Raw genomic sequence first — 72,089 nt, forward strand, 5'->3', positions numbered from 1 at the left:
TGGTACTGAAGGATCTGCTAAACGGAAACTCTTTCCTTCTCGTGAAAGGATTAAGCGTGACCATGATTATGAATGGCATGATACTGTTATTGAGGTAGTTGGTCCTTGGGCTTATGGATGGATTCCAGGTCCACGCGGTTGGCGTCCTTCTGAAAATAGCAAGCCTCGTGAAACTCCTCATGCTCGTTATGGAGATTTCTATCCTTGGCGTCCGAATTTCGCGAGTATGAATTTTCCTTATGCTCTTGATGTCGTTGATGGAGATGAGGAGGAGGGTTCTGGTGCTACCCATCCAACGAAGAGTGCTGATGCAGCCAAGGTATAATTTCTTCTTATATTCTCTATTATATATTCCCCTTTTTCCTTGCTTGAAATAATTTTCATTTTTTAAGTGAGGGAAAAAATGAGCCTTTGTGGGATGTATACTGGTTTGTAGGTGTCGAAGAAGAAGAAATTTTGACCCAAACAATCTTCTACCGCGGTTACCGATGAGGCTGAGGTTTATGAGGAGGTTACGAGTCCCGTAAACGAAAGGTATGGTGAGGATGAAGAAATGTCCGATGGAGAAGAGCGTACCGACACTTCTCACCCTTATGATGAAGGAGGTAACGGTGAAGAAGAAGTTTCCGTGGGTGGTGACGGTAAGTCTGAGGGTAATATTACCGTTGGTGGTACTGGCGGGGGTGGATCTGCCCCTGTTGGCGATGATATTGTTGGTGTGGGTACTCTGCCCGTTATTTCCCCTGAATTTTCTTTCGGTAGGATATATTCCGCGGGGGAATCCTTTGATGTGAATGATGATTGGGATGTGCTTGGGAATCTTGGCAAAGAAGGTACCACTGATCAGCAAGATGAGAACCCAGGTGGTCATGATGAGGGTGGTAATTTCGAGACTTGCGCGGGTGAGGAGATAACCGCCAAGGGGAAGTCTGCGGTTGAGTCTCCTTCAGAGTATTTCCCTTACTCGCTAACGCCTGAAGGTGAAGATGCCATTTTGGCTTGGCTTAAGAAGAAGAACATGATGTTCGTCCCTAACCCTGCCCCAGTGGTAACTGGTCAGAAGAATTCCGACGCTTATACTCATCGGATGATGCAATTGTCTTCTGAAGCCGGCGTTGCTGAGATGTGGAAGAAGAATCTGAGAGCTTCGGAAGCTAACCTAGTGGTTGACCCTCCCTCCCCTGTTGCTGATATGATGGCCATAGCTGATGGGTACCAATACGGTTTTCCCCAGCAGCGTGTCTTAGAGGTGAATCCTTGTATTATTTATTTTTCATGATATCCGAACATTGTATTCTTCGTGATATCTGATCCCTTTGGTATAATAATGTTTGTTGTTTGTGACATAGATGATGAGGAGAAAACATTGTAACCATGTTCTATACCAATTCTTCAAAGCAAAGTCTTTAAAGTTGGAGGCCAAGCTTCGTCATAGAGAAGAGGAACTGTCTGCGGCTAAAGTGGAAATAAATGAACTGAGGGGCCGTCTGAAGGAAAAAGAACAGCTGGGTAACGCTGAGGAGAGTCTTCGTTCAGAACTTGCTATAGTCCGTAACGAATTGGAGAAGACTCGTAGAAATGTCTCGTCCTTCACAGGTTCATATTTTACGGATCTTTCACTCCTCGTGATTCCCTATCTGTATTTTGGTGTTCTGTCTGAATCTCCCCACCCTATCTTTAGTGGGTGGAGTCCCCGAGCTGATATGGCTTCGGAAAGAAAGGGAACGACAGAAAGCCGTAAAGTGGAATGCTCGTGCTGATGAGCACAACGCCTTAACAGCTGAGTGGCGTGAAAAGCGAACATTGATGGTTGATATGCAAAATAAGTACAATCATGACCGTTGCCTGTTTAATGGTACACTGCTATGGACGCGTGACAACCTGCGTGATGCTCGAGAACATGCTTCGGACTTAGAGGCTAGAGTGCGCTTTTTGGAAGGAGAGTTACAACAGGCTCGTTCTTTCTTAGGCCCCGGGGTTAGGGACAATATGATGCGTCTTTCCGAGGAAATAGATAATGCTAGGGACGAGTTTGGTGCTCCTAGTAAAGCCCTAGCAGCGTCTCGAGATGATGTTGCTCGCCAAGTGGAGTCTGAAAGAGATCTTGAAGTGAATGTGTATCGACTCCATAAAAGGATGGGGGAGATGAATGAAGAAGTCAACCATCTTCGTCACTTGGATTCAATGAAGCAGGTAGACTTAGACGCGAGTCAATTTGCTCTTACGAACCTTCAAACGGATTATAAAAAAATATCCCACGAATATGACTTTATTGATGAGGCTCGGGACGCAGTTGTCAATGAGTATGAAGAGGCTTCGGCTAATGTCGAAGGTATAACCTCGTTTTATCGAGTGTGATTCTGTTATTTCTTCCTTTTAACCCCTTGGTATTTCTTGTTTTCAGCACTCGAGGGACAGCTTCACGCAGCAAATGATGAGCTTAAGAAGACTCAATATGCCTTAGTGCAGCAGGAAGTACAAGCCAACTATTTCAAAGGGTTGGCCGCGTCTCGTGAGGAAGCAGCGGAGATTTCCTTAAAAGAGGCGGAACACCTCTCTGCATTGTTGTCTCAGGCCAACCAGCGGACCATTGTTATCACTTATAAAACTCGATGTCAGTTGGCTGAAGAGACCAACAAAGTCCTAGATAAGATTGAACTTGATCTTAAAGTCGAACATGGTCTTGTCAAGAATTATCCGCGTCGTCCCCTTCCCGCGCCCTTGCCTGGTTCTTCTAGGCCCTCTTCAGGTGGTAGCGTACCTTCATGTCGCAGAGACAACCCTGTTGATGCAGCTGTATCGTACAAGTAGATTTCTTTTATTACTCATAGAAAGTTGATCCTTGTTGATTATATAATTTCGGATTATTTTTTGATGTGTTTCCTGCTTTATCTTATTTGCTGAATCTTGTAATCAACTCTTTATGAAATGGATCATCCTTTTGGCATACCTGAGTTATCAATTCATCTTTTTATTTTAAGTATTAAACTAGAAATAATTTGCTTTGTAAAAAGTTGAGAGTGTTTGGGTGCGACACCGAAGATAAATACCTCGTGATCGTCTTGAGACCTGTCACCCCGCTGGCGAATCCTGGGCCAGAGGATTCCCAAACGGTGGGGGCCGAGGCAGCGTTCTAGGATATGGAATGCTTATTTGAAAATATTTACATGCACCCATTCCGTCGACCCGCTGCCTTAAAATTGGTTGGGTATCTCTTTCTGCTGGGTGCCTTCCCCCTGGTCTTACACTCATAGACACTGATAGGGGAGCCCTGAGAGATTGTAGATTAACTACTTTCCCCAATATTGTTAATTTATTATGTAATGTACATGCCTTCATCCAGCGGGCCTTTTGACCATTTCGTTTGCTTGAAGATTTCCCAAAAAGTTTGTTTGATTAATAGGTTGAGGCCTGCTACTCCTCGTCCAGAGATAGAAACATGTAAAGAGGTTACGCTGCCTTCTTCTTATGGTATTCTTCACGCAGATGCAAAGCTGCGCTGCTCCTATGGGTTGTACGGTTTGAGCCATTTAGCATTCCAAGGGTGCCGGAGACCTCGCCTTTCATATTGCGAAGATAGTAGGAACCGTTTCCCGCAATGTCGTGTATTATAAAAGGTCCTCCCCATGTAGGTGCTAACTTTCCCCATTTCTTCTCTCGTTGATACTGCGGGATTGTTCTTAGCACATACTGCCCTTCTACAAAATTTCGAAGCTTAACCTTTTTGTTGTACTCTCTCGCTAGTCTCCGTTGATAATTTTCCATCTTTTGCAATGCTGCTTCCCTCCTTCCTTCCAGGTCGTCCAGTCTCTCTAACATCATGTCTGTTGTGAGATTTTTCTCCCATGCTTCGGTCTTTGTGGTTGGCATGAGGATCTCTGTTGGGATGACTGCTTCAGCTCCATAAGTGAGGAGAAATGGGGACTCCCCAGTGGCAGATCTTCGTGTTGTCCTGTATGCCCATAATACATTGTGTAGCTGTTCACACCATCGCCCCTTGTGTTCGTCTAATTGCTTTTTGAGGATAAGGGCGAGGGTCTTGTTAGTAGCTTCCGCTTGTCCGTTGCTTTGAGGGTATATGGGGGTGGACTTGTTTTTCCTTATTTTGAAAGTGTCGAAGAGCATGTCTATGTTTTTCCCCTGTAATTGTTTACCATTATCGGACACGATTTCCGCTGGTATGCCGAACCTGCAAATAATGTTTTGGAATATGAAAGTAAACACGTCCACGTCTCTGATCCTGGCTAAGGCTTTGGCTTCCACCCATTTACTGAAGTAGTCCGTGGCTACTATCAAAAATCGTCTTTTCCCTGATCCTTCGATGAAAGGCCCAACGATATCTATGCCCCATTTTGCAAATGGCCACGGACTATCCACAGAATTCAACGTTGTTGCTGGTGCGTGTATCTTTTTGGCGAAACGCTGACATTCTTCACATCGTCGGGACATTCTTGCAGCATCTTGTATCATTGTGGGCCAGTAATATCCTTGCATTTTTGCTTTGTCGGCTAGTGATCTCATGCCGCTATGATTCCCTGCGTCACCATAATGGATGTCGTTTAGAATTCGATGCCCCTCTTTCCTGGATAAGCAACGTAGTAACGGTCCGAGGAAAGATTTCTTGTACAGGATCCCATCCCGAAGATCATATCTTCCTACTTTGGAGAGTATTTTCCTGGTTTGTTTGTGATCCGCGGGTAAGGTTCCATCCTTGAGAAACGCATGGATCATCATTCTCCAATCATCTTCGTTGTTGAAATCTTCGTCTTGATTTGCTCTTGACAGGATATCTTCTTCGTCAAAATCGTCACGGATGTCTTCTCCCACCTGATCTTCGATATTTTCTTCCACTGTATCTTGATTTGTAGCAAAGGAAAATTGTGATGCAATCGAAGGCTCGTATACCCTTGTTATTTTGATAGCTTCGATACTCTTGTCCTTCAGCATGGATGATATATATGCTAGGGCATCCGCGTGCCTGAGATCCCTTCTGCATAAGTGCCGGAACTTGATGTTCGGAATTTGTGATGCCAATGTTTGGACCAAGGCCATGTAAGCTGAGAGGGTGTCGTCGTACACATTGTATTCGAGCCCTATTTGCCGTATGACAAGCTGCGAATCACTTGTCAGTCTTACATCAGTTACCCCCATCTCTATTATTAAGCGGAGGGCATGTACGACTGCCTCGTATTCGACGATGTTGTTAGTATGCTCTTTGAATTCTAACCTGAGTGTGCCGTACATCCTTTCTCCAGTTGGGGTGGTGATGACAATGCCTATTCCTGCCCCTTCCTTATTTTTGGAACCATCAACGAAGACTTCCCATTGTCTTTGACTCGCGGGTTCGAGGACATCAACTGGATCCTTGCTTTCCTCGTCGGCTTCTGGTATTCCCCTAATCTCTTCATCGTTGTCCAGGGGTCTGCTAAGAAATCCGCCAAAACTTGGGATTTTTGGGAATGTTGAATTTCATGAATGATGTTGAATTGGTCCAGGTGGGTGTTCCACTTGGCTATTCTACCTACTTTTCCCGCGCTTTTGAGGACTGCTTCCAGTGGTGCTTTGCATGGGACGCGGATGAAGTGAGTTAGGAAATAGGTTCTCAGCTTTTGAGTAGCCCATACCAATGCCAGGATGAGTTGTTCGATCTTCGTGTAATTCCTTTCCGCAGAATTGAGGGTCTTACTGACATAATAGATAGGTTTCTATCTTCGTATTGGTTTTGACCAACACTGCGCTAACTGCGTCTTCTGTCGCTGCTATGTACAATGCCAAAACCTCATCAGGATCAGGCTTCTGCAGGATTGGAATTGAAGCCAGGTGTTCCTTGATTCTTTGGAAGGCTTCTTCGCATTCTGCGGTCCATTCAAACTTACTCCCTTTTTTGAGAATATTGAAAAAATGTTTGCATTTGTCCGAGGATCGGGCAATAAATCTGCCCAAGGCTGCTAAGGACCCATTGAGCTTTTGCACTTCTTTTAAATTCTTCGGAGATGGCATTTCCACTATGGCCTGAATCTTCGCGGGGTCTACCTCAATACCCCTTTTTGTTACCAGATATCCGAGGAATTTCCCTGAGGTGACACCGAAAGTGCATTTTTCTGGATTTACTTTCATGTGATGTTTCCTCATTGCTTCGAAAATATCTCTCAGGTCCTGGTGGTGATCTTTGCGCAGCCTACTTTTGACGAGCATGTCATCAACGTAGACTTCTAGGGTACTACCAATCCATGGCCTGAAGATAGCATCGACCATTCTTTGGTACGTTGCCCCTGCGTTTCGAAGTCCAAAGGGCATTCTAGTGTAGCAATAAAGGCCATGCGGGGTGTAGAATGTGTGTGTAGTTGATCTTCTTCTGCCAGGGCTACTTGGTTGTAACCAGAATATCCGTCCATGAATGACAGCTCTTCGTATCCTTCCACTGCTTCAACCAGTTGATCTATGCTCGGCAGGGGATAGCTGTCTTTGGACATGCCTTGTTGAGGTTAGTAAAGTCGATGCATATCCTAACCCCTCCATTTTTCTTAGGAACGACGACCATGTTGGAGATCCATGTAGGGTATTTGACTTCCTTGATGAAGCCTGCTTCTAGTAGTTTCCGAAGTTCTTTTTCTACTGCCTTATGATACTCTGGTGCAACTTTTCTTATTTTCTGCCTGAAAGGTGGCGTGCCTGGTTTGATGCGCAGCTCGTGTTGGATTATTTTCGGATCAATCCCCGGCATGTCTCCTAACTTCCAGGAATACATCCGCGTATTCTTTAAGTAATTTGGTTAAGGAATCTTCTCTTTTTCGTCCATTATGGTCCCTACTTTGATCATCTTCGGGTTTTCTTCCGTTCCTATGTTGATTTCTTTTACGGGCTCCACTGGTGTGAACACCGGCTTCGGGTCCCCAAGGACTGGGACGTTCTTTAATTGCTATTTGGTATGTTTCTGTCCTTCGTTGGCTGCTGAAGTACTTGCCTCTGTGTTAAGGACATTATCATCTTTGTCAAGCCCTTCCTGTGGTTTCCTTGAGGAACAGGTCTATGGCCTTTTCTTTCGCAGCTTCTTTATTTTTGATCCTTTGGGTTTTTCGCTGCTCTTCCTGTTCGTTGTTGATACGATCCTGAGTGGCTGGCACTCTTTTGCAGAGACCCGATCTCCCTTGATTTCCATCACTCTCCCTCGGGTGTAGGGAACCTGAGATATTGGTAGTAAGTTGCTGCCACTCCCTTGAGTTTATGTACCACTTTAGTCCAATAATGGCGTTATAGGGGGATGGGGCGTCAACCACGCTGAATCGTGTTTCTACTTTCATGGGCCCGGCGTTCACCTGCAACACGATGTCTCCCAATGGCTTTGTGGGCGCTCCGTTGAACCCGTAGATGGTGTAATAAGAGGTCATTAGTTGTTCATCATGGAGCTTCATCCGTTTGAAGGCGTCGTAGAATAGAACGTTCACTGAGCTTCCCCCGTCGATGAGGATCTTTTTGAGGTTACATCCGGCCACTGGTAGTGTGAGGACCAAGGGATCGTTATGGTCTTCCATATCTTCTTCGATATCTTCAGTATCGAAGATGATAGGTGCGTCCATCCACTCTTCGTGCTCGTCCACCTCTACGCCATCAATCTTATATAATTCGCAGTGGTCTTCGAATTGCTTCGTAGCCTCTTTCCTATCTGCGCTGTAAGTGAGGGCCCTGCGGCTTCGGAACACGAGATGGTGTTGATTGTGCGGTTTCCCTCTGGAAGTTGGACTTGCTTGGTTCGTTTGGATCTGTCCTCGGTGACCCCTTTCGTATGTATTGCTTGAGTTCGCCAGCATCAATCAATTTTTGGATCATTATTTTGAGGTTTTTGCATTTCTCGGTCTGGTGTCCATTGAAGCAATGATACTCACAGTAATCTTTAGACTTCTCGGTTTTGGGGGCTGTTTTCCCTTAGACCACGGCCACTCCAAATTTTCCCTTCCTTTGATCTCTCGCAAGATCCGAGCGTAGCTAGCATTGAGCTTCGTGTAAACCTGATCTTCGAATTTTCGATCGTCTTTTCGTCGTTCATCTCTTCGTTCCTTCCTATCTTTGTGAGGCCGTCCACTGAGCTATTTCTTTTGGCCCCGCTGGTTAGTTCTGCGAAATTGGTACGGTGAGACCTCTGCGTTTGTGCCCTCGGGTTCTCACGTTGGATTTCTTCAAGAAGAGCGTACTTCTCAATAATTATTCGAAGATCTCCTTCTTTCTTAGGCACTCTTCCGTGGATCTCAATAAATAGTGGACTCATTTGGTTTAATCCCCACTTGTAGTAGTTGATACTTACTACGGGATCCACACTCCCTATGGCTTGGCAGAACTTGTGTCATCTGTTGGTGTATTCCCTCGTGTTCTCCTTGTAACCAATTGCCAGAGAAAAAGTTTATCCATTCTGGTGTTGACCCCTTTGTTGTACATGTAGGTTCTCAAGAATTTCTCTGCGATTTGATCGTAGGAGTTGATGGAATCAGGTGGCATGTTGTCAAACCAAGACAAAGCCGATCCCTTCAGACTTGATGGGAAATATCTACAGAGGACGGCGTCATTTTGACTCCATCGGGCTAAGATACGATTATAATACCGGATATGTGCCGCGGGATCACTGGATCCGTCATAGCATTCAAAAGTTGGGACATGGCACTTTAACGGCATGAGGATATTTGTCAAGCGATGAGTTAGGGGCGTGGAGTTAGCTTCTTTCATCACCTCTTCGAGCCTTCCTCCGCCTTGTCTGGATTTTAACTGCCCGATCTCAGCCATCATCTCATCACGCAGCTCCTCCATTGCGCGGTAATATCCCACTTTCTCATGCTCAGTTGAGCGTTTCTTTCTTCGAACTTCACTGTCATAATAGTCTAAGTCTTCGGCGGCATATTCCGAATCGGATGCATTGGCGGCGTTTGCTAGGATGATTCTTCGGTCTCGATTAGGCTCTGGTGCTTTAGAATTTGCTTCGTCAATTTGTTTCCTAGTCTTCGTGCTTTGGGCAATCCTATCTTTCAAGTCTTGGTTCTCCCTTCCCAGAAGAGCTACGGCATCTGCGTAGACCTGCTGGATCTTTTTCAATTTTTCGAGCTCTACCATCAGTCGGTGGGACTGGTTTGATCCCTGATTGGGAGTTCCGGCTTGTACCCCGACGGCCATAGTTCCCCCTTCGTCTACTGTGTGTATTAAGGGTGGCCGAGGATCAGCTTCAATTGTTGGTATCTCCAAGTTTGGTCCCCTCGGTTGAGCTTCCACCCGCGGTACTAAAACCACTGGTATGGTTTCATTCTGACCGTTGGTTGACGGCATTCCGAAGACTGGTGGATATGCGGGCTGATGTGTCATAGATTCTGCCACCCCTTCTTTTTGGTGATGGATTTGGTTTGAACCAAAGTCTTGTTAGCTTCTGTAGCCTGGAGGGCCGCAACAGTTGCGTTGTTCTTTGTGGCTGCTGCTTTGAGAGCCGCGGCTGCAATGGAGTTAGTGTTCATAGGTGAGGTGATTTCCGCAGCATCCTGCCTCTGAGTAGATGTTTTAGCTTTGTCTCCTTTCTGCTTGCTTCGGGTCATGACCGGGGTAATCCTCGGTGTCTCCTTTGATGAGGCTTTGGTTTTTCCTGCCTCTAGTATCTTTTCCATTTTTAATCTTTTTCTGCATAGGGGAATAAATAAAGAGAACCAAAGATATCCACGAGGATCGGGTTAGTGCCATTCGTATCCGCAAGATTATTGGAATAGAAGGAAATGAGCTGCCCAAGGGCCTTAATAAAAGAGAAATGTAAATACTCCATCGGTCTAGTTTTCGCAATACAAATCCTCTAATAAACAATCATGGACCTTGTTTTCAGACTACTTTTGAAAAAGAAAACTCTTGAAAAGGCAGATCCGTCGCGAGAACTCATGAATCTGGATTATTAAATCTTAGTTTTAAAAGAAAAACGCCTTACGTGCAAATCTGTGATAGATAGTCGTGGATTTGTCTGCTTTGAAATGGTCTTTTGTGAAAATGAAGACCATGGACCCAGAATAAAAAAGGTTTTGAACACATAAATCACGAAGCCATCCACGTGTTCACAAACAATATTCGCATACATCCTAATTCTAGAATTGTACGTCGTATGCGTAAAGGGGATGATTATATCGATCCATCGACTCGAAGCCTTCGGGCTTGTCATTGTCTAGTCGAATATTATCATAAATAATGTTCGTATAAAGGAATAAACCAAGAATCAAGTATAAATGTAAAGCATATGAAGTTTAACGCTGAATGTAAGGTGTTGAAATGTAAATAAAACAGATTTACGTGGTTCGGCACTAAGGCCTACATCCACGGGGCTGGTGTTTCACTATGTATTGAATGGTTACAAAGATAGTCGAATGACTTTAGAGTATACATAGGTCTGCGGAAGTAGGGGGATTACTTACTCTTCCTATTTATCTCTCCTATATTCTCCTACAATTGTTCTAAATTGGTCGACCCCTTCTCTCTTAGTGGAGAGGGATATTTATAGGGTTGGAACGTGGGTCCCATTTCTGAGGCACCGTTGTAATCTTATCTTCTTGTGCTTTGTGCCTATTACGCAGAGGTCTTCGGCATATGCTGCGGTCTGAGCTTGAATACGAAGGATTATCCTCGCCTCTTCCACGAGCTGATTGACACGTGTATATCTCTTTGGTATTTAATGCGGGCAGATGGATGTCTGCTCGTGTCAGACAAGTGTCTCTTTGTCTGGTCGCATTTGTGTCAACCAAACTTCCTCTCGGCCGTTGATCTGGGATCTTCCTAGGGATTGGGTGTGATAACACCCAAGGGGTATTATCTGGTTCTCCTCTGAGCCATAATACCTCTGTGATCCTCGGTCCCTAACCGTCAGATCTGCTGACCGGTGGCATCTTCTGATGAGATGCTTGCTATCATGTTTTGATATTTTGTTTTGCATGCCTTCCACGTGTCTCTTTCTGTACACGTGGTGGATGATGAAAGGTGTACATACATACGTAAAGGACAGAGCTACATTGGTGAGGCAGAGGATAGGATTAGCGAATTACCTGATTCACTTCTTTATTATATTCTCTCTTTCCTTGGAATCAAGCATGTTGCTCAAACTTCAGTACTATCTACAAGATGGAAATACATATGGATCTATATCCCCACACTTAAATTTCCTTACTGGAATGATTTCACTTCATTGTCGGAGATCAATAAATTCATAGATTTTGTGGATAGAACATTACATCTTCATGATGCGTCCTCAAGTATTCAAAAGTTCTCTCTTGACACGCATAAACACATGAAAGCATCTCAGGTTCATTCATGGATCTCTAGTATAACCACAAAGCATAATGTCGAAAAACTCATGCTCAGTTTAGAACTAGAAGGACCGTTTTTTATTCCTTCATCTCTTTTTACATGCAAGTCACTGATTAAATTGGAGCTATGTGCAAACTGTTGAATAGGTCGGTGTATAAGAGTTTGGAGAAACTAAAACTCTCCAAGTCGGTGAGAATAATTTGGGATAAACCAAATTTTAGTCGGTCACCAAGTTAGATTAGGATTAAGAGTTAAGATAACTCTTAATTAGCTTTCTTGATCCTAAAGACTAGGAACTTATTAGATAAGTTATGGAACCCTAATCCCTACCTATGTGTATATAAATAACCTAGTAGAGAACCTATAAAGACACACCAAAAATTCTTCTTTCTCTCTTAGGGTTTATTATATTCTCCCTTGCGATAATATATAAATCACTTATTTTTCCCGAGGATTCAACCTCGTTAAATTCTCGTCTCTTTTCTTCTTTAGTTTGTGTTCTTTGCAATATTTAGAGTACCGTTGTGTAGTTGTGCAAATCGCTTCCGCGGGATTTTAGCGCAACAATTGGCATCAAGAGCTCGGGTTAGGTTTTTGGAATTTTCGGTATTCATAATATTGCAGCAGGAGTATTTTTTCTGAAGTTTTTTGAGGTAATTCTGATCTCAAAGTTTAGTTTTTTATCTATATTTGGTTGTTTGTGAACAATGGTTGACGGGAAAGATCCAGTTGATCCTAAAGATCCTTTAGGAGAACATTCGGAGTCCACAAGTAAAGATAAAGAAACAAAAGAAGAAATACTGCATTCTCATAGATCACAACTGAAGGTTGAAAAGTTCACCGGAACCAATAACTTTGGTTTATGGAGAACAGACGTAATGGATGCTCTTGTTCATCTTGACCTAGAAGAAGCTCTAGAAGGTCGGCCAACGGAGATGTCTGACAAGCAGTGGAACAAGATGAATAAATTATGTCTGGTTTCGATTCTTGGGTGTTTAGCAACGTCAGTAAGAGTTAATTATCAGCACGAGACTTCAGCTAAGGATCTCTGGGAAAAGATAGAGAAGGAGTACCTTGTGAAGAACGTGGCTAATAGGATACATCTTAAGAGAAATTTGTATCGCTATAACATGAAGAAAGGTGCAACTCTAACAGAGCACCTGGATTCATATAATAAACTTCTTGATGAGTTAGTTAACTATGATGAGAAGATCAACGACGAGGAACAAGCTTTGTGTCTGATAAACTGTCTTCTTGAAAGGTATGAACCCGTGATTAAGGCTTTAATGCATGGAAAGGATAAGATGACATACGCTGAGGTCACTACAGTATTGCGTAGTGAGGAGTTCAGGAAGATGGACCGTGAAGACCTGTCAAGTGAAGCTAACAGTGACTTGCTTCTTGCAAGAGGTCGTTCAACAGACAGGAGAAAGAAGAATGGTGATCGTGGCAAAGTGAAAGGGCGTTCAAAGTCAAGAGCGCGTCTGCAGAAGGATGAATGTGCATGGTGTCATGACTTTGGCCTTTGGGCTAAGGATTGTACCAAGCATAAATATAGAGAAGGAGATAACAACAAGACCGAGGTGAACATTGCTAAGGCAAGTGATGATTCAGATGTAACTTCGGATTTCTCACTGACTGTGACACTATCAGCTTGTATCGTAACTGACAGTACATGGGTACTAGATTCTGGTGCTACTTATCACATATGTCCTCATCGGGACTGGTTCTCAAGCTTTGAGAAGTTTAATGGAGAAGTACGTATGGGGAATAATCATACCTTCAGGGTGATCGAGATTGGTAGTGTTCGAATCAAGATGCATGATGGTATGGTTCGGGAACTGAAGGAAGTAAGGTTCGTACCTGCTGTGAAGAAGAATCTGATTTCGCTCGGAACTTTGGAAGCTAAGGGATACAAGTTAGTCGCTGAAAATGGCATTCTAAAGATAATCTCTGGATCGTTAGTAATCATGAAGGGCACAAGGCATCATAACTTGTACTACTTAACTGGGAGTACAATAACAGGAGATGTGTCAATTTCTGAACACATCGAGACTGCAGCGATGGAGACCACGAAGTTATGGCATATGCGACTTGCACATCCAGGTGATAAGTCGTTACACTCTTTAATTCGTCAAGATTTATTGAAAGGTGCTATTGCCTGCAAATTAGAGTTTTGTGAACATTGTGTGAAAGGCAAGAAAATAAGAACAAGATTTGGCACAGCAATCCACAACACTAGTGGAGTTCTTGATTATTTTTACTCAAATGATTGGGGTCCCTCCTAGAATGCATCATTGGGAGGGAAACATTGGTTCGTGTCTTTCATTGATGACTATTCTAGGCGAGTATGGGTGTACACCATGAGGCATAAGGATGAAGTCCTAGAAGTCTTTGTGAGGTGGAAAAAGGAAACTGAGACTCAAACTGGTAGAAAGATGAAGGTACTACATTCGGACAATGGTGGAGAGTACAAAAGTGATCCATTATTGCAAGTATGTCAGGATGAGGGAATACAGAGGCATTTCACAGTTAAGAAGACAACGCAACAAAATGGGGTAGCTGAACACATAAATCGTACTTTGCTGGAGAAGGTACGATGTATGTTATCTAATGCTGGATTAGGTAAAGCGTTTTGGGCTGAGGCAGTTACATATGCGTGCTTCTTCATTAATAGGTTGCCATCAGCTGCATTAGAAGGTAAAACTCCGATGGAGAAGTGGTATGGTAAACCAGCTTATGACTATGACTCAATTCATATTTTTGGTTGCCCTGCTTGGTATCATGTTAGTGAAAACAAGCTTGATAGCCTTGCTGTTAAAGGCATCTTTATGGGTGTGAAGTAAGGAGTGAAAGGGTTCAAAATTTGGAATCCAGTAGAGAAGAAGATAGTCATGAGTAGAGATGTTACATTTGATGAAGCGTCTATGGTAAAGTTTTGGGGTTCTCAGCAGGTGGAGAACAGAAGCACCAATACTAGTGAGCCTTTGCAGCAGGTGGAGATTGATGCAACTCCACTAATTCCAGCTAAGTATGTATCTGTTACGACTACTTCCGAAGGCGTGACGTCTACAAGGGAGGTAACTACTGAAGTTCCAAATGATAGTGACGATGTTTATGATGAGGAACATGAAGCAGTGGAAGATACAGAAGCTACGTTCACTGAGACCATAGAAACCAGCAAACAGAGAAGATCAATCAGGAAACCTGGTTGGATGAATGATTTTATAGCTTATGCATTACCAGTTGTTGAAGAAGGTATTCCTAATACCCATTTTGAATCTATACACAGTGTAGAGCATCAAGAATGGGAAGCTTCTATGCAGGATCAGATGGAGTCTCTTTACAAGAATGGCACATGGATTCTTACGAAGCTTCCGAACGGTAAGAAGGCCATTGGGTGCAAATGGGTATATGCTAAGAAAGAAGGATCTCAGATGAATCAAGTACGCTACAAGTCAAGGTTAGTTGCACAAGGTTGTGCCCAAAGGGAATGGATTGACTACAATGAGGTGTTCTCTCCAGTTGTGAAACACTCATCAATCCGAATTTTTTTGGCCTTGGTAGCACAGTATGATTTAGACCTAGTTCAGCTAGATGTGAAGACGGCATTCTTACATGGTGATCTAGAAGAGGAGATTTATATGACTCAGCCGAATGGGTTCAAAGTTGCTGGAAGAGAAGATTGTGTATGCAAGCTGAAGAAATCGTTGTATGGGCTGAAACAGTCTCCAAGACAGTGGTATAAGCGATTTGATCAGTTTATGATTGGCCATACATACACAAGAAGTCACTATGACCATTGGGTATACTTCAAGAAGCTACGTGATGGGTCTTTCATATATTTGCTCTTGTATGTCGATGATATGCTGATAGTATCGAATAACAAGAAAGAGATTGATAATTTGAAGCAAAAATTGTCAACTGAGTTCGAGATGAAAGATCTGGGAGAAGCTAAGAAGATTCTTGGCATGGAGATTTAACGTGACAGAAAGAAGGGTAAAGTTTGTTTGTCTCAAAAGGCATACTTGAAGAAAGTGTTACAGAAATTTGGTATCTGCGAAGGAACTAAATCTGTAAGTACTCCCCTTGGTCATCATTTTAAGTTGAGTTCTGATATGTCTCCCACTACTGAAGAAGAGCATGAGTATATGGCCCAAGTCCCATATGCTAGTGTTGTTGGTAGCTTGATGTATGCGATGGTATGTACAAGGCCGGATATTTCACATGGAGTAAGTATGATCAGCCGTTATATGCATAATCCTAGTAAAGGACATTGGCAAGCTGTGAAATGGATTTTGAGGTATCTTTATGGTACTGTTGATGTTGGCTTGGAGTTTGTGAAGGAAGATGGAAACAATCAGCTGTGTGTTGGTTATGTGGATTCTGACTATGCTGGTGATTTGGACAAGAGGCGTTCAAATACAGGGTTAATTACCTTGGTTGGAGCACCGGTTAGTTGGAGATCGATTTTGCAGTCTACTGTAGCTCTCTCAACTACTGAAGCGGAGTATATGGCAGTGACTGAAGCATTTAAGGAGGCTATATGGTTACAGGGTTTGCTAGATGACTTGGGTGTTGTGCAAGAACAACTGCATGTGCATTGTGATAGTCTTAGTGCAATTTACTTGGCTAAGAATCAAGTGCATCATGCCAGAACCAAACATATAGATGTTCGATTTCACTTTGTTAGAGAAATTCTGGAAGAAAAAGACATTCTACTTGTGAAGATCGATACCAAAGACAATCCAGCTGATATGTTAACGAAAGTAGTATTTGGGGTTAAGTTTCGTAATTGCTCGAAATTGATCCACATTCTTCCGGTTTGGTGATACCCTTTGGGGTAGAGGTTCTTAGGAACCTGGTGGAGGCCTTCTAGCAAGGCCATTGAGTGAACTACGGTCGGATTGATTCCTTGCATAGGATACGTAGGAAGCCTATGGCGCAATCGACGTTGGAAGATGAAGGTGATTTTGTTATTGATCGTCTCATGCATGAATGCATGATCCGAGGTGGAGAATTGTTGAATAGGTCGGTGTATAAGAGTTTGGAGAAACTAAAACTCTCCAAGTCGGTGAGAATAATTTGGGATAAACCAAATTTTAGTCGGTCACCAAGTTAGATTAGGATTAAGAGTTAAGATAACTCTTAATTAGCTTTCTTGATCCTAAAGACTAGGAACTTATTAGACAAGTTATGGAACCCTAATCCCTACCTATGTGTATATAAATAACCTAGTAGAGAACCTATAAAGACGCACCAAAAATTCTTCTTTCTCTCTTAGGGTTTATTATATTCTCCCTTGCGATAATATATAAATCACTTATTTTTCCCGAGGATTCAACCTCGTTAAATTCTCGTCTCTTTTCTTCTTTAGTTTGTGTTCTTTGCAATATTTGGAGTACCATTGTGTAGCTGTGCAAATCGCTTCCGCGGGATTTTAACGCAACACAAACGATGCTACCCATCTTCCTAAAACATTCTGTTTTCCGAAACTCAAGACCTTTAAACTCAATGGAATCCAATTTACTGATGATTGCTGGAATGACCATCACTTTTCTAACAGCCCTGTCCTTGAAAAATTGGTTCTGGGAGGCTGCACTTGGCTTGGCGTGAGGAATTTCTGTATCTCAATTCCTGCACTGAAAGTCTTGGAAATTGATAACGACAGCTCGGATGATGGTGGTTTACAAGACTGTGCTCTCAAAATTCATGCACCAAATATACTGTCACTTACCTATTGCAGCTGTAAGTAGGTTTTTTGGAGCTCTTTCACATGTACAAAGTCTAGATATATTTTCGGCAACCCTTGAGGTACTATTCTTTTCTTGTGCTCTCTTTATATGTTTTTTATGTATTATATGGTCGATTGGAATCCTCAGAACCGACATACTTGCTGATATTGCCTTGTGATGAATAGGCTCTCTCCATCGTAGATAACTTCGTAAACATCCTACCGATGTTTCATGATTTGGAAGAATTGATTCTGAAAGATGCAGAAACCACTGATAAAACCCTATTTTCTTTGCTCAAAGCAGTGCCTAATTTGAGGTGGCTCATATTTGAAGTGGCAAGTGCACAAATTACTTTTATTCTTAATATTTATGCCATCTGAAAATTATGCTTTTAAGAAGAAGAAGAAGAAGACAGTTGGGATGGTCATATGTTGACTACTGGATGCATGCTTCAACACCTACAGTCTGTTACCTTTCAGTGGTTTGGTGGGAATGCAAGGCAGATGAGATGGTTGAAACTAATTTTGAAGAATGCAAAATCTTTGAGAAGCATTAAATTGTATAGTATTTTTGGGAAAAACAAAGAAGTACTCATGTCAGAGTTACTAAGTCTTCCTAGAGCCTCCCTCAGATGTAAGTTTAAGATTAAAGAGTAAAGAATTTGTAAGAAACATCCTGCATTGTAGAACTGAGGAAGCTTTTATCCCACACTTTCAATTTTTCCTCACGTAGTTGTCTATCATAAATATCGTCATGCAATGTTATCATTGTTAACTGTTACATGACCATCGACTTCTAGTTTCTTCGTATCCTATCAAGGGACATATCGGAACGTGAAAATTCAACCAAGCAACTTAGATCTTGTTCATTTTAGCTTTAGACAGCAGAGTCATAACTACTCGTGTGCAAAAAAACTAAACCATCAAATGAGTTCAGATTAGTCGAACGACAACCAAATAACACTCGATTAACTATCAGGATTTCAAAACAGAAACAAATCTGCTATAACGGTTTGATTGCTTTCCAATTTCCACCATCTATTTTGTACATCAAAACAATTATTGAACCAAAGAAATTTTATTAATTGCAGCAGGATTGTTGTTAGCTGAAGCAACTTTGTGGGTGTGAAGTGCAGAACAATCACAAAACGCCGCCAACCTACCATTTGCAGTCATATTATATGCACAATGCACTTGTTCCCAATTTATAATTCTGATTTTGTACCTGTTTTCCTAAGCTCTATTAATGTTAAGAACCCCTTTCTTATATTGAATTGGATTCATAGAGATCATGGACGTAGTTAGGAATATGTGTAACAGGGTCAAGTTTTGGTAGCACCAAATAGAAGATCTTATTTGGGGCTCATGCGCGCCTTTGGTTGATCAGCTGAATTGTTTATACGCTTTTGGCTTAAACCTGAACCTCTTTTACAAGAGAAGGTTATGAGTTAGCACTGACAATTAAGCGGTACTCTAATCATGTGTTATCTTTGGTTCAATTGCACATGAGCTATCATTTATATCTGTACTTGTTAGATGTGCAATTCCTGTAAGAATTCCTCTAGGCAAAATAAACTGATAACAAGAAATAATCCATCCAAAAATTTAAGACAATTAATGGCTGAACTTCTAAATCATTCATCCATTAATTCAATTCAAATGATGGTGGAACAGTTTTGGGTGCTTCATCACAAGGTCTATGATTTAAATCTTCTCAGATTTTTGAAAACGTACCTAAGTCAGAGAAATAGGTACTTCGAGTTCCACCGTCAAGCTGGTTTGCACAGGCCTGAGGATTTGAGAGTTCAATTCCTTGTACAGGTGTAAATGCTAGACTTGATAGGAGCCCTGAGGGAGCACCACCGCTTCCGTAGTTATTAACCTTGAACTTCTTCGCAACTTTTGCAGCAAGTTTGCTCTGGCCAACAGATACACGCAACTTGCCATTTCCAGCTTGACCTAGCATACCATAACCATCACCGAGTCCATCCCCTAAAGAGCTCTCTTCAGTTATCCCAAACTGCATTCTGTTGGCCAGCCTCCTCGAATGGGTTGGTAAATATATCTCCTTCTGTTTCCGAAGGCGCCTACCAGCCCTTCTCTTTTTAGACTCAAAATTTGGAACTGGAAGAGGTTTCGGTTGCTTTACAGGAGGCAGCTCTTGCAGCTTCTGAATTTTCTTAAGGATCTCATCCCTATACCTCCTCCCTTCCTTCCCCGTGGGACAACTTCTTTTAATATCTATTCTCGCTGCAAGACTCGATTTTCCAGCCAAATCCTTGCAAGCCTGCACCCTCAAAGCAGGAGGTGTAGTTTGGAAAATTTCAGTTTGCTCAAAATACCCAAAGCGAGATCGAGAATTTGCATTGGAGAATCCTGCAAGAATCTCTCTCTTTGCACCAAGACTTTGAAGGTTACAAGATGGCATGTTAACTAACTTTGACAAACCACCAGCTGATCCTATAAGTTTTGCAGCAACAACACTTCCAACAATAGCAGATAGATTTGGTGCAATATGCTCCATTCTACTCTCTACAAAATCAAGAAGCTGCTTCTTCGTTAAATCAAGAGCGAGAGCTCGGTCACACGCTTCAATCGTTTTACTCAGCGTATCTTCAGGGAGTTGCTCTCCAGGAGCTGTGGATGCTGCGACCGATACCACCATAATGACTGCTGATGGCAGCAACCCTTCGAAATCAACTTTGGTTATGTCGACTTCGTTCCCTATCTTCTTTACAACTCGAGCATAATCAATTGGGTGATTCACCAGAGATTTAAGATCAGGAAATTTAAGTCGATATTTATCAACGATAAAGTTGTGCACGTTAACAATCTCATCTTCGATATCAACCAACAACGCATTACAATTGAGCATAAGTTGATATTCAGGATCTTCTTCCAGCATGCCTTGGTCTGTAGTGTCTGCAGACCCTTTCTGAAGTGCAGTAGCAGCTTCAACTTTCTGCATTGTTTCTATGTAACGCAGTGACTTGTGCAATCTAGAGACACTATCCAAATCACCGTACCCTTCTGTAACATCCATATTGCATTGATGATCTCCTTCATCTTTGCGAAAAACATCAGTAGCTTCATTATCTGATCAATCTTGAAGATCTGTCAAGAAAGAGTCATCGAGTATTGTAGCCATTCTTTTTCCTAATTGAACGCCCTCCTTGTTAGTTCGTGAGATTTCCGCCTACAGCAACTCTCCAAGGCTCAAACCTCTAATTCACGCCTCCAAAATTCTGTCCGTCAAAAAAAGTAATAATCATTCAACATTGATCACCAATACACCACAAAACAATGGATTCTTAACTATAATTGAGTTATATAGAGTATAAATAATCAACCTAATATCAAGAACTCTGTGATTATAAAAAATAATTCAATTGAAACCCTAAAAGTTGAATGACTTGCGTACCTTTGGTGATTTTATGGATGGAAATCGAAACTGAAAGATGCAATAGAACCACTTATAGTTATACGACAAACCCTTTGATTTCACGCATCAATTTAAGCTAAAATACCTTCAAAATCGAAAGGTGAACGGGGAGAAGTGCAAACCTGAGCTTCTCTTCTGAGTTTATATAGAGATTCGAGAATTTGGAGTTTCGTATGGTCAAGGTTAATGCTTTGACCGAAAAGGAGAGTCGGAGACCCAGTTTCCTTATATTTGCTACTAGGATATCTCCCGTGCCGTAACGGCCGGGGTTTTGATTTTGTGTTCGGAATTTGAAAACAAAAAAAAAAAATCTATCACACACCGGTGGTACCCACTAAATTTTATTGATAAAGATCCAAAGATCTCTGTATTTTCTTCTCAAATTTTCGATTTGTGTTCATTTCAAAGGTTCTTTTTTCCTTCCAAATTTTCCATTTTTGGGTTCTTCAATGATTACAAAAAATAAGATTTCCAGTAATAGAGATCAAAGGTACCATAAGTAATAGGTGGTATTGGTGATTATTGTGAACAATCTAAGGTTCTTCCCCTTCCATCGCCACATCTAAGAATATCAGTTGAAAAATTCCATAATGTATATAAATTCTGATCAATAAATTGGTCTAGGGAATCAACATTCGGGTTACAAAAGACAGTTCAGTTATTACAAATGTTTTCGCATGATGGAATGAACTGCATTAATAAATTTGGTGTAACTTTAGTATCCAAGAATTTTCATCCAAACCCATTTAGTATAGAAGCTACAATCACGCTTGAAAAGAACTTTTACACTCACATAATAGTTTTTGTAAGAAAATACTCATTCAGTTATGCAAGTACATTTCTTGTTAGGGCCATGCATGGTAATTGATTGCTCTTCGAAGTGGTGATGGCAATTTAACTTTTATATATATATATACTGAAGACCGACCCAGGTATCGACGTTTCAGCTGAGAAGTTGTTACGTACAAACTTTGATGCTACTGTGTTGATCTTTATAGATAATGGCAGCTCCCCTTCTACAAAATTCTGTTTTTATAAAGGTGGGAATAGCTTCTAGAAAAGTTAAAATATATGTCCTCCGCAGCAAGGCATCATAAAACGAAACGCAAAAAGAAAGATTTGTTATGCAAAACAGTTACAAATATTGTTCTCCTCCAATTGCAATTATACCCCTATTAATCACCTCAACTTTTTCGAAAGAGTCCAGGCAAGAACTCTGATTATTGATCATTCGGCAGTTGAACATTACCCTAAAGCAAGATAAAGTTTAGCAATTGAATTGTCTTTACTCCTGTGATAAGGTCTATGTAGTTTGAGTCTCAAAGTTTTCCATGACACACTATCCATCTAACAGGATGCAACTTTCGAACTTGGTCAAGAGACAACTGATCTGATCAAATCTTATGAATCACAATTGATATGTTACATCTTATGTCTAATATCTGAAACCCATGAAGCATAAGCTAAGAAATACACGACAAAGAATTTAAAAGCAAGTAAGACAGTTCAGAACTTCGTACCTTTGAAGCAAAAGTCATTTGTTCACCAGCAGAACGTAATTAAATTCGCCACTGTTTTTATGCAAAATAAGAGACTGAGAATCTTACAAAAGGAATCCTTCAAAAAAAAAAATGAAAAAAAAGAAGCTAAACTACTACGATTATATTACTCGCAGCCCATCTATTTTAACACTTCAAAAATGACCCTTACAACCGACTTGGGAAGATTTATGAAGCATACGGTAGATTTCTTATGTCGCTTCTAAAGAAAGAAAAAATGCTTATTTCTTTAATACAAAACAGAAAATAAAGAAGTAGGCGCATAGTTAAGCCTCGGTATCCACGGTCTCAGTAGAACAATTTTTTGTCAGTAGTTTCAGTTCATGTTTAACATTTAAAGAAGTATCATTTTAATAATGATGCTTTAGCACTGACATGGATACCAATTGTCCAGTTAATGCATTATTAGCTGCTAACCAACTAGTTAATAGCAATCAAACTGTAAACCAAGTTGAAATACGAATATAATAGAAGTGCACCATTTGGCACAAACTCATAGTACATGACAACCTGCACATTGAAGATAGCTAGTCATAGTTAGATAGTTGAACTGATCAGTTCAAGTGCCTTGGTAGCAACTTACCAACTAAATATGAAGAAGAGAGACTATAAGGTATTTTTAGAAAAGAAAAGTAAAACTAATTTAAGAAAGTGTATGAAAGAAGTCATTGTGTTAGAAAATATTAATTACGAAAATAAACTTTTTAATAATCATTATACAAAGTTTTTGGTTGGTAACCTAGCAACAAGCTGGGCTCCAACACCTTTTTGAATAGCAACGCCTAATCTATGAAAAATAAAGCTACCAAAACCACTACTAGCGTCGTTACTAACTAAACAATTCTTTCCGTGGGACGAAAGAGCGAATTCCATCACATGCGAAGGGCGAAACACCAGTGACATCCATACAAACATCCTTTCCGTCTTCCCAGTTAAGCACAAGAATATCAGCAGGTTTCAGCTCTTTGTCATCATTCGTCAGAAATCCCAAAGAAACTTCCTTACGAGCAGGCACACTAGCTTTCAAGCAAATGTCGACGACTACATCACGAACAATATCATGTCGAAAATTGGGGCCTATATCCTTAGAAAAATGAAGTTCATGATCACCAAAGATGTCCATGGTTTTATTACAACTTGGGCACAAGCCATTCTCAACAAACAATGGGATACCAAGACGATAGCAAAGTACAGCTCTAAAATGTCTAGGTCCAAGGCACTGATTAAGCCCAATGATGGGTACAACCATTAAATAATCTTGTGCATGCTTGATACGGTTGCACTGCCACAGGATGGAATCTCTTGCGGACATAAAAAATTGGTCTGGGATTTGCTTCTTAACTGCATCAAAATAAGTGACTGCCAGGGAGTGCATGGATGGGGGGGAAGTATCATCGACACGGTATGTAGAAGGCAAGCCACATACCTGAGAAAAATTCTGTAGTGCAAACTGATAAGCAGAGCCTTTTTCAGTTGAGAATGAATTACCAAGGATCACCTTTTGTACCGAAGTAGTCCGACACTGAGAAGCAAGGTAACAATAGGCGCTAGTGTCAGCCATGGTGTAAATGCCAAGTCCACCATCTTTGATGGGCAAGCTAGATAGTCGCTGCTGTAGAGGACCAAACCCCGCACCATCACCAGTGATGAGAAGTCTCAAGTACTTGAGTAAGTGATCATCAAAAAGGGCAGTGGCAGATTGTAAGGCTGCAGGATTGGTAGTACGCATTGCAAAATACAATCTAGAAACTCCAGTGCAATTGCGAAGTAATAGCATCTCACTTTGAGGGTCTTTGAGTTTCTTGATAGCAGACATCAATTGAACAGTCTTATTCACCCTGCTCAACATCATATCACTGATAAAGTTCAAATCCAGACTCACCGGTCCACCCAATAGTTTAACACCATTATAAGGTCTACCAATATCAGCGGGGAAAACTCCGTCAGTTGTGCTTCTGGGGTCAGTAGAAGGCCAAAAGACTTCGGTTTTCTTTACATTAAGATAAATTTCATAAAAAGAAAAAATTTCAGCGACAAAAAACTCATCCGTATAAACATCATAAACCTGAAGGACAATGAGCTTAGTCAAATAACAGACGCTAAAGCGAACAATGAAGATTTGGAACTTCGTCAATCTAAGTAAATGGTTGACAGTTAAACGCCATTAAACCAACATAAACTAAATTGCTCAGTTGAAGCCAAATTAGAGCCATGAAAGAACATTCTTCAAACTTGAATGGCTGGACGCAAACTACAATAAAATTAGTGTTCACCTCAAGAATCACCACAAAAAAATAAACCTCTTTCCAAAAACAAACCAAGAAAACCATATTGACAAAGCAGCATGGAATCTGAATTCTGAAAAACTCAGCACTTACAGAGTCCTTCATTTGAAGTCCTATTTTCTACTCACCTCGTCTAAATTAAAAATGGTGAAGTTTATAAGTGTTACTATAGAATCAACAATCAAGCTTAGTTTAAAGAGATTTAAAAAGGCAAAACACAGTAAGGTCTAAAAGAACTTCAAATACTATTTTTGATACCTTATTAATCTTCAAATGCAACCACAATTCTTGTGGATGACTGTAAAGTGTGGACAGACCATTACCTAGAACAGACAGAGGTTCATATGGTCGGATATAGATTAAAAGGCTTTAACAAATATTGTGAATATCATCAAATATATAAGACCTGAAGAAAACATTAGGAATTCTTGTTATGAGGTGTGTTCAACCATGTTTAACATTGGAGAAAGAGAAAAATATCTCGTTTCACTCGTCACAATGGGATGAGTATCTTTGTAGAATGAAAAACTAAATAATGGCATACTTGCATCCATTAGAAGATCCATCTACAATCACTTAATTAAGCAGCAGGTAGCCAAGTAACAAAAAGAGGGGGAAAAAAGGCAAGAGAATTGATGATTTCCAAGTACCGTCATATGATCCATGACTGAATGAATTCCCAAAGTTTCCATCGGTACTCATCAAGAATGCAAAGCTAATCCATCACACTGATTTCCTGTAGAAGTGTTTCACATGATGGATATATTAAGATTCAAAGAATAAAAACAACAATCAATATTATATCATGAGTTACATCACATTTGATAGAGTTGGAAACAATTCAACAAAAATGAAAATAAACTTTACATTTACGAAATTCAAACGTTTATAAGAAGGATGACTGTATGGTTCACTCCTTCACAACCAAAGTAACATAATCCTGCCTTTCGAATACAAACATATTATATTCCCATAACAACTTTCCTTCTTTTAGCATTAAAAACAAATAGAAAAGCAGTGAAACTCACCTAATGCCTCTTCAGAGAAAACTAAATTAACTGGTTTAAAAATCTACCGGTGTTGCAGAATTGGAATCGCTTAATTGCAAACCCATGGGTTCAGCTGTACTTTGATTCCTAAAAAGATCCAGACGTTAGGTCACTGGGAGTCTTGGAGTTGATACGCACCCTGGCCACAACCTAAATAAAGATCTAATACCTACACAAACATATCAGCTAAACTGGTGCAGTTAAACCCGGAGCTAATACTTCTGGGAACTGTCATTTTACGACTAAATAACAACTAAAGACTTTTTTATGGCGCTTTTACCAAACATATCAAGTTCTTCAAGTTGATAATTCAGAATGGGTAATGGGTTTCATCATCACAACGATATCCAAGTGTTTTGTTATTGCGCTTTTACATGTTGCATATTCCTGAAAATAAAGATATATACATGAAAAGATGGAATTAGATTTTGTTATGTTAACACCATAAGTCCATCCCAAGTTCGTACTATACCAAAATGCGAAGTTTTTTAATTTTTTATGTGATCCAAACCTAAGCCAAAATTGAGATTAGTTAGACATAAGCGAATTCACATCTTAATCTGCAGAAATTGATAGTAACTCTACATACAGAGTTACTAAGAATTTGGTTAGACATCCATGAATTAACCTAACGATCTTTAAAGAACCCTGGAATAAAATGAATGTAACCATGATCCTGAAATTACGATAAAAAAAAAACAACCCAGTTCTGAGAGTGGCTGGAGAAATTTATAATCATGGTACCTAAAGAAGGCTACCTGAAATTACTTGATTGCGTGCTGCCAAAACGGAGAATCCCTAATCACCAAAAAAAAAAAGAGAATCAATCCAAATATTTAAAAAATAATATAATAATAATAATTCAGAAGCATAAGATAAATGATTGAATTTCAAAGGAGAAAAACTAATCGAAGAAAACGGAACCCTAATTTAAGATACCTAATATTATAATGGATCAATTGAACATATTCTTCATGCGGTTTATAATTCCACTGAACTGGGATTATATTGGATCGTCTGGAAAAATATATTGTGTGGGTTTAATCCCATTGATTGCAAAGAAGAAAAACGGTCAGTGAGTGAATTCAAGTCTGTCCTTCAATTCCATTGAACGGCAACGAATGAACCGTCTGAGACTTTCACCGCATGAATGAGATTAAATGATGCGAATAACTTTGTCGAAGATGATCGGGTAACGCATGAATAAGTAAATCTGGGACATTGGATCAGAGCGTAAGAAAGGGATGCATTTTGAACCACGATTTATTTCCTTCACTTTCTTGCATTCTGAGAGGAATAGAAACCGCAGATGTCTTAAGAAGACTCATTTAGAACCGTCAGATTGGGACAAAATCATTTGTTTTTGTAAGATAGATTTGAAAACCTGCCGCATTGGGCCAATTAAAACAGCCCCTACTGGGGTTGGGATGTTTTTTCATTTTTTTTCTTTCAATAATGCTAAGTGTACCGGGAGAAAATCCCGTCGTTTCTCCAGGGAGAGATAAAAATGGGGTGGGCTCCGTCACTAAGCCTGATCCCCTGTTATCTCCGGCGGGGCCCACTAATATTTTTATTTTTCCAGGAAGAAACGATGGGATTTCCTCCCGATCAACGTAGCATTATCCTTTTTCTTTGGTGATATTTAAACTCTTGGAGCATATGGACCCTCACCTATGAACTCCGGCAATTTCAATTCGATCTGTTAGGGACAATGAAAATGATTAATCACACCGAAAAAAAAACAATCGAATTTTGTACCATCTGAGAGGAGATGGTGGGACCCATTCCTGCCTTTCCTTATCACAATTTTAAGAATGCACATTTGAGACCGTGTGATCCCCTCTTGGTGCAATCTGTGGGGCAACTCTTCGGTCAACTTAGAGTCATTCTAAGGACAAAGGTATTCAAGCAAAATAGCCTACCATAGGGGAGGGATGCTAGATTTACCGAATTATCCACCGAAATTTCTCCCGAGAGAAAATCGTGTGGCAGTTATCCGATGAATCTAGCATTGGGATTATAAGGGTGTAAACTGGGTCCCATCATATGTGAGTATGGGTGTAAATCTCAGAAATTTATTTTCGGTAGAGATGGAGTTTGCGGGGCCTTATAATGGTTGTGCTAGAAAACCTACTTTCCCAAAAGACACTTAGCTCCGCCTTGAGTCAAAAAGTCAAAAATTTATTCGAGATTTAAGTTAAATTTCAGAATGACTTCATCAAGTAAAAGTATGTAAAACAAAAAAAATATTTTTGCTTCTAACTTCTAGAAGTTATTTTTGCCGTCGGTTGCAAAACATTGTGCGGGAAAGTAAGGAAACCTTAGCGTGTTATAATTCTAATGTGCCTGCCTTAAATGGCTTGCACTAAATCTGGTAATAAGAAGTTGACCAGAATTAGGATATTGTTGTGTTTGGTATACCTTTGTGCTATAAATAGAAATCCTACAATGACTTCTATTTCTTCTACTTTTTCGGGGCCTATAAATAAGAGATACCCATAACATTGTTTTAAACACCAGAATAATAAAAAAAACACACTAACGAAAAGAAAAGAATCACAAATATCTAGTTTTTCATTTCTTCAGATTTTCATCGGATTAGGGTTTCACCATGGTTAATTCACTTAGACCTGTTCTGTTTCTAACTCTTTTTGTTTCGATATTCGTCTCAATTACATCTCATAAGTGTGCCTTGTTGGATTTTATTATCAGATGAAATTAAATATTTACACAATATTTCCTCCATTTCAAAAGATAACCTTGTTTGATATGTAGATGGATCAGTTTTAAATTATTATTTTCTTGAGGAAAAGGGTAAAAGTTTTATTTATAAAGATAAAATTACAAGACTAAAAAAGGTAGACTGAATTACAATTGTATGGTTCTTAGTATGAGACGTGACTTAGTCCTTAAGAAACAATGCGTTCAAGTTTAAGATTAAATCAGAAAAACGGATACCTTTGAACCAAGAATGAACCTCACCCCAGTTAAAAATTAGTCACTTCTATGATTATCATTTATTTCTCTCGGATTCTTTTCTTTGCCATAACCCTCATGTTTCTTTCATTCCAAATAGCCCAACTATTGCAAATGGTGTTATAAACTAGACCTTCTTTGACTACTGCTTGCAAGACTTAGTGTGGCATTGCATTATCTGATTCTGAAATTAGTTTTGTGTGTCCATTCTGCATCAAGAGAAGAAGTAAAGTGATCCCAAATGCTTTTGGAGAAACAATATTGTAGTAGAGTATGATTCACATCCTCCTCTTAATCATTACAGAAACAACATCTTGTTGATTGAATTTCACTTCCTCTTCTGTTAAGATTATCAATTGTGGGTATGGCATTCTGAATTGCCAAAAAACTAACATTTGATCTTTTATAGGTACCTTTTTGTTTCATAGTTGCTTGTAGTCTGAGTCATTGTCTTCATGCTGATTCATGAGCCATTTGTAGCCTTCTAGTGATGTGTAGCTGGATGATAACTTGTAGCTGACTGAGTCTAGTTCATCCCATAATAAAGGGGGGGTCTCCTAACAAATTTAACAAGATTAATGATTTATGATTTAACCTCTTCAGAGATTTGTCGAGAGAATAGGAGGTTCCAAGTACCATCTTCAACCAAATCTGCCACTTTTGCATCTTTTTGAGAGGAAAATTTTTGTGAATGTCTGAAAAGGGAGTGTGAGATTTCCATGGATATTTTCAGAATTTTGTTGCACTTCCATCACCAATATGTACTTCTGCATTCCAATAAAACACTCCATTACCTTTGAAAAGACGAGGGTACCCAAATACACCATAATCTTTTTATTTGATCACAACATATTCAATCTTTACCATGTATAAACCTCTTGGAGCAACAATCACTCAAGGAATATATCAACACAGTGTCCACTTGAAATAGGGTTAGTCCGAACTGGTATAACACGTGAATAATTATATCATACAAGTGGAGAAATCCAATACACTTATCGTCTATGGATATGAATCGAGACAATTCAATGACAAAGTGTTCACTTGATATCCGAAACCTTGTAAGATAAATATCAAGTGCCTAGTTAGCGTACAAGTGTAATTACTTTAATTATAATATAAAAATAATTATAATGCGGAAATAAAGTAAAGCACACACCATAATTTTGTTAACGAGAAAAACTACAATCTTGTAGAAAAACCCCGGGACCTAGTCCAGATTTGAATACTCAATGATTTAAGACGCTACAAAAAGTAAACCTGCAACTTCGTGTAGAAACTACTAAGTAAACTAAGATCCTAGTTACTCAGCTTCAGCAGTATTATTGATTTGATAATATCTAGCAGAACCGAAGTTCTCAATAGATATTTAATACCCAATATCCTAGCAGAACATACGTTCTCTTTAGAAGTAGATCTAGTATATCTTCTTAATGATTCACAACAACTTCTTCTTCAAATCTTCAGAATCTTCAATCTTCGATTTAATCTTCAAAGTAACAATCTGTAAAAACAAACTTGATTCCTTATTGATTTGTCGCACAGAACGGAGTCTGTTAACAATGGCAAATCAATGAATCTATCTTACGAATCTAGAGAGACTTAGATCCGTAGAAACGTTGATCTTTGATCTAGTTTGAGTGAGCCTTATATCAGAATAGAAGGTTCTCAAGAATAAACAAACCAGGTGCAATCAAAGATTCACCAACCGTTAGTCAATCAAATCAATCGAAAACAAAAGATAAACTGTAATTATCTAGTTTCCCACCAACGGATCGCGCTAGAGCTTCTCAATCCCGAAGAAGACTTTAAATTGAGCGGTCGTAAGAGATTTCGTCTAATTAGGTTACTCTCCTCTCCGAATAGGCGGCTTCACAAGTAACAGTACAACAGAGGAAGTTTACTGTCACGAAGGATAGTTTGATAGAAAGGAAAACTTCAAGTATTTAAAGACAAGGAAGTTTCAACACCAAGGAATTTCCAAAACCGAAAATATTCTCAAAGATATTCAATATATTCCAAATTCGGTTTCCATAATTCCTGAGAATGCTCTGTCCAAAATATTGATCGAAAATCTCCTTGGAAAATTTTTAACTAGTAAATGCACATTACTAATTCTTATTTTCCATATATATAATTAAAAACCTTAATGAAAAGATTCTTAACTTATTTAATTTCGATCCTGGGATTTTTTTCCTTTTAGTTGTTAAAGAATATCTTTGAACAATTAAAGAAATAAACATTCATAGCACGTGTTCAAAGTATGTCGACATCTTTCCACATTAACCAAATATATTTTCGGCATCTCTAATATTTCTAGAAAAATAGATAATTCGAAAAGATATTCTTGGATAATTTTTTGCCGATTGCACATGTTCATAGGATTGGTTCCCCCTTGTTGCACATGTCCATAGGATCGGTTCCCCATATATTTATGGTATCTAACTTGTATGTGTTGCACATGTCCATAGGATCGGTTCCCCTTTGCCTAAAAACGTGTTTCACATGTTCATAGCATCAGTTCCCCTTTGTTGCACCTCATACAAGGATTGATTCCCCTTTGTGATTTGTTACACTTCTTACTAGGATCGGTTACCCTTTACCCAGAGTTGGTCATACACAAATCACAAACTCGATCATACCATCTCAGGTGATTACTTAAGATCGGTTTCACTAATAAAAGTCATACCAATACATAAGTCAGGCCTTTGTGAATAGTTTTACCAAGAACACAAACAAGTCGTGAGGGGTTATACTAAATCACACATATTGGATGTTCACAAGATATGCAATGAATAACAATCCAAATAACTCCTGGCGATTTCCTTTTCGATTCACAAACAAGTTTATGAACTTACTTCCTTAGAACACATGTAAAACATTTTTCCCTGGGATGAAATCCTTACCTTATACTCATACATAACCACAATATCATTCAACCGATTATGTTGATGTCTTATCTATAAAGTTTAATGGTTAAGCAATAAACCTCGTATTGTGTTCCTTAATACTATGTCTAACTAGAGTGTAATCATGCTTTGCAGTTTTGTTTTCAATATACACGGACTTGAAAGACACAAGATAGATATTGAACAAGTCAAGTCATAGTTACTAACCTCAAGCTGAAGGATGATGTCTTTGTTGTCTTCAATACATCTTCATATCTTGGTGAGTAACTGGAGCACAATACTTTTATCATTTCTAGTCTATCTTATCGAAGTTGACAGTAGTTTACATAATAGCGACTCGAGTTTTGTAACTAAATATGACAACCAAACTTGACATACTAATGGCTTGGTGGGTTCAACCGAGCAGTGCTCTAGCAACCTTTCGCAATACCTTTCCAGAACCCTCTTCCATAAGTGGATTTATAACTTTTGGGGAAAATATCTTCTTCATCAGTTTCAGTTTTGCGTTGAATGATTTTTCTCCACAGGGCCTCATTTTCTTGAGTGTATCTCCAGCTCCATTTAGCAATCAGTGCCTTGTTGGCATCTCTAAGATTTCTTATTTCTAGACCACCAAGTCTTTTTGGTTTACAAGCTCTGTCCCATCCAATCCAGCATATTTTTGTTTTATCTGATGTAACTCCCCATAAGAAATCTCTCATGAGTTTTATCATTCTCTTTTCAATTGACACTGGCATCTCAATGAGGGACATGAAGTAAACTGGCAAGCTTGCAAGTGCATTGTTTATCAACTCAATTCTTCTAGCCTTTGATAAAAATCTTTTCTTCCATTTTGCTAGTTTTGCTTGAAATTTGTCTATTATGCACTCCCATATACTGGTTTTCTTCCTGCTGGCTCCAAGTGCCATACCCAAGTATTTGAAGGGTAGACATTCAACTCTACAGTTCAGTATTTTAGCTAAATCCCGAATTTTGTTATCAGCACCAATGCTTATCATTGTGCTTTTCTCCAGATTTACTTTATGCCCTGTTATAGCCTCATAGATTTGCAGAATCATGAGAAGATTTGCAGCTTCTTCTTGTTTTACTTCCAAGATTTACTTATACATCCACTTTTTTTGTAAAATCTAAGTGATCGATTGACACAAAAAAGATTGGATTTCTTTTTGGTATAGTCACTTCTTTTTGGTCGTGTGTTCCTAAAAAACCGAAAATGCCCCTCTTATAGCTAGAATTTTTGTCAAACTGAAACGGGGAGAAAGTACCATTTTTTTTGAAACGAGGAGAAAGTATCAATTTTCTGAAACGGGTCGAAAGCATCACTTTTTTCTGAAACAAGGCGAAAGTATCACTTCTACTGAAACGAGGCGAAAGTATCACTTTTTCGGAAACGGGACAAAAAAAGTCGCGGATAAACCCCACCTTCAAATTCTTCTTCGGTCGGCCCTTCCCACAGTGGCAATGGTTGTACTAGTAATAAGATAATCATCAAATCCCAAAAATTCTTCTTTCTTTTTTAGGGTTTATATGTTTTCTCCCGTGCGATAACATATAAATCACTTATTTTTTTCGGGGATTCAACCTCGTTAAATTCTCATCTCTTTACTTTTCTAGTTTGTGTTATTTGCAATATTTTAAGTACATTGTATAACTGTGCAAATCGCTTCCGTACGGCTGTAGAGCAACAAATCTTCCCAACACCTTTTACCGTCCTACCAATTCACTAGAACGGTATGGTCTCTAATCCTCCCCAGCCACATCCCTTGGAATCCACCACAATCACTTCTCCACCTCGCTCAATCTTGGTCATTTAAAGACATTACTGGTCCGACAAAAGAAATTTGGGACATGGCTATTATATAGGGTATCTGGAACGAGCGAAACAATCGAATCTTCCAAGAAAAGTATCTTTCTGATATTCAAATCAGTGTGGAGGTCAAAGCATTGATCTTGACATGGAGCTCTGCCTTCAAAAGGAATTTCAACTTCAGGCTTGATGAGTGCATATTTTCTTGGGAAAGCATTATTTGAATTCAAAACATACAGTACACATTTCCTCAATCAAAAAAAAAAAAAAAAAATTGGAGAAGAAAAAACTGAAATTTACTTCTGATATAGAAATCAAAGACAACAAAATAAAGGATGACGAAAAGTAAATCCATATCCGACTCCGAGATCATCAATTCCTTCTCTTGAGCAGGCATCACGTCGATCACTTCGATCTCCATATGGATGAAGAGAGATTATTAAGGAATGAATGGATATTTTCCTCTTTTTTTCTCATTAAAAGTCGACTAATTTCCTGAAATCTGATAGTAGACAGTTAAAGTCGGGATGCGTGGTACAGAGGATCCGGAGCCATTAGGGTATTGCCGTATTAGGAAATACACGTTTTGAGCTAGGAATAGAAATTTTATGCGACTTCTAATACTTCTACTAGTTCGAGACCTATAAATAAGAGACCATGACATTGTTTTGACACACAAATATTTCACAGTAAACCAAACAACATTATTCACAAATATCTAAGTTTTTTTCTTCAGATTCTTTTCTGTTCTGGGTTTCACCATGGTTAATTCACTTAGACCTGTTCTGTTTCTAACTCTTTTAGTTTCATTATTCATCTCAATTTCCGCTCAAACTTGTACAACATATGTGTTTCCAAGAGATAATAATCAAGTCAATACTGATTTCACTTCTTGTAATGATTTACCATTCTTGAATTCAATTATTCACTGGAAATATGATTCATCAACTGGGAGATTAAACCTCGCGTATCGACATACAGATATCGATTCAGATAGATGGATAGCTTGGGCTATTAATCCAACTGGAATAGGAATGGTAGGATGTCAAGCCCTTGTTGCATATCAAAAAGATGGGCAAATGCTTGCTTATACATCTCCGATCCCGTCCTATCGAACATCTCTAGCCCAAGGAGACTTATCTTTTAAAGTTTCTGCTTTGAGTTCAAGCTTTCGGAATAGGGAGATGACAATATTTGCAACTATACAACTGCCGATTAATACTAGTGTTATTAATCATGTTTGGCAAGAAGGTCCGGTTGTTAATGGTAAACCTGGTATGCATGCCATGACTGCGGCTAATAGACAATCTATAGGTTCTTTGGATTTGCTCTCTGGAAATCAATCTAAATCTTCCGGTGGTGGTGTCGCTGTTGATTCAAGAACGAAACTCAAGAACGTAAGTCTTTTTTTTTTTTTTTTTTACATGAAATTTTCACTGCAAAGATAGGAGGAGTCTAACAACAATCTACTGTGTTGGGATTGAAAATTTCAGGTTCATGGAGTATTAAATGTTGTTGCTTGGGGAATTATGATGCCTGTTGGAGCCATTGCTGCAAGGTATTTGAAGGTATTCAATTCAATGGGCGCAGCATGGTTTTACATACACATTACTACCCAAACTTCTGCTTACATTGTGGGAATTGCTGGATGGGCAACCGGTCTCGTGCTCGGTAGTAAATCTCCAGGCATTCAACTTAATGCCCACAAAAACATTGGGATTACTTTATTCGTTCTCGCCACACTTCAGGTATTTTAATTAGTTACTGCATGTATTATATTCTTCCGAGAAGATCAAGTGATAATTTGACTAACTATGAGAATTTGGAATTATTTGTGTACAGGTTTTTGCTTTGGGTTTGAGGCCGAAGCCTGATCACAAATATCGATTCTACTGGAATATCTATCACCGTTTGACTGGATACGTAGTTATAGTACTCAGCGTCGTTAACATATTCAAAGGTTTTGATATTTTGGAGCCTGAGAAGAAATGGAAGAATCTATACATAGGCGCGCTTATAGGTTTGGCTGTTGTTGCGGTTCTGTTAGAAGCTTTTACATGGTACGTAGTTTTGAAGAGGAAGAAAGCTGCAGGGAAATCTAATCATGAATCAAATGGTCACACTGGTGCTATTAATGGAAACACATTCGGTGGTTCAACTGAATCGGTTGTGTAAATGGAGATGGGTGCAACATCATGTAGACGATTCTGACTTATTTATGAACGTGCTTATTATGTATTAGCATCCGTACTCCGATTATGTATTTGTTTTGAAACTAGTATGACTTGTACGGGTGGGATATGACCAGTTTTCCATACCGAGCTTAAACTTAAATTTTAAACATTTTCTCCGGCCCAACTTAGAATGAGTAGTAGAAGAATATAATTATTGGGCTTTTAGGCTTGGCTTAGGCTAGGGAAAGTTAGGTTTCACAACCGTTGTAGACTTGTAGTACCTTCTTTGGAATATGAAACCCAGTAGTCCGTTCGGCTTAAAATGTTAATCAATTATAACACGAACCCGGTTAATGGAAAATCTTTACCATGCCATAATCAGCCCAAAAAAAAAGCATATATTGCAGGTCGTACCTGAAAAGTTCTGAGTAACGTGTTCAGCTTATAATGATTTTGAATTATAAGCCGAACCCGACACGGATGCTAGAAAAGTTTTAGAAAAAAGTTTTATAATTAAGGGAACGAAAATAATTGGTATTGGTTTGTCGAGAATTACCTGAAACATAGTGAAGTTCCTTCCAATGTTTGTACTTGTCAACCTAGAGGCCGTAGGAAGTTGTTCAAGTAGGTAAGCTAGAGCTGCATTTCCCAGGTGTACTTGTTAACGGTAGCAAGACCCTTAACCAAAAAGAGATGTTTCCAGTAAGGTCGGGAAAGATATCTCTGCCAAGATTATAAAGCAAGTTCGTAATGCTAGTCTGCTTGACTTTGATCTCGTCCATTACCAATTCCCGTTATTTATTTTCTCATATGTGTTCTCAAATTCGTTTTTCAAGTTAGTAAGCTTGACCTTCTTAAGCTTTTTATTTCTCACACCGTTCTCGTGAACATAATTTGCATCTTTAATGGAACGATAAACTCAAGTTCATTTTTATAATCATCCCAACCAAGACATTCATTGAACAACTTATATAGCTCATTTCATAATAGTTAGCATCCACGCTTCTAACCCTCACTTTTAAGCCCTATAATCTTGTTCGCCTAATCAGGAGTGGTTGTCATCTCCCCAAAGGATAACTGACACGTGCAAGTATCTGAACAAAATCTCTCAGAAAAGGCGGAGACTGCAACTCTGTCACATTCCTGATGTCTATTCTGAATCGCAATCCATAAAGCATAGGATTGTACGTAAGCAATCTCCTCGGGAACCTCTTCAGACAATTTATATTTCCCTTTCCTCTAGTGTCTCAATACTCGGACCACATCATTGTGATCAAGAGTATCAAATACTGTCTTTTCCCAAGATTCGATGTAACCGATCAACACCCGTCCTCCATCTTCCGGAAGACCATGGGGCAAACCATCATCTCGAGTTGGGATTACATTATCCTTATGAAGAATGTGCAAACCTGTAACCTATGGTTCAACAAACTTCTTCTCTTTTCTGGGTTTTGGTTGATGTTGAGGTTCTTCATTATCATCAAATTTATCTTCATCAGCACCATCGATCACCATCTCTTCTTTCTTCTTCTCTTTGTATCTCTGCTAGTGGTTCACCAATTTCTAACACGACATCTTTGTCAGTTCCGCTTCCTCCTGCTCCTAATTTTTTGTGACCTCCTCCTTGAGGATCGGGAGTCTTAAAATTAGAAGGCGTAACCTCCTCTTTTTAACTTCGCTATTCCTGAAACAAGTATAAAACTTTATTAATACATTGAACAAAAAAGAAAAATGGTGAAATAACTCGAGTCTAAAACTAGAAGAGATGTCGGTTGAAATTTAATAGTGTTTGTTAAGTGTCATACATTTTCTTCATGTTCATCGTGCGGTTTTGGACTTTATCCACCGACCAAGATGAATAAAATGCACAACACTAAACAAAGTTGTTATATTTCAATCTCTAAAAACATTAGCCCAATTCTATGACTACCATCGATTTTTTTTAAAGAAAATCAACAGGTTCGGCTAGCCCGACATACCAAATATAAGACGATCTCAATGACTATCTGTTGATTCATAAACACATAGTGTTGTTCGGTTTATAATTAAAACATTCTTACCAATCAAACTTCTACGCTTATACGATTTATGAATTCTAAACAATACTTGTTCGACTTATTTTTAGTATTATCGAATAAGACGAACAACAAAAGCACCTCCTATCGGTGACTGCGTTCGGCGTAAAATTCATATGAACTTTTAAGTCGAACTGTTCATACACACTTTCAGGTTAAAGTTTTCAAGAATAGTTCGGCTCAAAACACCACTCAGTTTTGAGCCAAACCCTAGTTTTTCAGGAGTTGGTGCTTCACTTGGTTGGATTTCTGGTTCGATTTGAGGTTCAATTTCAGTTTTTTAACCTTCATCTTCAATTGGTTCTTCTTCTTCAATTGATGTATTAAAAAGCGATTTGGAATGCCCAGTCCCTGCTTTTTTCATTGTACGATCCATTATGTAATTGAATTTAATCGACGAACAAATTTAACGAACCGACTTTAGTCATGGCGATGAAAAAAAAAATTTCGGGAGAGGAACGTTCGCTTAGAAAAGAAAGAATATGAGAGGTTTATGTATAAACAACTTTTTATTTTTATTTTAATCTGATTGTAGGTTTTAATATTAAAAGTAAGGATAGATTATTGGCAGGAACGAAGCCAGGACTTATATGTTATGGGGTCCAATGAACTTAGTTTCGGTATTCACAAAAAAATGAAAATTTCGACCAATATGGGATCTACATGGTATATTTACTTGCCACTTTGGCAATAGTAAATCCCATTCTAGATACATCAACTATTCGAAAAAATTGTGCACATTGATGCTAATAACCAGAAACAAGGACATTGAATAATACCACAATAGCTAAATATTTCGTGTTCCCTCCATAATGACGATGATTTACGTTTTTAGTTCTCCATTATCATTTACGTTTCGTGTTTACCTAAATTCTCATACCAGTGTATCCTAATCCATAATCATTTACGTTTTTTTCGTTATTTTTATAAGAAGTTTGTCGTATTAAAAAGAATAAAGAAGATTCAAAGTGGTACGTTCACATTTTAAACCCATTAATGTCATACGGATTTCAGTTATGCTATATCATTTGCACCCCATATATATTAAATTACAAACTACCCAATCTGTTTTTCGTAAAATTCCAAAATTTGGTGGGTACAAGTGGGGTCACTTGTACCCACGTCCATCCATCCCTGTATATAGGTGACTGAACTACCCACTAGATAGCTCTTGTAAGATCATCCTTAATTGGACTTAATGTTGTTTATGTCCTAAAAGTTTTAGATATGCCCTATAACAGGGTATAAAAATTTTACACAAAATTCCCACTGCCCCAAAATAGTAACCTTGTTTTATATCCAGATGGACTATTATGCATTAAGGCAAACTCTCTTAGCAGATTTGAGGTGTAAAACGTGACGGCCCAGCATAGCACAACCCATGAAGTCACGTGCTTAGCGTGTTGTGTGTCGTGTTGTGTTGTGCCGGAGATTAAGGCGTGTCGTGCTAGATGATGTGTTATGTTGTGTTGTGCCGGAAAAATAAACGTGATGTGTCGTGCCGTGCTGGGACATTTATTTTATGTTTTTGAAAATAAATATTTTTCAAATATTTAGGTACTCTGTGAGTTGTTTTAAAAATAGTCAATACAACGATGATCAAATATTAAAAATTGGCTAGAATAAATACTCTTGTATGGAATATACAAAAAAATGTGATGTATTTTGTATTGACTATGCATATTATGACGTGCTTTCTTAACGTGTCGTGATGTGCTGTGCCACGTGCTTATCCATGCTGTGTTATTGTGTCAATTAGACTAACCCAACACAACTCACAAAACTAACGTGCTAGAATTCTCAAGGCTCCTCAGGAAATTCAATGCTGGGTAGATCGGGATTACCATGTAAACACAATCTTAAACTAATATAATCCATTCTTTCGAATCAAAAAAAATGAAAAAAAAAAAAGAAAAAAGAAAAAGAAAAAAAACTCGGTGAAATTCAACTGTCAGCCACTTGCACGGGATTTTCATAATCGTGAAGACGAAGTTTCATAATCTATTAATAAATACTACCTCCGTTTCAAAATAATAGGCAGGTAAATTTACACACAAACTTACCTATTTTTTAGAGATGAAGGGAGTATATAAACTCTCGTCCAACCATTTGATGGCTGAGGTGTCAAGGGTTAATATCAACGTCTCAAAATAATCTTCTGACTGAAATACAACGTTGACTGATATTAGGGCACTTGGTGTGCACGACTTTTGCTAGGAATTGAAACCCTTCGCGGCTCCAAATTCCTCTACTTGTTGGGGACCTATAAATAAGAGGCCCATAACATTATTTTAGACGCAAAAATAAAGAAAACAACAATTTACATTACAAGTGTTAACAAAGCTCTTAATCTCTTCTTCTTTTGACAATTTGTTGTTAAAAAGAAAATCAACCAGTCAAGAAATCATCCACTTCTTTTTACAAGTAAGAGCTTAATTCCTTTCCATTTCTTTTTCTATTGTTTTGTTCGGGACGGACCCAAGAACTCTTAATTATTTTTTTTGTCCGAGCTAATAGCCTTGTCGAGCATAACATTTCACATTTTTAGGCTTTTGGGCTGTGACGCTATAGGTCCGTCAGTGGTTTTGTTCTTCGAAGTTGTTATAAAAGGAAAACAATTTAGTTTTCAATTAGTAATTTCGCTATTATCATACATATACACCATGATGCTAGTAACAAACAGAGCTATATTGTAATAACAAACGACATATCTATGTGACTATAATACAATTATAATATCAACAATAGTATTAATCAGAGTTTGAAATTCGTAAGCACCAAATTCTTTATTGACCAGCAAAAAAAAAAAAAAAAAGTCAGCCACCCTTAACCCAGGTCCAAAATAAAGAATGTTAGACTGTGAGTCTAGGTTAAGCATAAAAAAAAAAAACCCTAAAAAAAAGCATCACAGGTGTGAACCATGTTCTTACAACACAAAGTGGTAAATGAAAAGAAAACCTAAGGGTAAATTCGGTAATATAGAAACAGAATGCCTTTTTCCATATAATGAAACCCTGCATTTCCTTAAAGTTCCTCTCTTTGTGTTTTTTCACACAAACTAAACTCAAAGCCTTTTTCCTCCTCTTCCTCTTGCATTCCTTAACTCCACGGCGGAGATCCGAGGAGTTGGGAAAAGAACTCAAAACTAAACCCTAAAACGCACAGCAAGCTTCATCACTCTCTTTCTCAACACTCTTGCAAGTAGGTTTGTTTTGTTTCATCTTATTTCATTTGATTTGATTTTTTTTCTTTCTGTTTTTTCTTGATTTTTTGTGATGGGTTTGATGTTAATATGATGAATCTTATGTTTATGAATCTGGGTTTTGGATGGTATTAGCTGGAGATTTAGTTTTTGATGGATTTATGGTTGAATCTGGTCTTTTGAGGTTTTTGAGATTTATGGTTGAAATCTGGCTTTTTGAGGCTTGTTTGTTGATGGTGAGGTTATTGGGATTGGATATGGGTTGTTTATGGGTTGATCTTTAATGGGGTTGGATAAATTTTCAAGCTTGCTGAAAAAATGGATCTTTTTTTTATTTTAGGGGTTTTGTGTGATTGTTCTTTATTGATGTAATGTTGGATTTTGATTTTGTTTGAATCTATGTATAATTGTTAATTGAATCTATGAAGATGTGTATGAATCTGTAGTTGTTTATGTTGTTTGTTGGATTCATGTATAAGTATGTATGTGTTCCTGTGTTAGTGACAGCATTAGTGGTATATGTCATCTTACATCTTCATTGATTTTGGAGCTGTTGTGAATACGCCCAGCCTAGATTTATCTTGACTTGATTAATTTTAACATTGTTACTTGATGTTGTGGTTGATTGTCGTTCTTATAGCGGTTTTTTTAGTTAATGGATTGTTTGCTTTGGATACTCCTGTGTGTAATTTAGAATTGCGCTTTAGCTAAATTGAGTTGATCATTATAGTATTGTTCTGTTCGTGTAAAAAGCTGGCATGAGTTTTGCTTCGGCTGTTGTACTTATTTCTGAGCTTAATTTTCAGTCATGGCGGGAATGGCACCTGAAGGTTCTCAGTTTGATGCTAAGCATTATGACACTAAAATGAGTGAAATGTAAGCCTTCTAAACTTGTTACCTGATAAGGTTGTTAACTGATATCATTTATATTATGTTGCTTGACCTAATATTCTTAATTGAATTGTTGATGGATGCTGTCAGTCTTCAAGCTGATGGACAGGATTTCTTCACCTCATATGACGAGGTTCATGATACTTTTGATGTGATGGGTTTGAAAGAAAACCTTCTAAGAGGAATATATGCCTATGGTATGTCTTATGTTGTTTCATATTCGCTGATATTGTGATTTTATTTTATTTTTTTACTGCCGAGTCCTTTGTGTAAGCGTGGGCAAGCAATAATCGCACTGTTACTGTTACCTTTTGTAGGTTTTGAAAAGCCATCTGCAATTCAACAGAGAGGAATTGTTCCATTCTGTCAAGGACTTGATGTTATTCAACAAGCACAGTCTGGAACAGGAAAGACTGCAACCTTTTGTTCTGGTATTTTACAGCAGCTTGATTATGAACATGTCCAGTGCCAAGCCTTGGTTCTTGCACCTACTCGTGAGCTTGCACAACAGATTGAGAAAGTCATGCGTGCACTTGGTGATTATTTGGGGGTTAAGGTTCATGCTTGTGTTGGTGGAACCAGTGTTAAGGAGGATCAGCGTATTCTTTTAAGTGGTGTGCATGTCGTTGTTGGTACCCCTGGTCGTGTCTTTGATATGTTGAGGAGACAATCCCTTCGTTCTGACAGCATCAAGATGTTTGTGTTGGATGAAGCTGATGAGATGCTCTCACGAGGGTTTAAGGACCAGGTATTTTATAACTCTCTCGTAGTCTAGCTCTCGTGTTATTTTATCAGAGTCTTTTCCCGTTCTGTAACCATGTCCTGTGATTTTACCATCTTCTATGGTCTAATTATCGAATTATTTTGTTGAACAGATCTATGATATTTTCCAACTCCTTCCAGACAAAGTTCAGGTGGGTGTTTTCTCTGCCACCATGCCTCCTGAAGCTCTTGAGATCACAAGGAAGTTCATGGACAAGCCAGTAAGAATTTTGGTTAAGCGTGATGAGCTTACCCTCGAGGGTATCAAGCAATTCTATGTCAATGTTGAAAAGGAGGAATGGAAGCTTGAGACACTCTGTGATTTGTACGAGACTTTGGCCATTACTCAGAGTGTTATCTTTGTTAACACCCGACGTAAGGTTGATTGGTTGACTGACAAGATGAGAGGCCGTGACCACACCGTCTCAGCCACTCATGGAGACATGGACCAGAACACCAGAGATGTTATCATGCGTGAATTCAGGTCCGGTTCTTCCCGTGTCCTCATCACTACCGATCTTCTTGCTCGTGGTATTGATGTCCAACAAGTCTCTCTTGTTATCAACTACGATCTTCCAACACAGCCTGAGAACTACCTTCATCGTATTGGACGTAGTGGTCGATTTGGAAGAAAGGGAGTTGCTATCAATTTTGTAACCAAGGACGATGAGAGGATGCTGTTCGACATCCAGAGGTTTTATAACGTGGTTATCGAGGAGTTGCCTTCCAATGTTGCTGATCTTCTCTGAAGAGACAAATTTTTTCTTTTCTTCCTCTGCATATGTTCAGTGACAAGCTTCTTTTCTTATGTTTTTGAGTTGTTTAGTACTGTTTAATGTTTTTCTTTTTCTTTTGTTAAGCTGACAGAGTCTTAACTTCGGTCTTTTTTTTAAAACTTTAATCCTTCTTAGTAGCAATTGTGTCTGTTCTGCAAGATGTTGGTGGAAAAACCTTGAGATCTTCTCATCTCTATCTTTGAGGTTTGAAGATCAATTGGGAATGTTATAGCAAATTTTGTCCCAGCTCTCGCTAGGTTTTTGTATCTTTAGATGAGTTCTTATAGTTGCATTTCTCAGGCTTGTAAATTTGTTGGGCTATAGCTTGCACATCAGCTAGACTAGATTACAGGTTGATCACAGCTATTCTGCATTCTTTTACCAGCTGAGCTGCTTCTGTGTGCGAAGCTCAGAACCAGTTGTGATGAACCATATAATCTTCAGTTTATGCAAGAGCAGTATCAGATTGGTCCTGAGCAGTTTGGGGCATTATAACATTATATGCAAAAGGATACAGGCCAATCCACCCTCCTCATTATACTATCCTTCCAATGCATTATGCAAATCTCTTTGCACCCTTCTGCAAGACTGCATAATCTTTCTCTCAACAGTGTAGGCAAATTCCATGCGTTGCACTGCTTGCATCTCCATTGCAGGTGATTAGCTGAATATTCTTGGTTTATGCGAATTGAAGTGATCCGTAATTTCTTTCCCAAGCATGTCAAGCATTGTGAAGTTTTCTAGGTACAGCAGTAATATAAAGAAAGGGTTGTGTGAAACTAGCATCACCAGAAATCGGACTGCACCGAGAGTGTTTTGGGTATGGTTGCAGTAATTAGATAGAAACTATCATAGAAAAGCGAGAATTGCAAACCTCTAAAAATTTGGGATAAAAATGAATATCAACAACTTGCATCAGTGTATGGCCAAGATGGCAAAGAAACAACATTATTACTAAATTCAACAGTATCGATTTAAATCTACACTAAACTGCAGAGTATCTGAAGATCTGCACTATCCTACAGAAAGCAGGGAACTTACTCAGATCCATCGGCAGCATATCACTAAAATCATTCAATTTCATATGCACTGCATCCTTTGAACACCGTTTCTTTTTCTTCTGATGATCTTCAGTTGCTGCAAGAGCAATACCAGAATGGTCCTGAGCAGTTTGGGGCATTAGCAAAAGTTTCAACTCGAGCGCGAAAATTACTGGCAGTAAGGCTTGGGAAATGTTCCAGGATACAGGTCAATCCACTCACTCCATCATACAACCCTTCCAATGCATTATGCAAATCTCTTTCCACCTTTCTGCAACGCCTCTCTCTCTCAACAGTGCAGGCAAAGTCCATGTGTTGCGCTGCTTGCATATCCAGCTGATTATAGTGGAACCAGTAGCTTCAACATGAGAATCAGAGTAACAGCTTACACCCCATTAATGCATCTGAACAATTTTAGGTAATGGAAATTTTCCTTTTGTACCACAAAATCTTCCATTAGTGAATATGCTTGAGGTGATTCTGTTCTTTCTCAAGCAGGATGAAGTTTTCCAAGTACAGCAATGACATAGAGAAAGGGGATGGGTGAAAAATAGCATCACCAGAACTGGACTAAACCGACCGAGTGTGTTCTGGGTATACTTCATGCAGTAATTGGATAGAAGCTAACATAAAAAATCAAGAATTGCGAACCTTTATAAATTTGAGATAAAATGAAAATCAACAACTTCAATCAATATATGGCCAAAATGGCGAAGAAACAACATTATTACTAAATTCAGAAGTATCGACTTAAATCTATGCTAAACTAAAGAGTATCAAAAGATCTGCATTATCCTACAGAAAGCAGGGAACTCACTCAGATTCATCTGCACCATATCCATTTAAATCATTCAAATTCATGTGCACTGCATCCATTTGAACGGCGTTTCTTTTGCAACGTGATACAAGAACATTGAAGGCAAGATTATTATCATTCAATCTCAAACTCAGGAAGTGGGTGCACTAGCAAACTCTGTGATTCAATCTCTGACATACACGAGGCGCTGCTAACCCCTTCGCCAATTCTCATGCTCTTGTGACAATTCAACACTCCAAATAACACAAAATGCATAAGCAACACTAACACAGCATGTCCAACAAACAAGAAGTTGATTAAAGCAACACCTCTATATCCATCCTCTTCAACATCACATAACAAATTGATCTTCTTATCTGACAATGAAATCCTCTGACAACCCTTTAACGAAAACGCATCCGTGTACAAATTCAAACCACCTTGTAAAACCCATGTTCCTTTAAAAACAAGTCCTAGACATAAACAAACTTCAGCGAAAAATGCCGAAGGTTTATACGAAAGATAAAAACACGAAAACGAACACATTAACGTCAAACCGGATAACAATTCGTAAACACGACCCGCCGGACCATTATTAAATCCTTTGTCCATGACTGAAATTTCCATTAGAAATGCAATAGCAGCAAACACAAACAAAAAGCTCTCATTTATGAGAAGATCAAAATATTCTCTAAGAGATATCAATACTAATAATATCCAAAACACACATACTAATATTGATTGCTGGAAGAATGCAAATTTGTATGTGGGGTGACCAGAAAATGTAAGGAACAAGAAAATCTCAGAAAATGAAGCGATTGGTAATGAAAATAAAAGGATATATAAATCGAAATTTTTCCATCTGGGTTCTGATAAATACCATGGTTTTGATCTATATTGACATGGGTTTTTTAGATAGAGTGATAATGAACATAACAATCTACGTATTCCTATTGGAACTAGAAAAAGAAATGCTGAAAAATGTGTTGCCAATGATCCCATTTTGAATTTTCCCTTCTGTTATTACTAATTGAAGATTTTGATACTTACTTGATTTTGAATATCTGAGGAAGACGATGAGGAATTGTAGTTTGATGATTAATTGATTTCGATAGAACCCAAGAGGAATTCATGTTTGGTTTTATCTTTTTTGTTTCATCTTCTTCCGTATTTTCTTCTTTCCGATTGACTTTTCTTTTTGATTTTCCAATTGACTTTTCTTTTTGATAATGACACCCACTGTTTTGCTCAAAGGCATACTTGTGTTTACTCAAAGACGAATAAGGCTTTGGCTTCAAGAATAATCTCAGAACTGGGCCTATGTTTGTTTTTAAAGAAACCTGTTTTGAGGCATACTGAATTTTTATAAGGGGTGTCTAAAGATAGTGCAATTACCTATGTATCCTTAAACAATCTAGTTACTAGAGTGCCCTTATCCTCAAAAACCTAAAATCAAAATAACCTTTAAACTTAAACATTTTGAACTCCAATTCAATCAAGCAATCAATCAATCAAAGGAAACACGAATCGAAGTGAGCGATGTTGGGGAGCGAAATCCAAATCTCAATTGCTCTTAGATGTATTTTAGAATGCATTTGTAACAAACCCATCTTGTTTTTGATTGATTTTATTTTGTTTGATCGATAAAATATGATTTCAAAGATGAAATTAGGGTTTTCAGAAGATCAGTTCGGCTGATCTTAGAATATCAATTTTGAGCCGAACCTAGTATATGATTTAGAGAAACAATATATTCGGTTAATGCGATTTTGCTAGATTTTGTTCGAATCAACCAAACCTAAATTCGTCAGTTACAGAGTGAAGTTCGGCTGATAACTTATCAGCCGAACCTCTGTTTTTTGAAAATACACCTGGGTTCGGCTAACAACGATTTTGTTCGAATCAACCGAACCTAAATTCGTGAGTTACAAGTAAAGTTCGGCTGACAAATTATCAGCCAAACTGTTCATCTGGTCAGTAGATTTGGGTTTTAAAAATTCAATTTTTTTGATAGATTCAACTTATAAAAAGGACATTAAACCTCGTATAGAAGTCTACCTCTTATTTGAATCACACATTTTGGTCAATTCTAATTATTATAATCTCAAAACCCAAGTTTTTTTTTGTCTTCTTCATCCTCCCAAATATTCCAACTCTCTCACATAAATTTGATTTCTCTACTAATTTAACACTAATAATTTAATTTTTAATCAATCCTTAAAATTCATAATTAATCAAATATAATCATAATCATTATCACTAATTATGTAAGGGTAGTTATGCCATTATCAAAAAGGATGGATAAGGGGTGATGTTATTTTTTAGTGACCCTATTTTAGCATTATTTAGTATGCCTCAAAAAAATCCAGTATGCCTCAAAACAGGTTTCTTTTTAAACACCTTCGAATTTTTTCCTTTCAAATTGGATCTTGTTTTGAGGCATGCTTAAAAGTTTTGAGGCATACAAATCGATTATTGTACCTAGGATGGGATGATAAGGGGTGGCTTATGGGTAACAAATTATCTAGATATCCTTGGATACCTTAAATCACAAAAGTATTTGTTATTAATTAGAAAACTAATTTAAAAGCTTAAAATTATAAACTTAATTAAAATCAAATTGATTTCCTTGATCTCCTCTTCTCAATGGGACTTATTAGTGAAAACCCGATCTTAAATTTTCATCACCCTCGATTCATAAAATATTGATCGGCGATTAAACATAACAATAAACTAATCATTCAAATCATTCTCCTAAACCTGAATTGAAGAAGAACAACAACAACAATAACAACAAAAGAATATCAATTCGTCTAAGGTTATTACAAAGTAATTCCCACAAACTCGGGTCTGATTTTCTGGTGTTTGATTGACATGTTAGGTTTAAATTAAAAAAAACCAGGGTGTTACGACAGTTAGAAAGTAAAGTTCGGCTTAATATTGATACAAATTATCAGTCAAACTGTTCATTGCTCTTCATTCTGAAAAGGATGATGACAAGTTCGGCTGATAATTAAACATGGAAATGATATCCGAAATTCACTTTGTACAAAAACACACTAATATTAGTTGTTTAACATTTTATTCGAGTCAGGAGAACCTAAATTCGTTAGTTATAGAGTGAAGTTCGGCTGATATCTTGCTAACCGAACCTACGTTTTCTAGAAAATATACCTAAGTTCTTGTCAGCAGAACCTCTGGTTGTTCTTCAAAACGACAAACACCCTAGGTTCGGCTGATAACTTGTCAGCCGAACCTAAGGTATATTTTCAAAAAAATAAAAAGTTCGTCTAACAAGTTATCAACTGATTTAGGTTGTAAAAACTCAATTGTTTTTTGACAAATTCAATTTATAACAAGGATATTAAACCTCGTAAAAAGTATACATATGTATTAATAAACCTTAATTGTTTCTTAGTTCAGCCGATCTTAAAAACCTAATTTATTTTTGTTTTTTAACAAACCCTAATTATCTTTCAGGAGAAAATATTTCTCTTTGAAAGTAACACTATAATCATTGATATTAACCACTAATAATTAATAATAGGTTCTAATTATTATTATTATTAACACTGATTAAGTAAGGGTATTACTGTCATGATAAAATTATGATGGATAAGGGATTATTGATTTTACTACATAGTAGTTCTATTTTGTCATTACCTTGTATACTTCAAAAAATTTGAGTATGCCTCAAAATAGGATTTTTCAAATTAAGAGAACAAATCCAAAACAACCAAAATATTAGCTTCGAATCTGTTACATTTAGATTTTATGAAAAAAATAGACTTAAAAACGCGAGATACTGTAAAATAACAGTGTGAGTGTGGATCCGTCCTCAAAGTTATAATTGTGTATGAAAACGTCTTCAAATTTCCAAGTTTCTGTTTGACAGTCTTTGTTGAGATGAAACTTTAAAATTTTGTTGAATGTTAAAGTAAAAGAATCAAGAGAATTCGAAAGATTGGATGATGTAGTGCGATATAGGTGCTCCTCGTATTGGAGGAATTCCTCATCTCCTAATAGATGTTGTAAATTATGCAGCTTCATCATTTCATTGTTGTATGTGTCATGATATTTTTTATTAGGAAACTTTACATACGACTTTCTGAAGCGCAAAATGAAGTCCTTATGATACCAATCCACAATGGCTTCTGGTATTGAGAGAAATTTACATCTATGTTAGAATTGTGTAATATGTTAATCGAGGGTTTTCTGTTTACACCAATAGAAAAAGATCTTTTTTTCGAAGGGTAGAAGGACCATAGTAGACATTATGCGAGTATGAAGAGATATTGTTAATTCAGTTTACTCCAGCATCTCAGAAAGGTTCAACTTGGCAACACATCATCATCCTCTAGTAATTATAAATAAAGTAAATTAGATTTATATAAACGCTTTATTGTTGGTTTCACCGCCGTGACTAATAAAAAACATATGATAGTTGCCCAATGGATGAGTTCTTAATGTGAAATATATGAATCAGCCACCCGTAATCCTACTTTTATGACGATTTCCTATTATATTCCTTGTTTGTTCGCCTCACACTTTTCGTACAACAAGTGTAACCATCTATAACCATTTTCTTCAACATCACATAACAAATTGATCTTCTTATCTGACAATGAAATCCTCTGACAACCCTTTAACAAAAACACATCCGAATACAAATTCAAACCACCTTATAAAACCCATGTTCCTTTAAACACAAGTCCTAGAAACAAACAAAATTCAGCAAAAAATGCCAAAGGCTTATGCGAAAGATGAAAACACGAAAACGAACACATCAATGTTAAACAGGATAACAATTCGTAAACACGACCCGCCGGACCATTATTAAATCCTTTGTCCATAACTGAAATTTCCATTTGAAATGCAATGTTAGCAAAGACAAATAAAAACTCTCATTTATAAGAATATCAAAATATTCTCTAAGAGATATGAATACCAATAATATCCAAAACATGCATATTATAATATTGATTGTTGAAAGAATGCAAATTTGTATGTGGGGTGACCAGAAAATGTAAGAACAAGAAGATCTCAGAAAATGAAGCAATTGGCAATGGAAATAGAAGAATATATAAATCAAATTTTTTCCATATGGGTTCTGATAAATACCATGGTTTTGATCTATATTGACATGGGTTTTTTAGATATTGAGATAATGAACATAACAATCTATGTATTCCTATTGGAACTAGAAATAGAAGTGCTGAAAAATGTGTTGTTAATGATCCCATACTTTTTCCTTATGTTATTACTAATTGTAGATGTTGTGCAGAATTTTCTGATACTTACTTGATTTTGAATATACGAGGAAGATGATGAAGAATTGTAGTTTGATGATTAATTAATTTCGGTAGAACCCAAGAGGATTTCATGGTTGATTTTTTTTTTGTTTCATATTCTTCTGTATTTTCTTCATTCTAATTGACTTCTGTTTTTTGTAGTGACATTCACTGTTTTGCTCAAAGACACATTTATGTTTTTTACTCAAAGAAGAATAGGGCTTTGGCTTCAAGAATAATATCAGAACTGGGCCTCTGTTTGTTATGAAAAAGAATAGACTTCAAACAGCTTTGAATTTCTTTGCATTCGCTGCTTTCAATATTTACCATCAAACAAAAAAACTAATGATATTACCCGTAACTATTAGCTTTAAATACATTATCGTTTAGATTTTATGAAAAAGAATGGACTTCAAAATGCGAGATACTATAAGAATAACAATCACTACAAAAATGATGGCCATTTGTGATGGATCTGTTGAGACGTCTGTCACGAAAAGTGGTCAAATGTGACACAACTTTGTTTCCGTCACTTCTTCCTGACCCATTGTGATGGCATCAAGCCAATCTCGACAGGCTTGGCACTAGAAAATATGTCATCACTAGTATCTTTGATTGGTCAATATTTTCCCTACAAAATACAAAAAATAAATAACTTCTCAAAAAAAATTCTCTCTCCTCTCAAAATCCCTCTCCAAAAGCCCCTCTCTAAATCAATTCCCTCTCCGGAAACCCCTCGAAAATCAAAAACCCTAAATTTTTTTGATTCTCTCATTCATTTACTGACTGTTCGTGTTTGTTGGGACAACCTCCGCCATCACAAATAATACCTGTTCTGACGGCAGATACCGTCCCAGTTGGGAAAGTCAACTAAAATTAGTCAAGAAAAATGTGACAGGCATACTGCCGTCACAAATTAATGATATAGTGACAGTACACCCGTCGCAGTGGCCGTCGCAAAAGGTATTTGCGACGACACCAAATGTGACGGCACTATATCCATCACAAATATGCAGTAGTGACAGATGAAAAAGTGGGGGTCTAACAACCACACCCAATATTTCACTTAACAATCTATATGGGAAAACTCCAATATACTTTTAAGAGAATCAACTAGACACTCAGACTCAATCTTAATGAAAGTATATCGAAGAGTTATATCTTTCTTTCTTGATTCAATACTTACTCAAGCAAATAGAAATCTGCGAGTCTAATTGAATACAAGAGAAATCACTTGAACGGTACCAAATACCAATGTTCAAGGATCAATCAATTTCAATCAACAACCAAAGGTTGGATTTCCCAATTTATCGATTCAACGCACAACCTGTGATATTTTAATTATATAACAAAATATAATGCGGAAAAGAAATAACACAGACACCAGAAGTTTTGTTAACGAGGAAACCGCAAATGCATAAAAACCCCGAGACGTAGGCCAGATTGAACACACATTGTATTAAGCGGATACAGACACTAGCCTACTACAAACTAACTTCGTTCTGGACTGTAGTTGAACCCCAATCAATCTCATACTGATCCAAGGTACAGTTGCGCTCCTTACGTCTCTGATCCCAGCAGGATACTACGCACTTGATTTCCTTAACTGATCTCACCCACAACTAAGAGTTGCTACGACCAAAGTCGAAAACTTTAATAAACAAATTTGTATCACACAGAAAAGTCTACGGTAATAGATAAATCTGTCTCCCACAGAAATACCTACAAGTTTTTATTCTGTCTTTTGATAAATCAAGGTGAACATGAACCAATTGATAACCCAGACTTATATTCCCGAAGAACATCCTAGAATTATCAATCACCTCACAATAATTTTAATCAACTAGCGAAAGAAGATATTGTAGAATCACAAATGATGAGACGAAGGTGCTTCTGACTTCTTTTATATCTTGCCTATTGGAGAAATCAATCTCAAGCCAATCTTACGATTGTACTCAAATACGAAGAAACATCAAGATCAGATCACGCAACTACAAAGAAAATTGTTGGGTATGGCTTTACAATCCCAATGAAGTCTTCAAGTCGTTAACCTACATGGTCTCGAGAAGAAATCTAAGGTTAAAGGAGAACTGACTCTAGCTAATACAACTAGTATCACACAGGAGGTGTGGGGATTAGGTTTCCCAGTTGCTAGAGTTATCCTTTATATAGATTTTCAAATCAGGGTTTGAAATCAATGTTAGCTTAGTAACAAAACATTCAATATTCACCGTTAGATGAAAACCTGATTAGATTCAAGCTAATATCTTTCAACCGTTATATCGAACTTACCTTGTTACACACAAATGAAATGCACGTTTATTTAGGTTTGTGTAACTGTACCCAAACATGTACACTGAGTTGGTTCAACAATAGTTAACCAAATGGTTAGCCATATGAGCACTTCCATATCAACCATATTCTTCTTTACCACAACTAGTTCAAATGAGTCAAATGAACTAGTTAGAGAGTTGTTCAATTGTTTAGATCTTACAGAAGTATACTAGACACAATCGAAGCAAAAATAAATTGACTCACTCGAATCAATTCATGAACTTTATATCCACGGTTTGCAATTATGCATTCCTTAGTTTATATAAGTTCAAGTTCACGAATAACCGTTTTTAGAAAATAACCAACTTAAGTACGCATACTGGTACGCAGAGTTAAGTACCCGGAATAAGTTTGTTTTCATTTCACAAACTCCAGCAGAAATTCTCGGGACGTGAACTTTCGACAGGGCGCGTACTAGTACGCGGAATTTAGTTTCGGTTTTCCTAAGCAGCAAAGTACGCATACTTTGGTTCAAGGAATAAGGACTTACACACATATGTGTTACTACACAATGTTTATATCCTTCCAAGGTTTTATATTCTAAACTCTCATTTCAATCATTGAAACATTCTTAGAGGATGTTATATAGTTGTTATTCACAAACCATTTTTCTTCAAAGCCATTTTCAAGTAATTGAAACTAATATGACTTTCGTCACTAGTAAAGATGAACTTGGATAAAACAAAAGCTTACCGACACATATTTCGAGAAATAGATAAGCGAGATGAACTCGGCTCGAAATAACAAATGTGTATAATCAAAGTTTACATAGCAATACGACTTTTGTCTCAAGATAGGAGACAGAGTAGATAGACTTTCGAGTGATAGATAATTTTAAGTCTCCACATACCTTTTAGTCGATGAAGTTCCACAAGTTCCTTGACTAGTTCTTCATCTTTGTATGATGATCGCAATGGAGTCTTGGTCTCAATTACACTTTTTATCCTAGTCCGAGACTTAGCTATAAGTAGACTAGAAATCAAGGCTTATAGTTTTGATCACTAACATTGACAAAAATGCTTGAGATATATGCGAGTTCGACCGAGAAGTGCTCTAACAATCTCCCCCTTTGTCAATTTTAGTGACAAAACTATCAATACATATGAATACAAAATAAATAAATAAACTTTGTAGCTTCTCTTCCACATGTCTGATCTCCTTGGTTCTTCAACATTACTCTAAATCTTCGTCACTTCCAAGTACTCCAATGATTCCAAAGGTTGTAAGTTTAGTATCATCGTTGTTGAAAATCCGTAGCTATAACAATGAGAAAACAAGAATTCTCAATCATTGTTACACAGTGTCATAGTATTATTACACAACATCAAAGTTCAATTGTATCACAACTTCGACAACAATACTATGGTGATATGTATCGCTCCCCCTTAGTCAATACTCCATCTCACATGGAAACCACTCCCCCTTACATAATGATCCGAAAACCATATGTATTTATAGTGTGAACTACACATTAATTCTCCCCCTTTTTTGTCAATAAAATTGGCAAAGGTACGAAAACTAGTGAGATCCTAATGAAATTTCCATAGAGACATTTCATGACCAAAAGAAAGCACATATCAACTTTTTAGATGCAATCATATAGCTGAAGCTAGATGCTTTCGTCAAGGAGTTTATAAAGATACAAGATAACCCCTATAATATTCCATAGCCGCACTCCCCACAAAGATTTGGCAATTAAGCACAAGTTCAATTAAGAACTCTCCCCCATAAAATGTCATTCCCTAAAGAACAACAAGAGCGACCTTACTTTCACAAGAAAAGAAGGATTTCTTTGGACATAACAAATCACATACGAATATGAATTTGAATCCAAAAATACTCAATTAAATTGACCACAAGAAAACTCATGACTAATTTAATCGGAAATGCTCAGCATAAGAGAACTTACGGAGCAACAACTAAAATAACCAAAAAATAATGATTAATTTAGTTGGTTATGCTCGACATAGGGGACCTTACGGAGCAACAACTAAGTTAATCATAAGAGAGTGGTCGACTCAATCAGTTGTGCTCAACATAAGAAACCTTATGGAACAAACACAGTATATGCACAAAAATGTGGATCGGAGATCGACCAAATACTGCAGAATAGACAAGGATTCATCATATTTTGCATCAGTATTTGCACAATGACATACAATAGACATAATCCTCGTAAACAAAAGTTTTATCCTTTCTTCCATCAAAATATGACATAAAAGGCTTTAACTTTTGTAGTATCAAAAGTTCATTCCTTCTTTTGTCAATATATGTATATCGACATAAGAAAGACTTAACTTTTGACAAAGTATGGGATAATCATGGTTCACGGACGCAAACACACATATCCCATATCATATTGCAATATAGGAAACCATAAAGATTAATACTGCAAAAATCATCTTCCAAACAATTCTAGAATTTAAACAAATAAACCTAAAACAATGAAGATGAAAATTGGACATAGCTATGTGTAATCACAATAATGGCTATTCCAAACTCTAGTTATTCTTCCTAAAACACAAGAAATAAAATTATCATAAGAAGATTTACTAGAAAAAATAAAGTCAAAGTGCTAAACATTTACTCATCATTTTCATCGTCGGAAACAATACAAGATGCTTGAATCATGTTCAAGTCTTCCTTGATCTCGGGAAACTTAGTTGCGTCCAACGACAATTGGTCTTGCATGCGCTTCACCCTTGAATTGACCTTACAAACGCCCTTGTGAATTTTTTGAAGAAGACTCAAGGTGGTAGGATCACAAGAATTGTCAAGGGAATCATCTCCTTGTCTTTTTCACACATTCTCCCTCATACGTCTGAAAGTACAGGGGCGAACATGTTTGGGAGCTCCAAGGGAGTTTCCAGTTGGGTCAACGTACACCGCAAATTTTACTAATCAAGCAAGGGAAACCTAACTTCTTGTTGGGTGAAGTCATCAAAGTCATTTGAAAAATGATGAAACCACAAATATCGAGACTCAGAACACCCAATTCAATAAAATAGACCAATTCCACAAACTCGCGACTCCACCGAGATTTCTCAATTGTGGAGGGACAAAGATTAGAGATACCAAGTTTCCCGAAATCCATCAAGGCCACACTAAGGACATTAGTAGGAAACTTCCCTTGATTCCAAGCAACCTTCTTACCATAAAGACCATGAGAGATGTCTTCATACGATGGTCGTTCATCACTTGACCCAGGTAGACGAATATTACCCAATGGAATTTTGGTAATCTTCGAAATAAACCCTCTATTAACAAGAAACCTTTCTCTATTTATCATGGTTTTGAATTCCATTTTTGCAAGATCAACATCATGAATGTTTTCATAGAAAATTCTTGTTAGAGTATCGAATCCATGACAAAGTCCATCAAAGATGTTTCCAAGATTGAATTTTTCAAAGCAAACTAAATCCTCTTTATGTCCACTAGACGAATCCAATTTCTTTTCTAGAATAAAACCATTAGATGAAATCCTTTCAAAATATCAGCACAAGAATCATTGACAAACCTAATTCTAAGAGAATTTTGGTCTAAAGGAAGATTCATGCTAGAGGAACCTAAATTTTTTGGAGTTCTTTTTGAAACCTTGAAATTCATCATGAGATCTAGAAATTGGAAAGAAACAAGAGGAAATCACTTAATTGGAATGAACTTTGACCACCCCTTTGTCTTCTTTTCCTCCAAGAAATTTTAATGGAGGAAATTCATGAAACCTAGAAAGTTCTCGTACGCGGACTGATGGGTACTTCTTATTTATAAGCTCACTAATGGGATTGGACCCGTTTATGAACTGCGACCTACAAAAGGAATGTGGGGTTTTCTTTGATGTTCGCACATCAAGGTTGTGCATCCCGTGACAACACAATTTGTGAGAAAAACAGGATGCAGTAGAAAGCTTATTCGAAAATCCAAGAAGGATATCATTTTAACTCAACTGTACTGAAATCAAACCATTTCTTTCCCCATCTCAAGATATACACAAATGGGGTAGTGCCAGGCTTGTTACCAAGAAGCATGATGTGCAGAGAGATCCTCATGAAACATTTCTGGTTGGTATTTGTGAGCAGTCCCAGTGATATAATCAAAGTAATGATGATAATCAGGGTTATCAGAGATTTCTATCTTCCTTTTTATATGACTAGAAAGAAGATTATTCCGATACCTTGAACTTTTGTCAAAAACACGCGAACCCATATTGGATCCACTTGTGTTGACAGCGTGTCCAGTTCGTATATCATTATTCCATGGTTTTACATGTACAAAACTTTTATCGGGTCGATTGTTAAACTTAACAGAATTAATTTTTTCTAAGAATTTAAAAACGCTTTCAAACGCTCTGAATAGATGTTGGTCAATTGATCCATTATGATGGTATTTCTCAAAAAGATTAAGAGTTAATCTAGTGAGAGTCAATATCTTTGAGTGTAACGAACCTTTTCTCAATCTTTCCTTCTTTTTAGTTCTTCCTTTAGATTGATCCTCACCATCCAAGTTTTCCAAGATCTTAGATGAAAAAAGATTATCATGAGAACCCAGAAGATTTGTCCATAATAATTTTTGAACAATCTTTAAGGAGTTCTGGCGTGCGTTACAGATACCTCTTTTAGTTTATTTAATAAAGGTTTTCTTTCTTATCAAACCGAAAACAATATCTGGCTATCCTTGTTGAGACCTAGCTTTAAAATTATGTTGAAGGTGAAAATATAAGCACCAATATATTTTGGAGGCTTGGATGATGTAGCGCGACACCTGTCTTGTGTAGCGGCAGCGTAAATATAGGTTCTCCTCATCTCGGAGGAATTTGTCGTCTCCTAATGACTGTTGTAAATCGTGCAGCTCCACCATTTCATTACTGCATGTGTCGTAACATTTTTTATTAGGAAACTTTCCATTTGACATTCTTGAAGTATGAAATGAAGTCCTCATGATACCAATACAAAGCCGTTGCTGGTATTGATAGAAAGGCACATCTGACTTGTGTAATATGGGAGAGACAATGAAGGGTTCTCTGTTTGCACAAACATGCCAAGAACTTTCTGTCGAAGGGTACAAGGACTACTGTAGACACTACGTATATGCGAGTATCAGGAGATATTATTAATTCATAACCGTCTTGTTGTTGGTTTCATAACGGTGATTAATAGAGTGTTTGGATGTATACTCAAAAATTGTTTTTCGATTTCTGGAAGTCGAAAAGTCAATCTGATAATAATTTTTCAGAACGACTTTTAGAAGCAGAAAAATCAGCTTTATGTGAAGCAAAACAGTCTGCTCCTAGCTTCTGTTTCTGATGTCCAAACGCGCTATAATAGAAACACAAAATTGGTTAAAAAGACCAAAATCAACAATTCCTAGGTGAAAAGGACATTTAGATTTAGATTCTGTTTAAATGGCCAAAATTTTAAAAATGGTGAGGATGTAACCAGTTTCATCGTTCCCATTTTTAAATAATTTTTCTTATTTTTAATTTATACAGGATGTATCCAGTTTCATCCTTACTATGTTTTAAATTTAAGGTAGGATGAATCCAGTTTCATCCTTACTATTTTTTTTTGTCCATTTCACCCGAACTATTTTTTACTCGTCCATTTGAACCGTGATTTAAAAATATTTAGACAAATGACCCATTTTTCGAAATAGAAAACATACGACAATTTCCAAATGGATGAGTACTTAATGTGAAATAAATGAATCAGCCACTCCTAATCCTACTTTTATGATGATTTTCTATTCCATCCCTTATTTCTTTGCCTCACACTTTTTAGCAACAAGTGCACTGGCACAGCTTGTCGTGTACTCGTAAATTTTCTGCTCATGTGATGCATTTTTTTCTTTCTTTTTATTAAAACATAAAATTTAATAAATTGAAAAATTAAATATATTAAAGAACATGGTAAGGCCAATTATCCGTAGCATAAAGTATTCCCGTTGGACAAAATCCATATGGGACCAAATTCATAAGGTAAAGCATTTTTCTTCCGGTTTGTCTTATATGGATGTTTAGTATATTCCTCTCTAGTTTTGTAAATTCTAAAAAGTTATAGTCAATATAAGTGCAAGTTGTACAAGACATAATGTAGGGGTGTAAATTCGGGCAGGTCGGGTCGCCCGACCCAAAAACTAAGACAGGCCGGGCAGGGCAGGCTTAATATTTGTGAGCCTGTAAACAAATTCAGGCCGGACAGGCCGAGCACAAGTAGATAATTTGCTACCCAAAGACCACCCAAAGCCCACTTTTTATACGGGCAGGCCAGATCGGACCGGACAAGCCACTATTTTGAATTTCTTTTTTTTAAGTTTAAATTTTCAAATGAACGGTATTAAATATAATGTCCTTTCCTTTCCAACATCGCATATCGTAAGTGATAGTATTATTTTATATTTAAATTACACTGACAAAATTTTAATTTTAGCCTATAATAAATAATTAATTAGAGTACAATAAACTTTCTAATAAGAAAATATATTACCATTAATGTTTTGAAAAGGTTAATTATAAGTAAAAACAATTATATATTTTATTTTTCTTGACACAAAATTGACAATTATAAAATTGTAATTTTTAAATCTTTTTAAGAGGATATTAAATGATTAATGACACATAGAAGGCTTTCAGGCCGGACACCAGGCCGGGTATCAGGCCGGACATCATAATTAATCTCAAAGCCCGAGACCGCCCAATAAATTAATCCAGGCCAGGCCGGGTGGTCCATGACGGGCCATAGCAGGCTTTGGGCTACTTCGGGTACAGGCAGGTTCGGGCGGATACAGGCGGGCCGAGTATTTTCGGGTATTATTTACACCCCTTAACATAATGTAACTGGCTTGACAATAACTTCCAAAAAAGTAATCATTTTTGGAGTTGAAAATTGGCGATTAAGTCAATAAATATGATATATAAATAAGATACATAATTTGTTGTATGAATGACAATGTTAATCTTATGTACAAGACAACACTAATTTAGAGAAAACTAATAAGATGATGTAAGCTATCATTTAAGTTTACTCCACCATCTCAAAAATGATAAACTCAACCAAACGTAGAACTAAAATTCCCCCAAATAAATTTGTATCCTCTAATGTGAAATGCCTCAAAAGAGGGTAAATTAACCTTATATTTGTTTTAGTGTTGCTTCAAAGAAATTGGGTTCTGCTATTTATACACATAGAATGCAAAACACTTGTGACTGGCAGAAAAAAGATGACAATTTGCCATACCAACCATACTAGAAGGTAATTTAAAATCTGTGAATCAAGCGCGCCTTATTGTATTGTACTTTATGACACATACAACTTAACTTTCCCACCTCTGAGATAACAATGTGGCTTTCTCTTGAATCCTGTGGCGGTATTGAAAGTAGATTTTAGTTTTACACTTTCATTTTGTTCTACAAGAACTACAATGTAAAATTGTAACAGAAAATACCATATATTTTTGTAGTTGAACGTTGTAAAACAAGTTGAAAGTTATGTTAGTCAACGGGTTTATCTTTTGGGATAATTGGTGTTTAGTACTCAAGTTTAGACCAATATTAGGTTTTGGTCTAACATTTGTCCAATATTAGGGCTTGGTACTTGGACCAGACGTTGACGCGAATTGACTGTTTAAGACCTAATTTTAATTAATTTTGTGAAATAAAAATAATGTAAAATTATGAGTTTACAAGTGTACCCCTACTTTATTCATCTGTTTCTTTCCCACCCAACTATCAGCCACAATAACATCATCTTTTCTGGTAGCTTCTCAAGTTCATTCCTTACCCGTTTTATCTTCTTCTGTGAAGATGGTTATTTTAAATTGAAGATGGTTGTGTTAATTCGAGGAGAAATCATCACGGGTTAGAATCAGTGAAGAGGAAAAAAAATATGAAATTACGGTTTGCAGAGATTGGGTTAGAATAAGTGAAGAGACAATTTTTTTTTTGAAATTAGGGTTTGCAGAGATTAGAGATGGGTTTTGATGGAGGAGATTAGAAATCGGTGAACAAATATGCGATGAGTCATTAGTGATTTCGGGGTAAGATTTAAATGGGATGTGAAGGATTGTGATTGAATCAAAGATGGTGGTTGAGTTAGGGTTCTGATGATGAATTAGGGGTTTGATTCTGTGTTAGATTGATAATGGTGTTAGAGAAGAAAGTAAAAAAACTGTTGCTCATGAAAACCACCACTCGAGCTCTATTGATCTCGGTCACAGATTGAAGAAGAACTGGGGAAAATATAAATAAGAATTAATAATTCATCAACCTTGGTTACATATTTATGAAAAAGATAAGGTGTTCGATTGATAATGGTGATAATGGTAAAGATAATTGGTTTGATTCTGTGTTCGATTGATAATGGTTATAGATTCATCACAACCACCACTCGAACTCAATTCTACTGATCTCGGTCACAGATTGAAGACGAACTAGGGATGCTGCCATTGTTGTCTGGCTGTACACAGGTGGAGATGTATGTTGGCTGGTTCTGTACAGTGGTGTTCAATTGACTGAATGTGGTTCGATTTGAGGATTCATTTGTGGTATGACTTTGGATGAGTTGTTGCAATCGGCGGTGGTTTTTGAAACGTGGGAAAAGTCGGATCGATGTTGTGCTGATATTTTCTTTGGCGAGAACGAGTTCGAGTGGTGGTTGTAATGAGCCTGGATAAGAATGCTTCCTAGTGTGAATCCTACCGTGAATTGTGGTGCTTTAAAGGAGACGGAGAATATAGTCAATATTAAAAAAAACCTCAAGGGTATTATAGTAAACTCTTTAATAATGACATTTTATATAATTTTTTTAATAATTATTAAACAGAAGTTAGGACTTAACTTAGTCAGCTCTAGTCAACATCCAGTCCAGGTACCAAACCCTAAGATTGGACAAATGTTAGACCAAAGCCTAGTGTTGGACAAAACCTGAGTACTAAAGTCCAATTATCTCTTATTTTTTTATGAAGTCCAACACTATTGGGGTGAAAGTTCGAATAGGAACATATGATAACCGATTATATTGTCTAAAAATCGATAACAAAAGTTCGAATAGGAACATATGATAACCGATTATATTGTCTAAAAATCGATAACAAACACACGAACCTAATAATCGTTATACATTATTGTGTTGTTGCTGAAAAGTGTGAATACGGTTCCCTGGTGGATTCAAGCAGACATTCTGCATTTTTGAATGTGGACTTGTATTGCATTTATTTCGTTTTCAATGTTGACTAATTTTATCGTGCATTTTCAAATCAGTGTACGTGTGGATGTACAAAAACGATTATATAAGGTTAATGATGAATTTCATAAAAAATGAGTCTAAGATAAACCTTTTTAAGTGAGAATAAAACAAAAAAAAATTGGGAATATGTCATATTTTCACTAATCCGTTTGGAAATCTATCCCATAACGGAAAAAATTAATGAATATGTCCTAGAAAGAAAAAAACTGTTAATTGACTGACTTTCCACATGTGTGGACATGCATGTGCGTTAATGTAACGTTTTTATCCTTAATTTTTTGACGAGCAATACGTGTTCAGTAATCAGTCGACATCTTTATGGTTAAGATAATCCGGGACAGGTGTGGCCATCGAGTCATTAAATCTGCCAAGGTGTGTTGCAGCAGAATAAATAGGCAGTGATAGTGGAAATACAAATTATAGGTTCGGTGATAATGAGATAACTTTGAACCCAGTACTGCCGACTTGAAATCTCTTTAGCTTTGATGTGAGTCAAGATTTTTAAATACTTGTTTCCATCTACTACCTCTTATATTATAGTGTTAAACATAAGAATTTCATCCGAAGAAGAAAAGAGAAGGGAGAAATTGGGAGAAAATTTGATTTTCAAAAGAAGCCCAAGATTTTCAAGAAATATGAAAAGGAATAATATTACTACAAGTTATGACGAAGATAATGATCCATCCCTAGATGTAAGAATCGCATTCTTTACTTTCTTCGGTAGATTGATACAAACAGTAGTAACGTCAAGACCAAAAATCATAAACCAATGGATTTTCCATCATTGGCAATGTTTATGGAAATCGACTCATTGTTGGAGTTGGTGATCAATGGAGACCATTTAATCAAAGGGTTGATACGTACAGCTATGTATCGATACCTGTTGTTTAGTGATTCGATTGTCTCATACTTCTCGTATTCCTGAGGTACTTCACTGGTGATCGAATTATTCATTTTGTTCGGATTCGGAATAATTCTGATCATGCACAAAGACTTTTGAATAGTGAGCATGTGTTGTGGAGTTTTACTTGTATTTTAGCTTTTTAGTTTATGAATCCTTGGATCTGTAGACGGAACCATGCCATGAGGTTAATGTATCAAAAGTCCCGTGGAAAATAAATGCTCCAACCATACTGATCATCATCATAATCTGGATTACAAATTATGTTCAGTTTTGGAGCGAATTTCGTTTTACATAATATACTGATTTATGTGTCCCTCGCCAAACGTATTAACTATTAAGGATAAAAACGTAACATTGACGCCCTTGCATGTCCACACACGTGGAAAGTTAGTCACTTAACAAATTTTTTCTCTCTCCATATTCCTTAATTTTTTCAAGGAACTCAAATACAAGAGAGACTTGATTGAGTTTTGAGTATGCAGAAGCGAATGTGGAAATTACTCAGGTGCGGCAGATTACTTGTGTCCGTAATGCTGATAGAAGTTTGAGTGCATTCTGGGAAAAGCATGCAGCTAAAATTTTGTCGATTCATTGAGACATTTGGACGCTGCTTTCGAAAATCCCAACTGGTTGAGATATATAATTGAATTAAAGAATTTCAAACACAAAAATGCAGACTAAAAAACCTTAGTCTAATCTATAATAAGACAACATGGGATTCATGAAAAAGAAATTAGAAGAAAAAATAAGCTAAATTTGTGGCAGATTATTCCCCTACTAAAATTACAATAATCATTGATATAAAATCGATTAAAAGAGGGAAAAATATCATTACTTTATCTGTTTTTATAAGGAGTGATGGTACGACGTAACAACAAACAATAATTGTTTTTATCGATAAAAAGATCTCTTTCATTCATGTAGTAGAATAGTGTAATATTGGAAGGAGATCACAAGTTTTGTATCTGCACCAGCACATTTTAGTTGGTTGAAGGGTGCCGGTACCATAATAGATATAATTCGAATATTAACGAAGAGATACAGTTAACTTAGTTTACTCCAGCATCTCAGAAAATTAAAATTGGTAACAAATACCATCATTTAGTAATAAGAAATACGAAAGACCTCAAACTGGATTGGAGTAGATTTATATAAGTCTAATTGTTGGTCTTGTGGCGGTGATTAATAGAAAACACATGACAATTGTAAAATGTATGAGTAATGTGAAATGTATGATGAATCTTCCTATTCCATTCGCCGTGTTTCTTCACCTCACACTGTTCACACTGACAAAATGAGTTTTCGAGAAAGAATTGCCGAAAGTGCTTTCCTGGATCCAAAATCAGGCAATTTGGCGATGTACAGCTTGTTGACAACAAGTTGTTGTGTACTTGTCTGCCCACAGGCACGTACCATGCACATTTTCTCTTTCTTTTGTTATTAGCAGCGCATAGCATACACAATAATAAAAATGAGTTTAAAATTTAGAATGAAACAAGGTTGAGTTTGGTAATGTATTTTGAAAAAATAAGGGTACCCAAATACATCACAATCTTTAAATTATCCATTTATAAGTTCTCTTACCGAAAGTGATTGTCTACGGACAAGGTCGAGACAATTCAACAAATCGGTATTCACACTTTTTGTGATCGTCTATGAATACGAGATCGAGACAATACAACAATCAAAGTGTGATTACTTGATAATAGGTTCGGATTTAACCAAACTCTATATGATCACTATCAAGTATTGCGAAGTTAACGTTTGTGCATTTTACTTCTAATTATAATAAACAATTATAATTGCGGAAATAGAAAAGTAAAAGACACAACAAGATTTTGTTAACGAGGAAACCGCAAATGAAGAGAAACCTCGAGACCTAGTCCAGAATTGAATACTCTCAGAATTAAGCCGCCATAAAAAATCTAAGAAACTTCGTATGGTTGAGACTAAGCAACTAAACCTATAGTTCACCTAGTTTCTTCAGTATCCCTGCGCTTCCAACTTTCAATAAGTGCACGCACTGAAACAATTCCTTTGGATCGTATTCCAAATACAGTAAAGGAACAATAAATCTGTTTGGTAAAAACTCTCTTGATTCTTTCAGATGAAGATATCTCAAGTCATAAGAAAAGGCTCTTCTGTTTAACCAATAAACCCCTTTGCATGGTTAGATCAATCTATCCAACAACTATCGAAGTAGTAGAGTTTAGATTTGCAATCAATCAATACGGATTCAAACAAGAAACTATAAGGTGATATCGATCTTACAAAACTAATCAATCGAAATAAATCTGATTCTAGTTGGATCCCAGCCGATCAAGGTTTGTGCACACCAAAAGATATAAAAACCAAATCATAAATTTTCTTTGTTTTCAAATCTTCTTTAATCTTCAATAAACATCTGCACTACACCACTTGAATCTCTTGTGATCAATCACACACATAACGAAGTCTGTGAACAATGGATTATTACAAGACATCTTTAGATCTACAAACAGTTCTAAAGATTCCGTCGACCCTTCGATCTAGTTTGAGTGAATCTTATATCACAAGAGAAGATTCTCAAGAATAAACAAACTAGGTGCAATCAAAGTTTAACAACCGTTAGTCAATCAAATCAATCGAAAACTAAAATAAACTGCAATTATCCAGTTTCCCACCAAGGTACTCGTAGATCGCTTCTTGATCCCACGGAAGTCGTTAAACGAGCGGTCATACGAGATTTCGCCTAATTAGGGTTCATTCCTCTCCGAATAGACGGCTCCAACAGAAACAACAAGAAGATGAAGTTTGGATGGCCCATAGGATAGTTTTCTCAAAATGAAAACTTGGGTATTTATAAAACAAGGATGTTTGGACACCAAGGAATTTCCAAAACCGAATTATTCTCAAGATATGCAATAAATGACCAAATCGGTTTTCATAATTCCTGGAAATTCTTTGTCCAATAATTCCGAAATCTTACTAGAAAATCTCCAATTAGTAAATGCATATTACCAATTTTTATTTTCCAGAGATATGCATTTAATTGCTGGTAATTAAAAGCATATAAAACTAACAACCTTAGTTAAAAGATTCTTAATTTATTTTGGTCCGGGATCTCCTTAAGTTATAAAGGAGTATCTTTGAACAATAAAAGATAAAAGTTACTGAACATGTTCAAAGAATGTCGACATCTTTTTCTTTGTAAATCCTCTTTAATATTTACAATTTTGGAATCGATTATACCACACTTCCAAACAAGCTTAGAATTGGTTCATCTGTATTCCAATAACAACTATGTGATTGATCAAATATAAATTCACTATTCATGGGTTTACGGTTCTACCAAACACAAGGATTGGTTATACTTATACCTTAATATGGTTACTGGGACCGGTTACATCAGTTACCAGGATCGGTTACGTCACTTACCAGGACCGGTTACCATGTTCTCATGGTATTACTTGTAATTGTTACACAAGTCACTAGGATCGGTTACACCAATTACCAGGATCGGTTACACCAATTACTAGGACCGGTTACACCATCGATTACACAACTTTTTTTGTGATCGGTCACACCAATTACCAGGATCGGTCACACCAATTACAAATATCGATCATACCATCTTCGGTGATTACTTAGGATCGGTTACACTAATAAAAGTCATACCATTACATAAGTCAGGCACTGTGACTAGTTTTACCAAGAAACAAGTTATGATCGGTTCTACTAACTCACACATATTGGTAATCCAAAGATATGCAATCAATAACAATACCAATAAGCCTAGAGATTTCCCTTTCGATTCATAAAACAAGTTCATGAATGTACTTCCTTTAAAAAAATGTAAACATTGTTTCCCAGGACGAAATCTTCACCTTTACTATACACATAATCACAATAGCATTCATACGATTATGTCGATGTCTTATATACGAAGTTCAAAAGATAAGTATTATAATTCGTATTATAATTCCATAACACTATGATCATGTGATCATGTTTCACTACTAGAGTATAATCATTCACATCTTCGCAGTTATGTTTTGAATATAGCACGACTTGAAAGATACGTTAGGAATGAAACAATTCAAGTCAAAATATTACTAATCTCAAGAGGAAGGATGATGTCGTCGTTGTAGCTTGTTACTTCTTCACATTCTTCAAGTCTTCGAGTAATACTTGTATGTCTCATAATCCTAACCTTTGTAATCCAACCTATACGAAGTTGTCTCTAGTAGATAATTAAGCGACTCTTTAAATGAGTTTTGATTCACTAAAATATGGCAATGAAACTTGACATACCAAAGCTTGGTGGGTTCAACCGAGCTATGCTCTAACATTTTTTTTCTTCCAAAAATACACTTTCAAAATATATTTGTAGTAGCAATTTGAACATAGGTATTTATAGAGTGCGGGTCTACCTGTGGGATGAGGAACTGCTGAGCGATGAGTTAATCAACAAACGGCCACATGACTAGCCTTGGTGCTATAATGACCAGTGAGCGATATTAATACCATATTATGATGGAAAATCTATCGCTCGTTGGAAACTCCATCGTGCATGCCTATGTGATATATTTGACACATTGAGGCACACGATTGCCACTTTGACATACTCTTAGTGGTTGCAAAAGTGGCAAATTTTGGTGTTTGATATGTGCATAAGAATAAGCCTAATAATCATACCATCATCTTTAACTTGAAAGTCAAACAAAATTTCCGATTCCGAAGCCATTTTTTTGTCATCAAAGTCAAAGCATACGAACAAGCAAGAACATGAAATGTGACATAGGATCACCCTGTGTTATTTCTTTATTACTTTTAAGACCGCCATTATTAAGAACTGATAATCTTGAAAATTCCATACAACAAATTAATCCACCTCCTCCATTTGTCTCCAAAGCCCATAAATTTAAACATTTCGTTCAGAGCTCATAATTAAGATGATCAAATGTTTTTCCAAAATTTACCTTGCAAATAAATAAGCCAAGTATTTTAGTTCTTAGTTTTGAACCAATAAGCTCGACCATTTTCTATTAAGACTCCATCAAGAATTTGTTTCTTTTTCAGAGAAGCTGACTATTGTTATCGAAAGGTAAATACTCATCAGCAATGTAGTGAATTTTAGACCAAATTGGTGAGATTTTCGGCAAAATCTCAAGAAGAAATTGAGGGCTTTAAGCTAACTTGATCTCATCCCTCGTCATATGATTCATCATTTAAATTATCAAGAGTATAAAGCACATTTTGGCTAAGTTAGTCTATGTAAGTGGCGGTCCAGATTTACTCACCCAAGAGATAAATCTACGGCTTTGGTTCTTCACAAAGAATGATGGTTCAGATGTCTTTTGTATTTTGAATCCTATGGCTCAGAAGAGAGTGTAAACGTGCTCTAAACTTCTGTTCATACGCAGAACTCAAAAGTGATGTTTCCACTCCCTCTTTGGAACAAACGAAAATCATAAACAAACAACACGGGGAAGGAGAGAAAGAGAAAGAAATCGGAGGAGAAAATCTCGAGTTTATCTAATACACTTTGTAAATCTGGAAAGATCAATTTTAGATCTCCGATTGAAGAAACCATGTCTACATCTGAAACACTAATTCGTTTACTATCGTTTGTACATAGAAGTAAGTTTTTTCCCCTTCTTTTTTCTGCGTGAAATTGCGACATTTTATGAATTTGGTTTTAAAGTTTGGGAGAAGTTATAAAATGGGTCTTGATGATTCCATCCAGTTCTAGAGAAAAAACTTAGGATTTTGACAGGTTTGTTCTTCTATTTTTAAGGGTTTTGTTTCTGCCATTTCTCTGTGTATCATATGATTAATTCTGGAGACAATTTTTTCTCGGTACATTAATTTGAGTCTATTGCATGCGATTGTTTGACGGTTGTGTGATTGTTCAATCTGATTTTCAGAGATTCCAATTAGATTTTCATAACCCAGAGCAGTACAAGAGTTAGGCTTAGGAAAAAATCTTTCATCGAAGAACAGTGCCTGGTAAGATTGAATTGATAATCTTGATTTGTGTTTGATCCTGACATGATGAATTTTGGTTTGTTTCTTTATTGTAGGTTGTTCGGAATGTAGCCTATTTCGTGTATTTCTGAGAAGGTTTTTGATGTGCTTAGTAAAATGATGCAGTAGGGATTCCCACTTGATGTTATCTTTCTTGCTATCATCTAAGGAATCAAACAAGGTGTTCTCAAGTATGAGAGTTCTTCATTTTGAAGAAAATAGCAGGATTGATGTTGTCCAGCTGGAAGTTTTTTTGCTTTGCTATAAAAATTGAAGTTAAGGTAACACACTTGGAACAAGTTAAACAAGACTCTTTACTGTTTTTCGAGAAGATTGAATTTTAATTTGTTGCAGTGAAAAAGGAGTTAGGAAAATGAAGAAAAAATTCTCTCATGAACAAGATGTGAAAAACCTTGAAAAATGCTTAGTTCAATGAGATTGGTATGGTTCTTTTATCTTCAACAACCTTTGTTTGCTGACCATACTTTTTTGCAGATGTATTCATTATTGCGACCATACTTTTTTGCGGATGTAATCATTATCATCGTTATCATCATGGATCTCTTTTTGCTTCTTTCAACAGTTTTTTTGCAAGGAACTTAGATTTCAGAATTTTTGATTTATATATATATATATATATATATATATGTCTGCAACCGATCGAGTATTATTTTGTTTGTTTTTAGTCTTTCGAGATATCAAAATTTATATCTATCCATGAATCTTGCAGGTTAGTTTCGATGGAAACATTTTCATGATTGAAAGTTGCAGACTTGCACTTGCAGCCGCTAATTTTTATCTTTTAAATGTACGACTCATGGTATAAATTCAAGCTGGACATGGTATTCAAGGTAAATCTGAAGCATCGTAAGGTCCTAAGGTGTTTACATTTCTTTTTAAGTGGTCTTCATCTGTTTTCATGACAATTAATTATGCACAAATGTTATCAAATTTAAATGTATATGTGACATGTTAGTGTCTAAATAAACTGAAGCTAAAGTGCGCCAAGGTGAAGATGATTTCATTGTCAACAGTAACTCAGGGCAAATGTCGTCCAATTTTTTGTGTTGTTGTATGTACTTCGTTAGTGATTATAGATTCTTTCCACGTTTCCATTAGCAGTATACAAATAAACAGTCGTATTATTTGCGTGAAATCACTCAGATGTTTGAAGTGAAGACTTTCCAGTGGATTATAGAAATCGCAGAGGTTGTTGGATCTAAAATTCCACCTCTCCTTCAAATCAATACAAACCAGTTTAATTAGCTATCATTGGGCATCTAATCATCTTTAAGGAAGAAAATAAGGTCATTTCATCTATTTTCCTGTCTTTAATCTTAGTAGTAACAACCATTATTGAATAATCCCAATCTGAATATATTTTTCAGGTTTAAATGATGGCGGCTCAAATTAAATACACGGCTATGAAGTATGTACATTCGCACGTCGATATATAGGAGTCGCACCAAATCAGCTTTCTTAATTGCAGGTATGACTCAATCCTTCGAAAGGACATTTAATTTTCCTGCACAAGATATTGATGAACTCCAAAGGTTATAATATGTTGATCCAAGTAAAAACAAACAAACCCGGACTACTTAGCAGGTAGTCGCGCTCTAACACACCCCCACATCTTTGTGAGAGAAGAATACGCAGAGCCAAGTAGAGAACTGGACACCAAAAAAGAGAGGTTAAACATGGTCTGAACTAATTTTAAAAAATTACAGTTAAGAAGCAAGTGATGGGGATTATGGGTATAAAAGCAATGAGATTATTCATGCATAATAACAACGTGTATCCTATATGTTTTATGTGAGCTCTTGATTGTAACGTGTTGCATGAGTAGGTACTGAAAGTAAGAGAGGAAGTGATGATGGTCAAGATTTATCCTTGGAAAATATAAATCCACGGCTGTGAGTTGATCTCATCGTATATGGGTTTGTGGAATCGTTTTTTCTCTTTCTCATTTTCTCTCTTCTTTCTCTTTTCAGTCCCACAAAAAAGTCCCACTACACCTCTGTTTCAAGTAATTTCTTTTCGCTTTCCATTTTCTCATAAATATACCCAGCGATTGGTAGAAACCAACTTTCACAAAGACCATAAGCAAGTTTCAATACTCTCAATTACCTTTGATTAATTACCATTAATGGCATTTCTGCATTTTGACCAATTTGTATGGTAGTCGATCTTTTCGTTATCTTATTTATTTTAAATTTTGTGAAATTTATTTTTGTTAATTGTGGGTTTGATTTGATTTGTGATTTTTAGGTGTGGAGACGGCAGATTGATAATATAGTTGATGTGTTACAAGTATTTGGGTTTACCTAGAAAACTAAGAATCAGATTGTGCACGGATTGGGTTTGCTGGAATTCATCCTCCCAATAGATAAGTTAGGCAAATTCATCCCAATACTTAAATCGACCGCTCTCATAACCAGTTCCAAATACACTAGCACCTTCGAAAACCTACAATCTTCCAAATTGTTTGGCACATATCAGGAGCTACCATAGGTGGTCTAAGGTGCCCGTTGATGGTTGTAAAGCGCTGCTGCTTAATCAGGCAATACTACTTATAGAGTTTTGAATTCTGGTGGTTTATGTGTATGACGGCTTGCATACATTTATGAACTAGGGATTTGATTTAGCTGGATTGGGAAGCACGCTCAGCGGATTTCTCTTACTGGAAGGTTTTGAAATTTGGACTGGAGAAGGTCTATGTATTATACTGAGTGCATTCGCTACAATAAAAATTGTTTTCTTCAAATACCAAGTAAAAGTGTAAGACCCATGTTTCAAACTTTTTTTTGCTGATTAGAATATAGATTTCTACAGGTTAAATACCTTCCAAAACAAATGTATATTTTAACATCTTACAATTAAGCAGGTACTTTTTCTTTATGAGGTTTTATGTGCGACTCTTTCCCAAACCTGAAAAAGCTTTTTATTTATGCTCTTTCTTTATCTCCGTTTGAAGAATTTGATTTGGTTTAGACCTGGAGAATTTGGTTCTCTTCAATGATTTTTTATATGAGTTTTCTTAGTTGTTGCCGTGTTGCTAAATGCAATAATCAGGATGGCTTTTTAAGCAGATGTTATATGGTTAGCAGCTTCATGCCATATACCATTTGGTAAAGTCATCACGAATAATGCAATTCATTAATACATTAGGGTCCAGTTCTTGGGTTAAAGAGTTAGGGAAATAGACATCTCCCCTGATAAGGGTTAAGATCTCTTCTTATGCATGCATCTTCTTTAGTTCCTTGCGGACCTTGCATGTATGTTCAATTCCTATTTACCGCAAAAAGTTAGAATCTTGAATTGTATCTAGAAACATTGTTTAGGCTACTGGAGTCTGGTGGATACACAATGACAAGTGACTAGGGGTGAGCATGGGCCGGTTTTCGCCTCATCCGCATCCAATCCATTGCACTACGGATTTCAAAAATCGCATCCGCATCCAATCCAAATCCAACAGATTTGCATCCAATGGATGCACGGATGGAAGAATTGGATGCGGATAATCCAATGGAT

At 37.1% G+C, this 72,089-nt stretch overlaps 3 protein-coding genes and 2 long non-coding RNA genes across 10 annotated transcripts; 3 read left to right on the top strand and 2 right to left on the bottom strand.

Moving 5' to 3' along the window:
• Nucleotides 1-18,711: 18,711 nt before the first annotated feature.
• Nucleotides 18,712-20,696, bottom strand: LOC113318429 (U4/U6 small nuclear ribonucleoprotein Prp31 homolog). Of its 2 annotated transcripts, none has more exons than XM_026566599.1 (2): nt 20,463-20,696; nt 18,712-20,286 (listed from the first exon to the last, which is right to left on the bottom strand). In XM_026566599.1, exon 2 carries the CDS (start codon nt 20,082-20,084, stop codon nt 18,756-18,758), a length of 1,329 nt encoding a protein of 442 aa, XP_026422384.1. In that variant the 5' UTR covers nt 20,085-20,286; nt 20,463-20,696; the 3' UTR covers nt 18,712-18,755. The 2 variants fall into 2 exon arrangements, with proteins under 2 accessions (XP_026422384.1, XP_026422385.1); XM_026566600.1 differs by having other exon boundaries at nt 20,569-20,660.
• Nucleotides 20,697-24,734: 4,038 nt separating this feature from the next.
• LOC113318432 lies at nt 24,735-26,532 on the bottom strand. 2 transcript variants are annotated; one of them, XR_003344536.1, is made up of 3 exons: nt 26,316-26,532; nt 26,135-26,174; nt 24,735-25,063 (listed from the first exon to the last, which is right to left on the bottom strand). It is a non-coding gene; the product is annotated as an uncharacterized LOC113318432 (long non-coding RNA). The 2 variants fall into 2 exon arrangements; XR_003344537.1 differs by lacking the exon at nt 24,735-25,063 and adding an exon at nt 25,108-25,763.
• A 7,297-nt stretch (nt 26,533-33,829) lies between these two features.
• On the top strand, nt 33,830-35,243 carry LOC113316601 (cytochrome b561 and DOMON domain-containing protein At5g47530-like). The gene is made up of 3 exons (XM_026564761.1): nt 33,830-34,465; nt 34,562-34,816; nt 34,911-35,243. The coding sequence occupies exons 1-3, from the start codon at nt 33,830-33,832 to the stop codon at nt 35,241-35,243; spliced, it is 1,224 nt and encodes a 407-aa protein (XP_026420546.1).
• A 5,103-nt stretch (nt 35,244-40,346) lies between these two features.
• On the top strand, nt 40,347-43,214 carry LOC113318431 (eukaryotic initiation factor 4A-6-like). Of its 2 annotated transcripts, none has more exons than XM_026566602.1 (5): nt 40,347-40,522; nt 41,326-41,395; nt 41,501-41,607; nt 41,728-42,158; nt 42,286-43,214. In XM_026566602.1, exons 2-5 carry the CDS (start codon nt 41,328-41,330, stop codon nt 42,919-42,921), a joined length of 1,242 nt encoding a protein of 413 aa, XP_026422387.1. In that variant the 5' UTR covers nt 40,347-40,522; nt 41,326-41,327; the 3' UTR covers nt 42,922-43,214. The 2 variants fall into 2 exon arrangements, with proteins under 2 accessions (XP_026422387.1, XP_026422386.1); XM_026566601.1 differs by having other exon boundaries at nt 40,347-40,518.
• Nucleotides 43,215-68,022: 24,808 nt separating this feature from the next.
• LOC113318433 lies at nt 68,023-71,361 on the top strand. 3 transcript variants are annotated; one of them, XR_003344539.1, is made up of 7 exons: nt 68,023-68,540; nt 68,615-68,839; nt 68,913-68,999; nt 69,289-69,409; nt 69,723-69,865; nt 69,947-70,047; nt 70,827-71,361. It is a non-coding gene; the product is annotated as an uncharacterized LOC113318433 (long non-coding RNA). The 3 variants fall into 3 exon arrangements; XR_003344538.1 differs by having other exon boundaries at nt 68,023-68,839; XR_003344540.1 differs by lacking the exon at nt 69,723-69,865 and having other exon boundaries at nt 68,023-68,839.
• Nucleotides 71,362-72,089: the final 728 nt, after the last annotated feature.

This window comes from Papaver somniferum, chromosome 10, assembly GCF_003573695.1.
Source record: "Papaver somniferum cultivar HN1 chromosome 10, ASM357369v1, whole genome shotgun sequence".
NCBI lineage: Eukaryota > Viridiplantae > Streptophyta > Magnoliopsida > Ranunculales > Papaveraceae > Papaver > Papaver somniferum.

What these genes read in the sequence shown, in the direction of transcription:
- LOC113316601 (XM_026564761.1), top strand. Translation starts at nt 33,830, where the DNA reads ATGGTTAATTCACTTAGACCTGTTCTGTTTCTAACTCTTTTAGTTTCA. An exon ending in CAAGAACGAAACTCAAGAAC is followed by an intron (nt 34,466 to 34,561) that starts GTAAGTCTTTTT and finishes TGAAAATTTCAG; the next exon opens with GTTCATGGAGTATTAAATGT. An exon ending in TCGTTCTCGCCACACTTCAG is followed by an intron (nt 34,817 to 34,910) that starts GTATTTTAATTA and finishes ATTTGTGTACAG; the next exon opens with GTTTTTGCTTTGGGTTTGAG.
- LOC113318431 (XM_026566602.1), top strand. Translation starts at nt 41,328, where the DNA reads ATGGCGGGAATGGCACCTGAAGGTTCTCAGTTTGATGCTAAGCATTAT. An exon ending in GACACTAAAATGAGTGAAAT is followed by an intron (nt 41,396 to 41,500) that starts GTAAGCCTTCTA and finishes GGATGCTGTCAG; the next exon opens with TCTTCAAGCTGATGGACAGG. An exon ending in AAGAGGAATATATGCCTATG is followed by an intron (nt 41,608 to 41,727) that starts GTATGTCTTATG and finishes TACCTTTTGTAG; the next exon opens with GTTTTGAAAAGCCATCTGCA.
- LOC113318429 (XM_026566599.1), bottom strand. Translation starts at nt 20,084, where the DNA reads ATGGATGTTACAGAAGGGTACGGTGATTTGGATAGTGTCTCTAGATTG.